Source organism: Malus domestica, chromosome 10 (assembly GCF_042453785.1).
Source record: "Malus domestica chromosome 10, GDT2T_hap1".
Classification (NCBI taxonomy): Eukaryota; Viridiplantae; Streptophyta; class Magnoliopsida; order Rosales; family Rosaceae; genus Malus; species Malus domestica.
This window is the reverse complement of record NC_091670.1, coordinates 14114891-14186979: the sequence shown is the minus strand read 5'-3', so window position 1 is coordinate 14186979 and position 72089 is coordinate 14114891. Positions and strand designations below refer to the sequence as shown.

The 72089-nt window shown below is 37.4% G+C and overlaps 2 protein-coding genes across 3 annotated transcripts; one reads left to right on the top strand and one right to left on the bottom strand.

Moving 5' to 3' along the window:
• The first annotated feature begins 18310 nt into the window (after positions 1–18310).
• Positions 18311–19455, top strand: LOC114827578 (uncharacterized). Its single transcript, XM_029109637.2, has 2 exons — positions 18311–18947; positions 19077–19455. The coding sequence occupies exons 1-2, from the start codon at positions 18516–18518 to the stop codon at positions 19119–19121; spliced, it is 477 nt and encodes a 158-aa protein (XP_028965470.1). The 5' UTR covers positions 18311–18515; the 3' UTR covers positions 19122–19455.
• Positions 19456–22095: 2640 nt separating this feature from the next.
• On the bottom strand, positions 22096–33060 carry LOC114827579 (autophagy-related protein 2-like). Of its 2 annotated transcripts, XM_070805773.1 has the most exons (16): positions 32429–33060; positions 30918–31990; positions 30596–30744; positions 29989–30152; positions 26694–29867; positions 26492–26604; positions 26164–26371; positions 25128–25241; positions 24051–24158; positions 23828–23960; positions 23349–23548; positions 22966–23162; positions 22776–22850; positions 22544–22643; positions 22349–22425; positions 22096–22261 (listed from the first exon to the last, which is right to left on the bottom strand). In XM_070805773.1, exons 1-13 carry the CDS (start codon positions 32630–32632, stop codon positions 22778–22780), a joined length of 5910 nt encoding a protein of 1969 aa, XP_070661874.1. In that variant the 5' UTR covers positions 32633–33060; the 3' UTR covers positions 22096–22261; positions 22349–22425; positions 22544–22643; positions 22776–22777. The 2 variants fall into 2 exon arrangements, with proteins under 2 accessions (XP_070661874.1, XP_028965471.2); XM_029109638.2 differs by lacking the exon at positions 22349–22425.
• Between the last annotated feature and the right edge of the window lie 39029 nt (positions 33061–72089).

The following is a 72089-nucleotide window of genomic DNA, read 5'->3' as shown; positions in this document are numbered from 1 at the left end:
TTACGAATCATATCTTAGAGATCCATTGTTGTGCATTCATATGCCTACATGACTAGATAGCTTGACTCCAACAATGCCGTGGACACTCCGATGGAATGCCGTTGACATGATCAAAGATCAAGGACCTAACCATTAGACATCTATGATGCCTCAGGTCAAAGGACTACTTTGCATATTGCAACTTTCGAGTTCTTACATGACATGTATGTTCGAACTCTCTTTCGATCGTTGTTCAGTGTACTCGATTACTCTTTGGAGCACCTATGTGTTTGTCTTAGTGTCCAACACCAAATGACTTGAGACTAGTCATACTCAAGCTTGAGTCGACATAACACATACTAACCTTAGCGGATTGTCAATACCCAATTGGCAATCCTATGGCTAGGAACGTTTTAGGAATGAACATAAGAGAATGGTCTCGATAATCTAACTCACTTAGATCACTTGTCTCTTAGACCAAATACATCCCTTGGATTCCCTTATTTTTTAAACACATGATACAATAAATAGTGATCAACAATAAGCTTTGCCCTTCATTAAACATATAAAAGTTTAATACATTAAGTATTCCAAAAAGCTATTACATCAAATGAGTGGCTTTGTGGGCATACTTCCAACAATCTCCCACTTGCACTCAAAGCCATCCTCTCATGTATCTAAAACCCATCTTTTCCATATGACGGTCAAGCTGGATTTGAGACATTGGCTTTGTCAGTGGATCTGCTACGTTATCGGGTGAAGCAACTTTGAGGATGTTGACTTTCCCCTCGGCAACATATCTTCTAATGATATTAAAGCGCCTATCAAAATGCTTGTTCTTTTGATGTGCCCTGGGTTCCTTGGCTTGAGCTATCGCCGCACTATTATCATAGTACAAATTTACTGGTGATGTAATGGTTGGAACCACCCCAAGTTCAGTGATGAACTTCTTCATCCAGAACGCTTCTTTGCCGGCTTCAGCTGCAGCGACATATTCAGCCTCTGTTGTGGAATCAGTAATTACACTCTGTTTCTTTCTCTTCCAACTGACAGCCCCACCATTCAGAGTGAATACATATCCGGAGTTGGAACTTCTATCATCGACTTCAGATTGGAAATCTGCGTCTGTATGGGCTTCCACTCGCAACTCTGATGCTCCTCCATATATGAGGAACATGTCCTCAGTTCTTCTTAAGTACTTAAGGACCGTCTTAGCAGCTGCCCAGTGTTCTGGTCCTGGGATAGATTGATATCGACTAGTAATGCTCACAACATATGCGATATCAGACCTTGTGCATATCATGGCATACATGAGACTCCCTATGGCGGAAGCATAAGGAATCATATTCATTTGCCGTATCTCTTCAGGAGTCTTAGGTTACATGGACTTAGAAAGGTGAATTCCATGTCTCACAGGAAGAAAACCTTTCTTAGATTGTTCCATCTGGAACCTACTTAGCACCTTATCAATGTACATAGATTGGGATAATCCAATTAATTTTCTGGATCTATCACGATAGAGCTTTATCCCAAGTACATAAGATGCATCTCCTAAATCTTTCATGTGGAAGGTTTTGGACAACCACACTTTTACAGAAGAAAGTATTGCAGTGTCATTCCCGAATAGTAATATGTCATCTACATATAACACTAGGAATACTACTGCTTCCCCAACGACCTTTTGATAAACACAATTGTCGTCTTCGTTTTGAGTAAAACCAAACGTTTTGATTTCAGTATCAAAACGAATGTTCCAGCTCCTGGAGGCTTGCTTAAGTCCATAAATGGACCTTTGAAGCTTGCATACCTTAGTCTTTTCAGACTTGGACATGAAACCTTCGGGTTGAGTCATATAGAGCTCTTCCTCTAGGTAGCCGTTCAGAAAGGCCGTCTTCATGTCCATTTGCCATATCTCATAATCATGGTACGCAGCTATAGCAAGCAAAATCCGAATGGACTTAATCATGGCTACAGGAAAGAAGGTTTCTTCATAGTCAATCCCTTCTCGTTGCCTGTAACCCTTGGCTACGAGTCTAGCCTTATAAGTCTCCACGTTCCCATCAACGCCTATCTTCCTCTTGAAGACCCATTTGTTTCCAACAGGTACTATACCTTCTGGAGGGTCTACAAGAGTCCAGACCTGATTTTGATACATGGAATCCATCTCGAATTTCATGGCCTCTTGCCATCTCTTTGAATCAATGTCGGACATTGCTTCAGTGTAGTCCCTAGGGTCCTCCTTTGTGTCATTGTCACCTAGAAGGTGTAATTCCGCAAATTTATTGTCTAAGCCATACCTCTTAGGTGGTTTACTAACCCGTTCAGATCTACGTGGAGCTAGGGGTTCAGGAACAGGGTTGTCAACTTGTCGAGTGCTTGTTTGTGGTTCATTATTAATCTCATTAATTTCCATCTGTTTGCTTATAGTTCATTTGAGAACAAATTCGTCCTCTAGAAACTTAGCAGTTCTAGCGACAAAGACTTTATGGTCGTCATGATGGTAGAACTCATATCCCATAGTTTCTCAAGGATATCCCACAAAATAGCATCTTACTGATCTCGCTTCAAGCTTCTTGACATATGCTTCACAACCCCAAATCTTAATGTGATTAAGACTTGGCTTTCTTTCATGCCATATCTCATAGGGCGTTTGTCAAACTGACTTGGAAGGTACTCTATTAAGCAAGTAAGCTGCTGTATATAGAGCATATCCCCAGAATGTTACTGGTAGATCAGCAGAACTCATCATAGAACGAACCATGTTCATCAAGGTTCGATTTCTCCTTTCAGAAACTCCATTGAGCTGTGGAGTTCTCGGTGGAGTCCACTGTGATATTATTCCACACTCTTTGAGATAATCTAGGAATTCATTACTCAGATATTCACCCCCTCGATCTGATCTTAGGATCTTTATCCGTTTCCCAATTTGCTTCTCAACTTCATTCTTGAATTCTTTGAACCTTTCAAAGGATTCTGACTTGTACTTCATAAGATACACATAGCCAAACCAAGAGTGATCGTCGGTGAATGTGATATAGTAGGAGAAGCCTCCTCTCGACGTAGTAGACATAGGTCCACATACGTCAGAGTGGATTAACCCTAGAATTTCAGTGGCACGCTCTCCTTTTCCAGTAAATGGAGATTTGGTCATTTTCCCTTTCAAGCAACATTCACAAGTACCCATCTGGTCATTACCTAATGGGTGGATATATCCGTCTTTCGACATCTTGTGAATCTTATCAAGGTTCACATGTCCAAGTTTAAGATGCCACATCTTTTCTTGGCTAACTTCTTCTCTAGCCCTTTTGGGTTTTGAGGTATTCCTGCTTGCAATACAGTGCATCCCACTATTCGTCTCTAGGTGAAAAAGTCCCTCTATCATATTACCATGAGAGATAATATGACCATTCAAGTATAAAGTGCAACTCATTTTGTCAAACAATACTGAGTGCCCATCTCGTAAAAGCTTAGAGATGGAAATCAAATTCTTTATACATGAAGGAAAATATAAACAATTTTTAAGTTCCAAGACTTCCCCAGAGGGTAGGTTAAGCATGTAGGTGCCTATTGCTTTTGCCGAGATTTTAGTGTCGTTCCCAACTCGCACAATCATCTCCCCATTACTCAGTGACTTGCTCCCTGCTAATCCCTGCATCGTATTACAAATATGTTGACTAGCGCCTGAATCAAATATCCAGGAACTGGAGCTCACTGTAAAAGAACTCTCTATGACAGAAATAGTCTTTTCAAAAGTTCGTGTCATGAGGCTCGCAATGCGCACCCTGTATTTCTTCTTCCAACGTTCATCCTTTCCACAATGAAAGCATGTTCCTTTGGATTTCTTTGCCTTCTTCTTATGCAACCTTTTCCTTGTGATTGCATTCTCACTCCCACTGTCTCTTTTGAAACCTTTTTCAAATTTACAGCACATGTCAATCATCTCGTTTAAAGCATGATCGAATCTATTCACTTTATAGTTTACAATAAACTTAGTGAAATCATCCGAGAAAGATGCAAGGAAAAAGTCTTGGGCCATTTTCCCATCGATGGAAGTTCCTAAACTTTTAAGATCTTTAAATATCTTTTCCATCTTTTGTCCATGTTCATGGACCGATGTCCCCTTTGCCATTTTGGCATTCATTAGACTACAAACATTTGAGAATCGTACATTACTAGTCTCAATGTCATGCATCTTATGCAAACTTTCAACCATGGCACAAGAAGTGTCCATGTGCTTATGTAGCTTCATAAGTTCCTCACTAAGTGAAGTGAGGATTAAGCATTTGGCTTGTAAGTCATCCTCATAGTGTCTAACATAATTTTGACACTCCTCCTTTGAAGCTAGTTTCGTAGGAGGTACATGAGGAGGGGATTGCTTAAGCACATACAATATGTCTTTCACCTTTGAGACATTCTCAATGTGGCGATACCAAGCAAGGAAACGTTGGCCCTTAAGGCCCCTTTTGTCAAGTATAATGGTGGGTATAATTTTAGGCATGTCGTTAACTACATAACATAACAGAAATCGTATTAGATTGTTCGTTTAAAACTATTTGATTGGGTCTTTGAATCAAATAGTACCACCCACTATTTTTGGCAAATTCCACATCCCTCAATGGAATTCGAGAGTTATATTGAACTCTTAGCCCGGTATGGGAGACTCACCACTACCAAGCCCACCTCACGATGATACGATATTGGTTAGCAAAAATAATGATGAGAGAATAACTCTTTATTCATTTACAACTTTTGTAATTACCCATCCGTTTGGCCTCTAGAGAATGTTGCCTCACGATGATACGATATCGGCACCATTGCACTTAGTTAAGTCATTCCCACCATGCTTAGTTTGTGAAGGGGTTCAAGAATAGCCTCACGATGATACGATGTCGGCTATCCTCGTTGCCTACACTCACCTCATCATATGTTTATGGACTCCTCCTGGATGTAAGCACATACTTTGTACTTCCCCATGATAGGGTGAAGCCGGTGCATGAGTCACAAACGCTTGGAGCCCACCACGGTGGAAGGCCTACGAAGAGATATTCTAAACATCTCTCGCTTATCAACTTAATATTTGTTTTGAGGGAGTAGTGTTGGGCTACATCAAAATCATTTTAATCTTATTAAAAGAACTTGGGCCTATCACAACCATTGGTCCAAGTTTAATATGAATTAGTAGTTTATAATACTCCCACTATTTCGAAGAAATAAGTGAGACTATATGGAACTACTAACGAATGCATTGCATCCTCATATAGACTATATAGTCATATTATGTTTTAGGATGATTATGAACCGTTTGATTTGATCCAACACGAACCTTGTGTTGGACCTTGGGTTTAAGGTAGATAGTTGTTGATTTTAGTTACGCATTTAATCCAATTAAACCGTTATTTCCTATTGGGCGTTGGACCCAACTATTCCATTTGCATACATATAAACAAAAGGAATACATGAAATAATAATAAGGGCTCATGCCCTTTTACAACACAAATGATGGACTTATGTCCATTTACAACAAATTGAATTAATCAAATTACATTCAAATCTCATCTACTTAACCCAAACATTCATAATGTAAATCGGTCAATCACATAGCTCAATTATCGAGGCCTTTGGTTCATAATCACCCTTTTCTTAATTAATCACATTAACTAAGAAAACAACTTTAAACAATTGGTTTTTGGATCCATAGAATTGATTTAAATAGAACTAAATGAAATGAAAATCCAATTCTCATTTAGGAGACAAAACCATTTTGTTCTCATCTTATTTGGGCCATAAGGAAACTATGACTACAACAATTGGGCCACAAGGCAAATACAAAAACTTTTGGGGTCACTTTGTAAAAACACAAAAGTCCACAACTTCATGTAATTACAACTAAAACCCAAAATTTTAATAATGTAAAAACATCATTAAAGGATCAAAACAATTTGTCCTTTAGAGTTTTTGGGCCTTAACGTAAAAACGTAAACTTTTGGGCCAAAATGCAAATACACAAAAGTATCAAAACTTTATGTAATTGCACAAAAGGCCCCAAAAGTACCCCCACTAGGGGGTGGCCGGTCATTTGAGAAGAAATGAAAAATTTTCTAAAAAGGTTTTGCAAGTCGATTTTGGTGGGTGAGGAAAAGGTGAAATTGATGGTTTGTAAGAAAATGTTTTGTAAAACATTAAAGAGTTTTGTCAAACATTAAAGCCAATATTAATGCTTCACCAATAACCATCACCCATCAAAATTAAACCAAAACTTTATGAAAAACATAAAACTTTTGAATCAAAACTTCAAAACTTTTTGTTCTTGGCAAGAACTTCAAGAACATTAAAGAACACTCATGAAAACTCATAATAGCTCCATGAATGTTTTCACTCACCAAAACTCAATTTTTCACCACTCAAAAGAGGGCTAATATCCTAGGGTACTTAGGGGTTCCAAAAGTCACCTTAAAACCATTTTAACAAGACAAACATGAACCCAAAAAATCACCCTTTGGATTTGGCCGAATTTCCCAACATACATGGCACCAAATTTTAGTTCCAATATTCATGCTTAAATGAAATACATCTACAACATTTGAGATGCTAAATTTTCAAGCAAAATTTATATTCAAAAGCAAGAACAAAGCTTGTAACATTTACAACATTTAAATCACAAATTATGAAAATCACAAAACCCAAAAGGATTCACCATAAACTAGGCCTAGGCTCTGATACCACTTGAAGGAAAAATTTTGTCCCAGCTAAGAACAAGTAAGAACATTTGAATACATATGCAAACTATTAACACTTTAAAGTAGGCATGCATTCAAAAACAATTCATAAAATCCATGACTTTCAAAGCCTAGTGTATGGTGAACCAAAAGACTCTTTAACAACATTAAAGAGAAGTAAAGATTTAGAGTTTCTTTACCCTTGAAGCTCATCCTTGTTTACACAAGGGATTCACCCAAGTGGAGGGCCTTCAAGTCACCTCCTAGCTCCTTGGATATTGCTTGTGATTTCCTTCTCCTTTTGTGCTCCTTTGGACTTTGTGGATGTAAGGAAAGGATCTCCAAAACACCAAAAGTTTGGTGTCTCTAAGTCTCCACACCAAGGGTTAAGTGTAAAGATGAAATGGATGACCTAGGGAAGAAGAGATTGCTAGATTAATCTCCCTAAGTGGCCGGCCTCTTTGTAGAGAGAAAGAGAGAAAAAGTTTCACCTCTTTGCCTCAAAGAAAACCCTAATGAGAAAATAGCTATAAAGTTGCTTTTATAACACTTTTCTTTGGTGAGTGGCAAACTTGCAATTAAGCAAACTTTCACCATCTCCTCACCATGGCCGGCCTATATGTTGTGATTGGGCTTATTGCCCTTTTGTTTTAGTTGTCATACAACTTAAACATAATGGGCTTTATGGACCAAAACACTTTTGGGCCCCGAAACCCAAAACCAACTTAAAAGCCCAATACGAACCTTTCGTATAATTAATTAATCTTGACCATTCTTCAATTAAACCATTTAATTGCATATCCATTTCATTTCTTCACTATCGCCCTTACTCGGTGTACGATCCATTAGGTTCCAATTAGCGAGGTAGTAGGCGATTGTTACTCTTAACGATCGATTGTGAATTGAAACCACATTTCAATTCTCCCTTTATGATTAGTGTTTGCTAGTCATTAGGGCTTCCACAAACCATGAGTGACACCTAGCAGTATGTTATGGTTACCCAAGCTAAGTAGAATTGGTTGGAGAACCTATCCAGTTACAACTACAATGCAATACGGTCCTTCTCTAATACAATACTCTTAATCACATTGTTTAAATGATAGTTTGTTTCATGTCTACTATCCAATGTGATACTTTTCTATATGATTCCTTTGAATATGAATTGGAACAAACTTCCTAAGTCATATTCATTTGCTTTGGCCAAAGACTTACGAATCATATCTTAGAGTATTCTCCTTCCACCATGGAAGGTTAGAGATCCCTTGTTGTGCATTCATATGCCTACATGACTAGATAGCTTGACCCCAACAATGCCGTGGACACTCCGATGGAATGCCGTTGACATGATCAAAGATCAAGGACCTAACCATTAGACATCTATGATGCCTCAGGTCAAAGGACTACTTTGCATATTGCAACTTTCGAGTTCTTACATGACATGTATGTTCGAACTCTCTTTCGATCGTTGTTCAGTGTACTCGATTACTCTTTCGAGCACCTATGTGTTTGTCTTAGTGTCCAACACCAAATGACTTGAGACTAGTCATACTCAAGCTTGAGTCGACATAACACATACTAACCTTAGCGGATTGTCAATACCCAATTGGCAATCCTATGGCTAGGAACGTTTTAGGAATGAACATAAGAGAATGGTCTCGATAATCTAACTCACTTAGATCACTTGTCTCTTAGATCAAATACATCCCTTGGATTCCCTTATTATTTAAACACATGATACAATAAATAGTGATCAACAATAAGCTTTGCCCTTCATTAAACATATAAAAGTTTAATACATTAAGTATTCCAAAAAGCTATTACATCAAATGAGTGGCTTTGTGGGCATACTTCCAACAATCTGTTACAAGGGTCATTCCACAAGCCTATAGGTCTTGGACCGCTTCTAGAATTGACGTTGGGCCATCGCATGCTTGAGGCTGGACTAATCAATTATTCGTTAGGTTACAGGGATTGTTACAACCATTGCTGCTGCTGTGGTATGCTCTTGGGAAGCTATTGTTGCAGTAGTGGTAGCAAGTCGTGCAACCACCATGCTCAGCCTCAGGGCCATGCCAAGATGTTCATCCTTCAATCCATCATGTGAGTGAAAACCCAAGTACGTAAAGAGTATCATTCGTCGTAATTTCAAAATTATTCACTATTGAATTTTTCCCCATGGCTATTTCAAAGAATTTATAAAATAAATAAAAAATCTAAGAATAGAAACGTGTGGGAAAATTTACGTATAGATGAAAATTTGGAAACATTGAAAGTGATAAACTTTTTCGAGCGTTTGAATCAAACTTTCAATGAAAGCACCAATTTGTCGATGCAAATTTATGTCATCTACAATCTTGAAAATGCACCTCCAAAACAATCAGCACCTTTGTTCAAAGACCAAAAGCCTAACGCACCCACGATGAGTGGGGGAGGGAGGTTTCAGCCAATGGATCTCCGATGCCTAAGTTAGTCTCTCTGAAAAGAGCGATTAGTGGAGAAATGTGGTATCTATAGGAGAAGTGGCCGACCATTTAGGGTTGATTTGGTGGGAATATTCCTAAGATATTGTGTAAACAATATCTTGGATTTAAATTTAATTATCCTAGAATAAATGTGATTGGTGTTGGAACCAAATATGCGCACCTCCGTAAGCGGCAGTTAAGCACAAATCTGTGTTGTCTAGAATAACCTGCAAAATAATAAATAACTGTAAGCAAGCCTTAGGCCCGGAGGGGAGGAATGTGTACCAGCCAAAGACTCTCTGACAATCAAATTAGTGAATAAATTTTAGACTCAAGTAGTGGGCAAGAGAATTCAAGTGTATAGATTGCATCACCGTAGATGAACCCTAAATGGCTGTATTTATATTGTGGGAAATAGACTTTTTTAGGATAAAATCCTTATTCTAAACTGGGAGAATCCGAGAGGATCTAGTAACTAGATATTTCATCCTCTTAGGAGTGTGATTACTTGCGGCGCACGCCTATCCCTACATTGTACAGACTCCAAGACTTATAGAATTTGATTAAGTCCATATCCAGATCAAATCACGTGTCTTACGGAATAAGTATGATTATCTAGCGAAGTCACTTGGACTCCACCTAGTGCCCCAAAATAGAATAATGGTGGCATTCTACTTCGTCTGATATAGCTTTGCCTGAAGCTGGTGAGTCCATTTCCAGACTTCTACGGTAATAGTATTCAGATCAACCTTACTCTGGCCCTGGAAAATCATGGTCTCACAAGTGCCTTTAACTATCCATTTGAGAGGAAACCTATTTCCCTTGAGGATGGATAGTTACCAAAGACCATGCCTTTCGGATTAAACTGGAATATGTACCGTTCAGTCTTCAAATTCTTTACAGTCAAGTCTAAATCATCACTAAAGTAAGGTAGTTAAGTCGCTTCAATTTCCATCATACAATATTTGGGAATCAAGAAAAAATCTTCAACTGTCATGATAACGAACGCCTTCATTTTACACGGTTATCTTTTCTACATGTTTTATTAGTTAACCTCAACCCTTGTGTAGGTTAACCCCGAGATGCACGTCCTTTTGTTTTCCATGGTGAGATCTGTTAGTGATCTTCCTTTAAATAGCCCTACTAAGTTGTAGTTTCATTCAAACCCTTCTAATTTTCTGTTATGACGCTTGTGTCTTCCTTGCTTAACTCCAATCCTCTTCTGAGTCTTTTGCCAAGAAAGGATTCAATCCCAGAAAACCGTATTGTTTGCCAAAAACCTTCAAAAAATGTTTTCCTTCTTCCTTCAACTCGTTCTATAACTGTCCACACTTCTTGCAACTCGTCTTATAACATTCATCCCTTAGTAAGGCTTCAATGTGGTCACTATTGAAGGCACAAAGCGTAGGGACCTAACAAAGGCCCCCTCCATCGCCACTTTGTTCCTTATCTAATGCTTGCTGATGGTGACAGTGGTAGTCCTTTGTTTAAACACTCGCCCATGTGTTACTCATGTGGTTTAAGTGTTTGGAATTTTACTGGGATGCTCCATCACCCACTCTTCCCACCGGACACCTTGTGCATAACATGTACTGGTATTTGGTCCTTTTGAGACGATAGGGTTTCCTTGTGAATTCTTCGTCTTCAGGATTCTCCATCTCCTCCATGCACAGACAAGGACGATGGCGGATCTTCACCAAAACATTTGTCTTCAATGTAGTATCATGCACAGTATGCAGTTAGATGGGTATAGCAAATCGCTAATTTGGCAACAACATTTGATGACCTTGATCAAAAGTCCTATGTAGTGTTTTTCAAATATTTCATTGTAAGAGGTGAAGGCTTGTCTCCCCTAAACTACTGTACTAAGTTGATATCCTTTGAGAATTCGGATAATAGATATATGCTTGTGTAAAAAATTTCCTATCTTGTACATCTTTATTTGATAAATGTTTATAAAGTAAAGGAACTTTAAATAATAGACTAAGCAACGAAGGGAAATGCGAGTAAGTTTGTAGGCCCGGGACAGTTTTTAGTGAAATACTCCCTTGGTAATGTTGATTCAGAGAAATATTACCTCCCAAACTTAGCATCCCTAAAAGATTCTCATCACGATAGTTGGAGTACCACCTTACTCCGGTACTCGGAATGCAAGCATCTAAACCCATGAGAAATTGTTTGCTCTGTGCTTACCCATGCATTTATCGAATTTGAGACAGTGGCCTTGTTCTTGAAATAACCAACAAGGATAAGACAACAACAATTTGTTCCATAATTTGCCCAGTTAAAATATTCCATACCCGCAATGTAGTCCGCAAATGATTTTCCTAGATTAGATTGTATGTTCGCTCCTAATGAATATTATGCAAAAGTTCTTCGGGAGCATGATCATTAGCATATGGGCCGGAAACACTTTTTGAATCCTTTTGTATTCGTCTAATCTTAGTGTTTCCGATCGGGCTTCCTAAGTTGACTTGACCAAAAGTATTTATGTATATCAGAGTTCCGTTAGAATAAATTCCTCTTAGGTATTACCTAGTTTGGATGCACCCATCAGACTTGCTAACACTTGGTGTTGCAGAGCTTACTTAACTTAGTACGTTTGTCCGGGATAAAAGTAGTTGTACTCGGGGCCGGATTTCAAATCCACCTTTGGATGAGTTCCAAATCGCCCTTTTCGACTATTCCCTCGAATGGCGTAGAGCCTAGTTTGAATGTTATAACCCACAACCTTGTTGGTTGCATAAACTTTTCGAAAGGTGGAGGATGCATTGGACTTCTAGGTCAAGGCGCCATATGCTTGTGCCCATAGCCGACCAATTGTTACTATACTTGTTACGGTTTGAATCTTGCATTACTGTGAAGTTTTCAAAGTTTGGGCCCTGTTTTGAACGAGTAGGGTACTTTGCTACATCACCAAAAAATAAAGAAAGAACACGTACTTAAGACGAATAGATGCTTTTTATTCATGGTCCATGTAAAGTTGATTTACAAAGGGGTGATTGAATCCGAGAAGTGTTGCTTACATATCCCTTGGATGGAGAATAAAATTACTAGTGTAGTTTTAAGGAAATGATGATATGACATAAAAATTACATCAGGGATCACTTTTGCCGATAAGCCTATGGTGGGGCGTTAAGAGATGAGTTCTCCGTGGACTTATCTTCACGCAGACGGCGGTGTTATGATTGGCTCCAAAGATGACTTCCTACATATCTCGGGAAGGGAATTAAATCTCATGTAGATCGTGTGGTACCTCTATGAATAGTATTTTCTAAGCTTGGCGATGTTCAATTTTTGGATGATCGGGGTTCTGTCCATGTGTTCCAAGTGGTAAGTTATGTAGCCTCCTACTTTGGCGACCTTGTATGGACCTTCCCAGTTTACCCCGAGTTTGCCTTCTCTTGGGATTTCAGTGTTTTTTGAAGACTTCCCTAAGGACTATGTCTCATACTTGTAAACTTTTGGGCCTGCCGCCTTTTTTGTGTGAAATCTAGATCTATCTTCAAGATCTCTGCATTTTCCAAGGTTGTCTTTCTTCAGTCTGCAAGTTTGGCATAGTTGTGACATGAACAGGGATGACAGCCTCAGTCTGGTAAGCCAAAAAGAATGTTGTTTCCCTGATGGCTTTTTAGACTATCGTGGGATAAGCCCACAGGCATTCGGGCAGTTCCTCAAGCCATTTAGTCTTCTTTTCGAGCCTCTTCTTTAAACATTGTAAGATGGTTTTATTTAAAACCTCTACTTGCCCATTTTCTTACAGATATCTAGGTGTGGAAGTGAATTGGCAGATCTTAAGTTCTTTGTATCGGTCTGTGACTTCGAAGCTGGTACACTGTAATCCGTTGTCCATCATTATTGTGTAGGGGAATCAAAATCTGCAAATGATGTTTTTCCACACAAATAATTTTACAGCCACAACGGTGATTTTCATCAGAGGTTCTACTTCTATCCACTTAGAGAAGTAGTATGTCGCCACTATCAAGTATTGCCTGTTCCATGTGACTTTCTTGAGGAATCCAACCAAGTCAATGCCATATTGTATGAAGAGCCACAAATTTGTCGGACTATTAAGTTCTTGTATGTGTTGATGGTTCATAGGTGCATTTCTTTGACATTTGTCGCAGCTTTGAGAGTAGTTAGTTGAATCTTGTAGCATGTTAAGCCAATAGTAGCCGACGATTATTACTTTTTGGGCTAACGATTTTCCCCTTCCATGGTTTCTACATACTCTAAAGTGGATGTCATTTAGAGTTTGCAGGGCAACTTCCGATGTGACACACAAGCTATATGGTCCAAAATAGGAACACCGATAAAGCTTTCCATAGATTATCGTGTATCTTGATGCCTTTTGAATTAACTTTTTGGCTAGGTTGTGATCTTCTAGTAGTTTGTTGTCTCGTATATAGTTAATGATCTCTTCCATCTAGTTTTCTTAAACATCGATAACAGCGACTACCTCTTATTTTATTTCGTGGACGCTGGGGACTTCCAGGTATTCAAAGGGAATTGTTTGTCGTAGGGAGTAATCTACGTTCAAGTCTATTTCGGTGAATGAGTCATGATGGTTTTTCTCTCCCCTTGGTCTCTGTATGATCTCATGTTTTTCAAACTTTTCAAAGAGTGCCTTTGCCTTATTTAGGTAAAGCCCCATGGTAAGGTGATGAGTGGGTGTAATCTCCTATGACCTGGTTAACTATGAGCATGGAATCATAGTGAATTAGCAATTTTTTTTACCTAAAATTATTTCTTCGTAAATGAGGTGAGGTCTTTTGGTTAGGGGGTCTCCTTTTTTAGGTCAGATGAACAAAAAAACGAACTCTCTCTACCATTTCTAGTGACTAACCTTGTAACCAGAAAGGGCTCAACTTGGTCATACTAGTAGGGCTTCGTACTCAGTCCCGTTGTTGCTTGCTTTGAATCCTAGCTTAAGGGCTTGTTTAAGTATGGAGCCATTTGGTGTTTGTAATACCATTCCTGCATCGGCTCCATGTATGTTGGATGACCTATCTACATAAAGCTTCCAGAGGCGAAGGTTGCCTGGGGATTTTGAGAACTGATTGCTTCTTTCGCACCTTGCGCAACAGTGGTAAACTTCGCTACAAAGTGTACCAAGGCTTGGGCCTTCATTGATGTCCTGGGATGGTAGACTATCTCATGTTGCACCAATTCGACAACCCACTTTGTAACTCTGCATGAAGTGTCAGGGTTGTGTAGGATAAACCTCAGCAGGCATCATGTAGACCACTCTAAATGACTAGAAATATGGCCAAAGTTTCCTTGTTGTTGTTATAATGGCCGAAGTTTCCTTGCTGTAGTATATTATTTTATGCTCCCTCAAGTTTTTTCAGATCAATGTTGCACTTACTGCGTTATCCCATATGGCCAGATAAAGGTATAGATCATTTCCATCGATGAGTTTAGACAATAGTGGAGGTTTTAAAAAGGTATTCTTTGAATTTTGTGAAGGCCTCTTTGTATTCGTTTGTCCATAAGAGGCCCTTGTTTTTCTTTGTTGCCGTAAAGTACAGTTTGCATTTGTCGGTGGACCTTGAAAGGAATCTGCTGAGAGCGGCTGCTCATCTAGTCAAACTTTATATTTCCTTCATGGTTCAATGTGACCTTATTTCTATGATGGCCTTTATATTACCTAATCGTCCGCCGCTCAGCCCGCTTCTCTTCCTTACAGCATCGATCAACTCTCTGCATTCTAGTTTCTGTTCACCATTGCACCAACGGGCGACGACATCGAAGGCTGGTCTGGACTCTGCACTGAAGGCTGGTCCTCTTCTTCTTGGTCGAAGAGGTTTGTACTCTCTTTGACTCTGTCCATTAAATAATATGTTGCTTTTTTCGTATGTAGATGATATTTTCTGTGATTGAGACTCGAGAGGGCAATTTGAATGATTTTTGTGAAAAGGTTTAAACTTTGATGTTGTAAATTGTGAAAATTGAGTCTTGATTCTATGTTAGTTGTGTTCACTTATTCGTGGTTGTAGAATTTGCATTCTTGGAGTGAATAGAGTTACATTTTCCATGAAACTGGATGCTTTACAGACAAATGTTTTTTCGATTGAGTTGAGTCTATTTGCATTCTTAGAATTAGCGAATTTAGAGGAAAAGGGTCTGGAAATCAACTGTGTTGGATCAAAGTCCAAGTGTAAAGAGTTTGTTTGTTAATATTGAGTTGAGTCTGTTTGCATCTCTATTAAAGCATGATGTAGCACAGTAGCCGTATGTATCGCATTTGTTCTTTTGCATCATGTAATTGACATTACTGCATAAAACTATGATTTTGGAGTATGTTTTGAAGCGTCGAACAAGTCTCAACCTTGAATACAACCAAGGTGCTTAGCTAGAAATGTTAACAGTGAGATTGAAACTTCATTAGAATTGAGTTTTAGTTGCAGAGGTGTGCGGGGTGATTGAAACTTCATTTGTATTGAAACTTAATTAGAATTGAGTTTTAGATTGAAACTTCATTTGTATTGACAATGAAACTATCATGACACATTTTCAAAGTATGAGATCCCATCGTAGACAAATTTAGTATTTCTAGCTTGTTTGTCACAAAGATTATGAATGAAAATTGTAGTTTGCCATTTATTTGTTCAATAATATTTTCGTCTTGTTATTATTAATTTTTTTTTTTGAAGCTTTTATATTGAAACCATCCTAAGTTAAAATCCTGGATCCGCCACTGACTAGAAGTCAATGATAAATTCAAATAAAATGAGGTCTAAACATGAGTATTTATCTACGCATGAGTATATTTACTTAAAAAGTAAACTCTTAATGTAGCTTAATTCTGACCCATTTCCCACTCACCTTCACCACTTAAGCTTGACCCAATAGCCTCCAAAATTGTCCATTAAAAAATAAAAATGACACTCATTTGTTTCTAACAAAAGATTAGGGTTAGCCATTTGATTATTCCTTGACAACTCTCAGTCTTGAATATGTGATTTGCCATATAATTTTAAAATTAAAAAATATGAAGCCAGAGCATATAAGGTTATGAGATGGTGACGAGCCACTTATTTAAATTTTGTAATACTTCTACACAAAGCATGTTAGAAAGGTATAAGCATATATAATTGGAAACTTTAATGAAAAGCTCTTAGTACTGTTCACTTTAACGAAAAATCATATTTTTACACTAAAAAGTCAATCCTGATACTATTCACTTTACCTTTTATTTTGTCATTATCGTTAAAACTCAAAATTCTCAAACAATTTTCATTAGTTTTCTTTATATAATTAAGGTAACGTTCATAGCACACAACATAATACAGTTTAAATCCAGATCTGACATTGTAAAATGAGCCTTGAAGATTGGATTAATTCTAAGACGACAGAAGGTAGCCTTTAAACTAGAGGGCAAAGGACAAGTTTTGCCAACAAAATGGGAGACAATGCCCTTTGACCAAGCGTTCTTCTTCCTCTGACTAACCCATGATCCTAATTGCAATGCTTCACTTCAAGTACCTGCTAAAGTTGTCACAGTTGTCAATTGGGAATCCGCCACTTGTCGAAAGCACATTAGCTTAAATCCTGGAAAATTCAATCTGGATAAAGGTAAACCATGTGCAACTCTAGTGTGAAGGTCAATAGTCCTAATAGCTTAGGGATGTGGTGAGAATCTTTATTCTTTCTTGCATAATTTAGGGTTGGAATAAACAAACTTTTATTCTTTCAGTACAGTTTAGGGCAATCCAAGGATTAGTGGAAAAAAAAATAAAAAAATAAAAAAACTTGATTTGTACACTAAAAAGAGAATAGGTGAACTTAATTGGGAGGTCTAGTGACACCAATTATATGGAATAGCTTAAAATAGAGGACAAGTAATATGAGAATTAAACTATTAAAATAATATGTCAAACGACATATATAGGAAATAGCAAAGCGTAATGATGTGAGTTTCACTTGTTTATTTAATTAAAAACTTGCCATTGGATCCCAACATCTTTTGTTTACTTTTAAGATAAATGAAAAGATGAGGATGAATTGAATAGTAATTAAGAATGTGAGAATAACTAAATGCTCTCTATTGCTGGTTATACTTAAACTCAAGAAAACAATGTTAGATAACTTGACCTTTCTTGCAACTCAAGGGGCATTCTTACATTACTATGAAGTTGTTATTTGCTCGATACGATGATGTAGTGTGCATATGACTACGTTGAAGGGGTGTTAGAGCAAGTAAACGCTCCTCTTTACCACTATGTCTACAATTAAACTCTTAGAAACAATGTTAGATAACTTGACCTTTCATTCATTTCAAGGAGCACTCTTATATCACGCTGAAGTTTTTATCTCTTCATTAATGACTAGACTGAAGGACTGTGAGAGCAAGTAAACGTTCTTTACCGCTATAGCTACAATTAATTCAAGCAAACAATGTTGGATAACTTGACCTTCCTTGTAATTCTAGGCATTCTCAAATTAGTATCAAGCAGTTATATGTTTAATTCAATGATGTTGTGTGCAAATTTAGAATTTATATAAAAAAATTAAAAAAATTAAAAAAACATGTGGGAATAACATCTTCTCATGTTTTTTGTTTTTCCTTTTTGTTCTACCACCACCAATCAAAAACCAGAGAAGGGCTGCGTTGGAAAGATCATATGGGAGTTGCTATCTCACCCATATCATGACATGTGAGACTGTCAAGCATGCTCCTTATTTGGACAGATAAAACATTTAACTCATTTTGCATAAAAGAAAGAAAAAAAAAACTTATAAAAGTGTCTGCCACATTTGACTAATGTGGAAATATGAAACTTTTTCCATCAATTATCATCCACTCATCCCTCTTTACAAGTGAATGAGATTGGCCACCCACAGCCCCAAGCAAAAGAAATATTAGTTATTATCTGTAAAGTATTTTTTGTTTTTAATACAAGGATGTATTTACCGTTGTGAAATTTGAATTAAGCAATACAATATGTAAAGTCATAATAATTTAGTATCGAATTAGTCATTCCGAAAAAAAAGATAATACTAAACTGTAATGCTAATTGACGTTATACTAATGCAAAGAGATTAAAATCTTTTTTTTCTTGCATTTTTAATTTAAAAGATGACAAATCTGAGTAACATGAGATGTCTACAAGACATACGCATAAAACAAGCTCTCCCTAATATAAATGCAAACATCTCCATGTGGATTCTAACTGTATGCAAGTAAATCCACAAATTTAAAAAGGGTTTATAATTACGGCATCCTTTCAACCTTCATTGCCATGCTGAAACATGTTTAACAGTTAGCAACATAACCCTTTTGCATCTTTCACTCACTGGTAGTAGTATTATTAGTAGTACTGCTCCTACACTTCTCTCTATCTAATTAGCTCTAATGGATCCTAGAATCTCCTTCTCCAATGACTTTGCAGACACTCAACAGGCCATCAAGCACGAATCAAGCTACCGGGAAGCGCCCGTCTCATCGGATTTCGAATTCTCCGTGGACAACTTTGGTATGATCTCGGCGGACGAGATCATATTCAAGGGCACATTGTTGCCCTTAAAGGATAATGGTGCCAACAACCAGCTAGGGAATAAGACTACTACTTTGAGAGATGAGCTACTTGCTGATGATGAGGATTATGGGGATGTGTTGCCAAGAGCAACAAATAGTTTGAACAGATGGAAGGAGCGTTTGGGGCTCAAGAGGGCTCAAATTGTTCAAAAAAATGGCGATAGAGGTCATTCGGTTTTGGAGAGGATTGCTGAAGAGAGGAGGCCTGTGTTTGTTCATGAGGCTGTGCTTATTAGCAAGGAAAGCCAGGTAAGTTAAGATGCATTTTTTTTCATTTATTATTCAGTTTTTTTTTTTTTTTTTTATCTGTCCATTTGGTGTTTTTATGTAACACGGAAACCAATTGAAATCCTCTAATCTACGATTTGTGGTTTACAGGAATTTCTATTTGGAGGGTTCAATTGCAGAGATGATGGAATCTGATGATATGGAAAGTTGGTATTTTTATGCAAGGAAAATTAATTCCTGCTAACTTTTAAGGTATATTGATATTAGAGAGTGGTTTTTATGAGGAATTGTATGAGTTTTAGGGTTTGGCGCAATTCCCAGTTCTATTTTTTTTTTTCTCCATTTATTTCTAGACAACATTTTCATCCTCTCTCCTCCAAAGAAGTAGAAGATGATGAACAAGAAGAAGAAGGTATATTTGGCTGTTCCATTTTGTACAAGTGTATGCAGTTGATGGAGAAGTTCTATGAGTTTTTATGTAATTAAATCTACAGTGTTGATCTATCTGATTGTGGTTTATTTTGTTTCACATTATAATTCCTTAAAAGTTGGCCCAAATGATCATTTTTCAAATTTTAATTCCTGAAATGGTCAATTTTAAGTATGTTGTCGATACTTTTCACTAGGTCATAAATATTTAGTTTTATTCAGTTCAACAACTGAAATTCGATTTTAAATCATTTAAACCGGTTTTTCTCTTTTCTTCTCTTTTATCTTTGTAAAGTATCTCAAATGCCCAAGTAATGCTACGTTACATTAAAGGTTAGTAGTATTAGCATTGTCCTACATGATCCTTTGGAACCTGTGATGCATAAATACATAGGCATCCCTTTTTTGTAAGCCCTCATGTCATGGGAATTGATCAAGTGGGTGCTAGTAGCACCGTGCTACTGAACTTTCCAACCAAATGGCCACCCTCTTCAAGGAAGAATCACGAAATGATGGATCCCTAGGCTCTTGACCACGGTGCAACTTTGGCGGAATTGCACTTGTCATCCACCTGGTTTAGGACCGTGAATCGGCCCAAACGATTTCAGTTCGGCTTGTTTAAATTCGCATTCTATGTCGAACAAGCGCTTGAACAAAATATTAAAAGGAAAACTAACGAAAAATCTAAAAAAAAATTCAGTTTTAATGAAAAAGGACAAATAAATATGTAGTGAATAGTACCAGGCAAAGGTAAAAATATGGTTTTTCGTTAAAAATGAACAGTACCAGTAGCATTTTGTTAAAACTCCCAATATTAAACTAGTTAGAAAAATGAACCAAGCTTGAGTTTTGATATTTTGGGCTCATAAAGTTCCTAAACAAATTGTATCTTTTACAAGACTTGTACAACTTGACTTATTCGTTAAAACTTGACTCGTAAATGATCCTTTATCTTTTTTACCAATCCGATCAATTGTCCTTAGGGAAAGAATCAAGAATAATCATATACTTTTGAAGATAAAAATATATTGTTTTGCACTACAATTTGGAGTCTACGACAATGTTTGGACGTGGGTATCATATAATTATTATATTTATCTTTAGGATTAAGTACTTAAAATCCTTCAATCTTTTGGTGTTATTCCAAATTAGTCTCAATCTCTCCAAATATTTCAAAAGAATACCCAACATATAGGAAATATCACTTCCGTTAGGTCCTAATAAGCTAGGAGAACCGTTAACTACTTACGTGGCATTCATCGTCATGTTTTTAATGACGTGGACAAATCCCATGAAGCAATTATTAATGACATAGAATTCATAGTCAAATTAGTCTCAACCATCTGAAAGTCCTCTTTAAAAGTTGTTTCAACAAATTTGGGAGCACTCTAGCATTTAAAAGAACTATATGTATAGGACTAATCCATATAGGATTTGGTTTGTACAACAACATTCACAAGGAATACATGCACAAATCAGTAAATGACCGAGTCTAACAAGTGCTTCTGCTGATCACTCTTGGACTGTGTACTAGAAAGTCATTGGTTCATCAAATATGACACCACTCTAATATCTTCAGTTTACAAGACTTGATATTTTCAGTATGCAGTATTTGCTGGCATACTGAATTGGTCAATGAGTCAAATCTTGTAATCATGTGCTTTCTTAAAAATATAAGGGAATGAGGAAGCTCACCCCACTAATGGCATGTTTACTAATCCGTAATTAGATTGAGGAGAATAGAATAAAGGAGGATTAGATTGAGGAAGAATTAGAATCAGAATCTTGTGGAAGTTATTTACTAAACTATTAGGAATCAGAGTATGAATGATTCTAATTCCATAAAAGCTATTTAATGAATACCCTTGAATCGGAATTAAAACCAATATAGTTACTAAATTGTCCATGTTCTAAATAAGTTCATTTATATGATAGGTGATAACTTCAATTTCCTTAACAACATATAAATAATAAAAACTTTCCACCTCTAATCCATAATTTTTTTTGACCGTTTTCCACCTCTTTAAAACCTGAATTTTTTTTATCTGGAAAAATGACCTATTTTGTGGGATTCTCGCTCTGCAATTAAGCGTTTCTCAAACAGCTATAAATACGCCCTAGACAGACTTTAATTTCTCTAACTGCCTTTGTTTAGGCCATCATTTCCAAACTGCTATAAATACACCCCAAGGAACCTCCCACCAAGCAATCCAATTCCTCCAAAAGGAGGAGCCGAATTCCATTTTTCATGTGGCCCCTCACAGTCTTAATTCCTGTGTCTTAGTAAACATAAAAACGATCCATAATCGGAATCGAACTCCTTATTTTCATTCCGAGTACGGGTGCACAAACACGCCTTAAGACCCAATACAAGAGGAAACTTGAAATGTTCGGATTCGCTACTCCTCATATTACCAATTGATTTTATGGTGAAACCTCAACTTCATATTTTAATATGAGTTGTTCATGTTGTCGCCTGGTTTTCGTATAGAGCAATCAAAGCATTGTTCTCCGCATTAACATCAAGATACTCAATCGCCCCCTACTCCCAAGCGTCGGTTGGAGATCAAATCATTAACTTGCCAAACACGTATCTGCAGCTGTTAATTCTTTCTCCGGGCTAAACTAATGTACGAATAGCTGAATGAATGATTTGTTCAAGAAAGATACGAAACAGACTTATAAAAACCAAGAAAAAAGATTACGAGGAGAAGATCCTATCACAAAGCCACAACAAATCTTGCTGACTAACTAGCAACCTTGCTCCTTGAGATGCAATAATTGAATGAATAAATATTTACAACAGACAGAAAGCTAAGAATTATGGGCACTATTTGGACATTTACATTTTGTACAAAACTACCTGATCGTCTTGCTCCAATGGAAAGAATCCGGTAACTCTACACCTGCAATTGATAGACCAAGCGTAACTACCTTGTAAATCAAGCCACATTTATAAAATGAAAAGAAATCCTGTAGATAGATATTTTTACTATAGCAGTTTCTCTGTTTCCCGTTATCTAACAAAGGCGATGGGAAATTATAGTTACATAGGCTTGGTCATGAGCAACTGACATCATTATCGTTCATAATAAATCAAATCCGATTTGAGAGACAGACACCCACACACTCACACAAACGTGTTTTGCAAAAACCTTTATTTAACATGGACAGAAAGATCAACTCACATGATACGTAAGTTCTAACGCAAGAATAGATGGCTCATTACTGATCTCCTCTTCTCCAGGAATACAACTAGTTCAATATTTCAGTCGTGAGTTTAATCACCTACAGTAAAAGAAAAAAACAACAACAACAAACACAGTAAGCTACCAATCTGGGATGTGCTGTGTGATAGATCTGCAAGAAATATTCAGCTCAAAAGATAGCAGTATTAATCAGAGAATTATTTGACTGAACCATTAGTTTTGTTCCCTTGGATGAGGGGGACCCTGATATTTCTCAATGGACTCTTTCTTTCGCTCAGGATCAAGGCTGCACACACGAGCGCCACATTAAATCTTGGTTTTTGAAATTAGTGTCAAATATATTATGAAATGATTGTATATTGTCATAATGAACAAAACAAAATAAAGAATACAGGAGTAACCTATTTCTGATGCCAAGAAGAGCACAATGCACAGCACTAGCACAAGCAGTAGCCGGAGCTATAGCAGCTGCAGGAACTGCCCGAACAGCAGTTGTCAAAGCTGATGTTGCACCAGCTCCACGCTGGTATTTTTTCAGGGGAGTCTGGACCAAGGCAGAAGCAGATTTCCCCAGGCCATCACTAAGGCTTTCATAAGCCTGTCAAAGAGAGACAATTAACTTGTTTTCAGGATCATTTTCTTTTATATCAAGTTTGATCCCAACAGAACAGCTCTGGATTGAAATTTCAGAGTTTGAAAGACCTACAATTTTACTCCCCCACTGTTGGGAGTTTAGGACAACTATTTCTAAATATTTGCAAGCAACCAAGGTTGGTATATTCACCTGATGAATTCCTTCTTGAGCATCTTTAGGTTGATTTGATCGAACATTGGTTTTCATTTTATGTGCTGCAGACCATGACGCAGAAGGAATGCCTGTAAGTAAATATTCCCCTTGGAGCAAAATATCATGAGTCCCAGCGGCCAAATGTACTCCAAGTCCAACAGCTTCAACAGAAATACTTCTAAGAAATGCAATTATACCTGGAAGCAAGTAGACTGTCATGAATACTAAATTATTTAATTAATGAAAATATGCCAGTGACAAGTGATAACACGGCTTTATATACTATTGAATAACCAGAAAGAACCCAATTATCTAAACTCAGTTAATTGACACTGAAGTTCGATATATACCTTGAGTCAAGGATCAAATTTAAGAGCTATTTTGTTTATTTTGTTTTATTGTTTTTACATAGTTCAACAAAAATACGAACACCTAAACTGGCATGCACATGTTTACATTGAATGAATTCAACTTACCTCTTTGCATTCCCTTAAGTAGTCTCTTGTCTTTCTTATAACTCTCAATTGGCAAAGAAACCAACTTCCTTGCACCAGAACTAACTGCTACCAATGACCGAATGGTTGGAAGACCTTGCAGTATTTTACAAACCTACATAAATACAGTAACTTGTTATAAATACACTAGCATTTGAAAGGGGGCAGAATTCCAAAAAAAAAGTAAAGGTAAAGTCATTAAAACCTGATTTTGAGAAATATATTCTAGCCACTCTCCTACAATTGTCTCACATACGCTACCCCAGCCATACATACCAACAGCATGAACATGCTTAAGCTGTAGCTCAACGCCCTGGATTTATTTGTGAAAGTATGGCCAATAAGTTCCTCAGTAAATTTCAATGAAAAGAAGAATTTAAACACAGGCAATGGAACACAAAGATCAGATAATTAGATACCAAGATTTTGAAAGAGATGCACAACAAGATGAACAATATGACTGAGTGGCAGAAAAAAACCAAAAAAGGAAATCTCAATTGCTTACAAATTTATAAATATTGCACTTCTTAAAAGTTTTAAAAGTTATATCCCACTTCATTGAAGTTTTTAGAGCTATAAAAATATGTACTTGTTTGTGTGCATGGGGTATATACATTTATATCGAGTGGGCTTCATTCAAACCGTTCTGTTTACTTTATTAATCCCAGAATTACAGACCTCTAGTAAATGGTATATGCAAATTTTCCAAGCTTTTTATAAAAGAAAAATGAAACTAAAACTCCAATTTCTTGAATCAAATTGACAGATAGGACAAGCAGCATCAAATAAAGACACAAAAAAAAAAAAAAAAAAAAAACCCATTAAAATTTTTAGATCGATAGCTAAACTTTGCATGCTGGATAGGAAAAATAAAAAGGAAAACTAATGAAAAGGGCTTGAAAACTTTGAGTTTTAATGATAAGGACAAAATAAAGGGTAAAGTGAATAGTACCAGGATTGACTTTTTAGTGTAAAAATGTGGTTTTTCGTTAAAGTGAACAGTACAGGGTGCTTTTCGTTAAAGTTCCCAAAATAAAAAGGTCAGAAGTTAATGACAACCAAACAGAAGTGGCAGAATCATGGAGTCATGGTTTACATGGAAGAACAATAAAAATCATGGGAAGCAATACCAGGAGCAAAGAATAGTATCCTTAATGAGATTATGTAACAATTTTCTCTCTTTTCACAATCAGCTCTACAAGGACGAATAAGTATCAAGTATAGCCTTTTTATACCCTTGTACATAACCTCACAATGTCAATATAAGAAGCAAACCATTTACCTTCCATGGGACAAGATTTACAAGTTCTACATACTTCCCGCCTCTTAATGCTGCCAGATCAACGCAGCTGGGACTGTAGTCAACCCGAACTAGAATAGGCCATATATCGAACTTCTGAAGGGGAAAAAACGAAAATGTAAGCAGTTTGAGCATGTATTTTCACATCATCATTTAGAAAAATCACAGGGCATAAATTCTAAAAATGAACATATTGAAAATTGACTTAATCAGAGCAACCTAGAAATGCACAAGCAGCAAAGACAACAAATTGGATGTCAGCTTGCTTCACTATTCTCATTTCTAATAAAGAACCATCAACTAATCAGTGTCAAAATACTCACAGCCTACATAGAGCTGTCTGCGAGTTGAAAAGAGACACAAACTAGTGCGTCCCTTCACATACTTTACATATAAGAGCATAAAAATTTACGGGCATCACCTCCTACCTGAGCACCAGTTCTCAGGATCCATTATCCCATGAATTTCATTGACTATTTCTGTGAACTACGCAGAAAAATTTGATACCACTCTTTTGTATGTATTTTTCTATTTTCCCATTCGTTTTTCTTCCTTTTGAAACAAAGAGGATATAATCATTACAATGGAGATTGGCTTCGAACATGCCCAATGGGAATACATGTTTGAGGACATCAGCAGTCTCAAAAAAAGAAAATAATGCAGTTGACCCAATTTACTGGGAAAAGGCAAGTTTAAAATGTTATTATCCAAATTATTGGAGGATATATATAGTAACAAACTATCTAGATCAAGTATGAAACCAAATACAATAAGTCAAATATGAATGCTGCAAATCTACTGCCTACAATCTGTATTTACTCTTTAGAATCAACTCTATTAATTACATGAGATTTCTTGCTTGATCTTTAATCAAAGAATTCTGCTTCAACTAATATCAGCCAACAAAGCTTAACCATACAAGACTGATATTTCCCATGCAAACACACATAAAGCTGAAAGTTACATTTAGGTTGAAAGCTAAAACTCAAAGAACACCAGGGAGAAGGAAACAACTTGCCTGAAAATAAGGAAGAAATGCCTCCTCTCCAATGATACGCCCTGCAACATCATTACTTTTTACTGGCAAGATTTTTGAACCATCAGCATCTTGACGATCACCCGAAGACTGATCAGTTGAAGAGCTCTTGGCCGCAAAGAAGTTAATGAGAAAATCAAGTTGGGACTGATGAAGATGCAATCGCATGGGAAGGAGTGCAACACGTAACCTAAAAGGAAAGAATATAAGAACCAAGACTCAAATAATACTGTTACATCACCATCAATCAAGCAGATTTGTAAAAGCAACTTAACCATGCGCTAATTATAATATAAAGCAGAGGGAATACCGATACTCTTCAAGAGGAGTTAAAGGATCTGGTCTGACAGATTCTAAGTCCATCTTGAATGCTTTTGAAGATGATTTTCGAGGTCGGTCCTTTGAATGATAATATCCGAGTACCTTCCAAACAAAAAAGGTAAAAGATAATTAATCAATTTTGTAAAGCACAAAAAGTAAAATTTTGGTGTGAAAGCATATAGCACGTTTACCAGTTTCCAAGGAGCATCTTTGCTCCTGTCATATACATAGAAATCTTGAACTGAAAGATAAAGCTTAGATACACAGATTCCACCGACAGGAAAAATGTCATACTGAAACTCCATTCCGGATACTGCAAGCTCTAAACATACAGTAGCATCCCTTCCACTAAAATCCACTGATCGCTGACCAGTTGCTCTAGAATCGTGCCAGTCTGACCCAGAAAGCATTCTCCACCTAACATCAATGTTCTTAAGAAGTACACATCCAATGGCTTTTCCAAAATCATTGCACTTTGTACCTTCAATAAAAGGAAGATTGTCTTCTACAGATTCTTTCAGACTATTTTCACTCGCTTCGGGAATGTGGTCTTCTAAAACTCGAATGGAAGTACCATACCATCCATTACTTTCTCCTCCAACATCTCCATTTATGAAATTCTTGGATTTGCATTTTAGAATCTCATGGGATGATTGTCTGTTGGCAGATAATTCCAAGAGAGGCCGTAAATCAGATAAACAATACCCTTCTATTAACTCCAGAACATTACCTTCTTGTAGAAATGATGTTTGACTACTTTCCAACTCTGATTCAGGCACTGACGCATCATAAGGTGCACCAAGCGAGAGAATATCAGGAGTTGCAATGCTCGAATAATGAGCCTCTCCAAGGTCTTGATCAAATGAGATACAAATTTGTGACTCAGAATGGCAGGTCTGATTCTTATCCGAGAGAAATGCATCATCACATATCTCATCCATTAACCCAACCAACTGAGTTTCACTCTCTGTAACTGCACCAGAAGTGTGCAATTGAGAAGTTGCTTGTAAAGAATCACTACCACAGCTCCTTGCTTCATCATGAAAACCTCTGCTCTCTTGTTCCTGCTGCACCTTATTCCATCTAGTCTGCAAGTGCACGACTGATTCCTCCACATCAGGGGCAAATAGCTGTTGAAGTTGGGCAGCTAAACGAAACAGACTGGACATGGTGTCATGGCAAGTTTCCACATAGATATGAGATTTTGAACATTCTACCTCCCAGAGAAGGCCATTATTACAATTAGTTCTCAAAATTGCTTCAACCAGTGCCTCCCTGGCAACTTTAACAAACCCAATCTTGTGTAGATGTTCTACACTATAAATGCCACCAACATCCTCAGGCTTTGACATTACACGGAGAAGAAGCCCAAGATCTTGCACTCTAATTCTGTAATCAGTTTCCACTGAGCCAGCCCTCGTTGAGTTTGAAAGATTCAAGGAAGATGCAGCCAAAAGACAAGAAACATGTTCCTCACCCATCTCTTCCTTGACATATGAAAAAATGGGCTCTGAAGCTTCACTCCTTATCACCACATTCTTGAGGTAGGGCTCATAGCTTAATCCAATATCAACCAAGTTAAGAACAAAGGAAGATCCGCGAGATGCACTACATTCATCCATTTTGTTACACTTGTCCACTTCAATTTCAGAAGGAATAATGAAAAAGGAGCATAGTGCATCTGCCCAATCCAAGCGACCACCTAATGCAACAATTGTGGCACATCTGACAGTTACAGATGTAGAACTATGGAAACTTTTGGGATCCCACAAATGTACAATATCAGAACCAGCTAGCCTGGAGGATAATGCATTAGAGCCCCCTCCATCACCGCGTTTCAATGTTGAGTTGCTGCACGCAATCAGAAGAAACTCCTGATCAGGAACACCAGTTACAGAACCCCACAATTTGCCTTCACCATGGGCCAGCCAGAAAAAATTGGCACCTGATATACCCCCAATATTGGAGACAGAAAGCATATCTAGCTTCTGAATTTTCAGTTTTAGCTGATGCCACGAACCAGGAAGTTCACTCTGTATTGAGCTTTTGACAATCTCCTTTACATCCAGGCTAATCAAAATTTCAACAAAATCACATTTAACAAGGATAGATGTCTGAGACGCGGAAGATGCTTCCTTAACATTGACTGAACCACAATCCGTGTTTAAGTCATTTATCATTTGATCTAAAAGACAATATAAACCTTCATATTGAGAATAGTCTAGGTTTATTGAAACAGAGGGTAGACAAACACATAGGAAAAACGCAGAGCTCAAGATAATCTCCTGTCGAGTTTGGGAATTCAAATCTTGCAAATCTTTCACAGTTGATACTGAAGCACATTCATGATCTTTTCCGACAAATTTAGAAATGCTCCTTGATTCCTCAAAACCAGCTAAGCACTTGGCTTTCTTTGCTATCCAAGGACCAGTCACATAACCCTCCTGCCAAAGCATACTAATAACAGAAAGAAGGCCTGTACTATTGCTGACTGACATTATATTTTTCGCAGCAAATGTCTGCCTCTGCATGTTTCCAGAGCTGATTCCAGCAATATTCTTGCTTGCAGGACTAACAAGGAAAGTGTCCAGATTACCAACATTCAAATGTAAAGAATGTGTGGCTGTTGAAGAATACCTTTTATCTGACCTTGCATCTAAAGTTGGGCCACGGTCTTGAACACCTTTGTTAAAATTTGATGGTGAAGAAAACTCAAGAGCAATAAATTGGTCCCAGGAACAGAAGCCTCTAACATCTTTACCACCTTTATGAAAACAGAGAATTATCCTTGCATTAGGAATCAATATATCACCTCGCAGAATATCTGTTGAAGACAAGGTCTTCACATGGCTAGAAGATCTTCTAAGATCCCCACGAGATGATCCATGCTTCTTATTAGAGATCTCAGAAGGAAACTCAGTCTGATTACCATTCGTTTTGACAGGCTTTCCAACTTCCTTGGACAGTTCTAATAGTGTATTTAGCAAAGAGAAGTCCACCCAAAAAACAAGATGTGGCAGTTTCAGTGAAAATGATGTTGTCCCACATAAACTCACATTTGATGTACTTGAACTCACAGTAAATTGACAGTGAGTAACACCTGAAGTTTTAAGCAATGTAGTTCTGACAACATCATTCTTGTACCCAAATGGAACCTCTTCAAATGAATCTTCAGAAGATGAGGAATGCAGAGGAAGGACACTTTGAACATCAGCTTGAAGATGTTGAACCGAAAGAGTACGGGCATTAATATTGGTATTAGACCCTTGAAAGCCAAACTCAAAGGTATCTTCTTTGTAACTTGAGTAATTAGCAACCTCGATATACTTCATTGTTCCGTTGAACCTTATCTCTTGAGGGCATACCTGTGGACCTTATCAGATGTTTCAAGTTAGTGTTGCTGACAATCATGTAGAACCAGATAACAAGTATATATCATAGATATCAAACTCAAAAGCTAAAATGCTCACCAAGCACAGGTATTACCTGCGTAACAAGAAGGATGTCTCGGCACTCTGCACCTAGGTACAGAACATCTGAATCAACCCCCTTAGAATCACAAAAATGCGTCTCTTTTTCATCTTGAAATGAAAATACGACAGAAATCCCAGCTAAAGCTGCTTTAAGATTTGTTTCAACATGCTGCTGTTCTGTAGACAAAGATTCAAATCAAAATTCCAGTGACAAAAGTCTAGAAGAAAATAAAGATACACAGTATGAAAACTTTACTAGCATAGAAAAATACCGGAGACTAACATTTAAAGACTCAACAAATCAAGTGCTTGTATATCTCCAGAAGAAAACTATATTTTCTTGTATTTTTTAACTTTCTTTCATGCTCTTCCTAAATGGAAATGTTAGATATCGTATATCTAAAAGCAATTAAAACATAGTTAATTTTATGCAAAGTTTCAAACTGAGTTCAACAATCTGGGTACAACTTGACACCACAAATATTCCTGACATTTCAATGATTACTGATGCAGTTTTTAAATTTTTATACAATAACTAACCCAAAAAAATATTAAAGTAGATATGCAATTAAGTAATTTACTTTAAAACTTCTAGGTTAATAGGGTTGATATTGCACTACCAGGTGGAACATGCAAAGATCCAGAAGCAAGGCTTGATGCAGCTGTGATAGCAGTGAAAACAGAACACGTCCAGTTCCACATCCCACTGTTACCTAATGCTGATTGGGAACTTCTCATTCCATCAAAACATTCAAAAAACTGATCCACACTGCACAAAGACCAAAACATTCAAAATACAGACAAATAAGATGTGTAAAGTTTGTAACCAAATGAAAAGAAACATATAAAAGATATTAATAAATTAAACAACCCTAGACGTATCTGAAAATTATGTCAACAGCGGTTCCTTGATGAAAACACTGATAGCAGAATTATACTAACCTTGCCTCAAAATCAAGTTCTTCAATACCATCCCTATTATTTTGATGGATGAAAAAGGGTACCCAATCTGATATAATATGTGACCTAGGTAACAGAGCTTCAGCCACTGATTCTTGTAGTGTAAAAGAAGAGGATTGGGTGGGAAAACTACCACAATTTTGGGTCAACTTATCTGCTGTAGAACAAAATGACCTTGGTGAAATACAGTGAGATGTTGAATCAAGATAAACAGAATCTGCTGGTTTGTGATTGCTCCTGTCTTTCACCAGACTTTTATATTTTTCCCAAGCAAGTAAACTCCATTTAATTGTGCTGGGCTGAAATCTTAATTCTACAGGTTCAATAGAAACATCTGCGTCTACTTTACGGATGTCTAAAGACCCATTCTTCCAAGGTATGCTTAATCTTATATTCCCTGAAAATCCACCTCTTTTCCCAACCAATATTGGTGTGGTAGCACCCGGTGGACGGCACCCTGGAAAGAATTCATCAAATGTTCTTTCTGACTGGCACGGAATGCACGTTTGATTATCAGCATCATCCATTTGAAGCAGTTCAAGTGATGCTCCTTGAAACTTGACAAAGTTGGTCAATTGACTAATCCCAAGAAAGTTGTCATATCTTGCATCAGAATTTTGACTATCATCTTCAGAAACACATGTTCCACATTCAGTTTCTAAAATTCGGAGCACCAAGGTTGAGGAACACCCTAATGTCTTTCCATCCTTCTCTAAACAAGGATCAAATGCAACAATTAACCTTTTTATGGTTACGTGGAAGCTCGTGAGAAACCACTTTACCATCTTTGCAATTGCTTTAACACCTTCATGCACATCCCTGGAAGCAGATTTTGCACCATCGTCTGCCATGTCACCATCTAACTTCCCTGGGTTGCCATCCTTATGGATGTTACAACTTTCGACACTAGCTGGTGAGTTATACTCTGCACATGGAATTAACACCAGCTCAAGTTCATCCACTTCAACCTCGCAACCTTTGCCCTTCCAAGACATTCTAACTACCAGGGAGCCAATAGATCCTTCTTTTATTATCAGGGATGCTGCTGCACCGAACTGTGGGGAAAGAAAAGAGTTGCCAAAGAAAACAATTAAACTCTAACAATTCCATGTAAACATCAATTCTGCATATTTCAAAAGGGAGCTGTTATTGGCACTCCAAAATTCTCATATTGCACTTCATACTTTCAATATTTAGAAAGAAAAATACAATTGTAAGGAGTGTCGATTGAGATTTTTGGATTGCTAATAACAGTTTCCATTCAAAACTATAGCTTTGTGTGGAATTATTTTAAAATTCACAAAATCCCTAAACAATTATCAAATCGAGACTACTCCGAATTCGGGTTTCAAACTTCAGCTACCTCAGGTGAGGCAAAATTCACATGTTTAGATAGAAAAACGAGAGTACCATAGTTTTATTTTACTTTTACTTTCTTGGCAGCAAAACACGAGCTAATACAAAACGAAACACAGAAAAGCGCGGGTGCGTACCTTCTGATTAAGAAAATCGACGTTAAGCGCGAGGTCGTTGAGCTGAATGGTGCCCTCGGAGAGCTGGACATCGAGCTGGTCGGCGTCGATGTCGCCCAATATGAATTGCCCCAATTTCTTCTTTAACAGGAACTTGCATACTCTCTTCACGGCCCACCGCGAGAACATCGCCTCCGCTGACTTCGCGATGTTCCACGGAAACATGGCAGCGGACTACGACGACGGCGGAGAAATTCGGAATTGAGTTGGAAATTTGTGGAATTAGGGTTTGGAGATGGGAATTTAGGAGGGTGAAACGGCGAGTTTCGAATTGGGGCCGCTGTTAGGTCGAGGTCGAACCCTCATGAATTTTCAGAAGAAGATTGCTTTTGATAAGGTGTAAGAACGCCAGGGACGATGACGACGACGGTGACGATGACGACGACGGTGACGGTGACGGTGATCGTTAATTTTTTTCTTTCTTTCTTCCTCTTTTTTTACTTTCGCAGATTTTTGGTGCCTGTCCACGTCTCGCGGGAATTTTAATTTCGGCGCGTATGTGTATATATATTGATATATTGATGCTCTTGGTGCCGGCCGTCTCCAACTCTCTTCGTATTTATGTAAACTTCTGTAAGAAGTTGAAGCGAAGAATCTTATTATTCAATGATAAAGTTGCAAATTTTTTTCCACATCTTTAAAAAATAAAAAATTTATCTTGCCTAAAGCTTATTTCTCTTCGCCCACTTAGTACTAAGATATTTTTCTTCACTTATAAATGAGAGGTCTTAAATTTGATTCTTGGATAAAGGTAAATTTGAATCACATTATTGCTAACTCATTGTGAGGTTAAGCTCACCCCCACCCCCACCCCCACCCCCACCCCCACCCCCACCATTTAGTATAACTAATAGCGTTTGTTAAAAAAAAAAACTTATTTCTCTTCGTGTTTTTTAACAAAAACTATTATTTGTATTAACGAGAAGATGGTAGGCTATGTCTCACAATGAGCTAGCAATAATGTGGTCCAAATTCACTTTTAGCGAAAATAGAATCTAAGACCTCTCACTTACAATTGAAAATGAATATCACTAAACCGTAGTACTAAATTATTTTTCTTCATGTTTTAGTTCTCAACGAAATTAATCGACAAGAAATTACATTCATAATTAAAAACAATCCTCAACTTGATAACTCAGGAAGAAATAATGAAATATCAACAAACAGATTGTAAAACTTTCGAGGTAGGTAGGTTTCATAATTCGACACCATTGATATATACACAGTTGATTAATTGAGAGAAAATTGGATTTGTAACTCAACAAAGAGATTAGGGGTGTATTCAATTGGGATCTTGAGATAGTATTCAATCAAGATTTTAAGTGATTTTCTAAAAGTCTAGATGTATCCAATCAAAATTTAAAAAAAAAAAGTTTATAACATTTTAAGTATATTCACTAAGAAATTGATTTTAAAATATTTTAAAAAGTTGGGGAACTCGAGAGAATTTGAGAGATTTTTTAGTGTATTTTAAGTATTCTTAAATCTCACTTCTTCTCCTAAGAATTTGAGATATTCACTCAAAATTTTATATTAAATCTCTAGAAAGCAATTAAACTCCATCAAAAGCTTGAAATTATAAACCTATTAAAATTTCTCAAATTCTAAATTAAATACACCTTACCCCATATTAACTTGATGGCTTGGGAAGAGTTTAGAAGACCCTTTAGGGGTTGGTTGAGTGTATGGTTATGCATACGGAGAAGGATTTGAGAGATAATAAAATTTTAAAGTCATGGTTAAATATATCAAAAAAGAAAAGGATTCCAAAACTATTTAGGAATTGCTTGGTTGAATACAGTTAGTTTGTGTATAAACTATGTGTATCAGATAAATTAAGAATTTATTCAAATTATTTTCTGTGTATGAGCATTTGAACTAAGAAAATTACAGCTCATTTATGTTACAACACTAAGTTGCTATTTTTTTTAAAATAAATGATATTATCTATATTAAGGGACAGTGAGCGGATTTAGCCTCACAATGGATTAGCAATAATGTGGTTCAAATTCGCCTTTGACAAAAATTGAACTTAAGACCTCTCACTTAGAAGTAAACAAATGCCACTAGACCATAGTACAAGTGGCAAATTACTATTTCGTATATTCATTATCCATTTGCAAGTGGTTTATTCTAACTTTCATATGATAAATGTTCTTTTAGACATTGACATTTTCAATAAAAACATTTCATTTACACTATAGGATCAAATTGTATTTACTTGACATGAATTGATTTATTTCTTTTCATAATTTGATCTTTTTTTAAAAGGTAAATAAGAACTTTTGAAAAAAAAAACAACATAAAGCAATGCGGTTCTTCTTTTCCTTTTTCTTTTTCGGAGCGTTTTAATACAGGCACCTCGCTTTGTAATTTTGTTTATTAAACATATATTCTTATTAAGAATTTGATTAAATATTTTTTTCTACGATTTTATTAAAGGTACGTTTAATTACATATAATATTGGTATATTTGAATTTCTGGTACATTTTGTTTCTTGGTACGTTGTGCAAGGGCGCTCGTCAACTCTATGACTTGTCGAGGCTGCTCTTTCATGTGCTCGGCTCATCTATGTTGTGGCAGGGTGCATATGGCCCACTTCTGGCAAACGAGGGAATTCTTCGCAGGCTGCAGGTTTAACTTGACCCGGATTAAGTGATTGCTTCTCTCTGTCCATCGTGCTGCCTGCTCCGATGTGATGTGGAGGATACTCCTTACGGGCCTAGCCGCAAATGAATGCTTTGCCTGGAAAGCTGCACATGTTGATTATCAGAGTGTGGCCCCAACCGTGAGTGTATACTTGTCTTCAGGCCTAGTCGATTGTGCACACTCCTCTGCGTGCTAAGATGAGGGTATACGCTATCTCGGGGATGTAATCGGGAATGTACAATGCCTGAACGCTCGGCTCATGACTGCTTGCCAGGACGCTGCTAGAAAGGTTCGTCTGCCCTTATCTTACTTCGGGACACTTCATCCGAGGCACGTTGGATCTCGATGCGTTGCAAAAATTGATTCATCAAGGTCCTCTGTTATGCAAGGGCACTCGTCAACTCTATGACTTGTCGAGACAAGTGTTGTTCACCATTTAGATTGGAAGAGCTTGGAAGGAACGTGCCTCATTGAACAGTGGAAGTGCGGTAGGCTTTGGGCGTGAGATTTGAATTGGGAAATGTCAAATCCGCGGAGAAATGTGGTGGAAATGCCCCCAGCTCGATGGTTGGTTCGGATGGTTGAGATAGTCTCGGGCCGATTTGGGTTGCTTGGAATGCCATGGGAGCAGGCTAGGCCACTAGAGCAAGCTGAGCCGCGGGAGCAGACTGGGCCACGAGAGTAGGCTGCTCGGCACATGATGCTTGCGAATGCGAGGCTTGGACTTGTCTTGGCAACACATTGGGCTCGTGTTGGGCATGGAGTGACATGGCTCGGGCCGTGGCTTTGGTGGTGTGGGCCTTGGATAGCACGGCTTGGGCCATGGTGGTAGAGCTATAGACCTCGCCACAGGTGATTGCTGTGGTGGCCACTGCGGTGGTTGCCATGGTGGAGCCTTGTGGTGGTGGTGCCGCTCCCTCTGAGATCGCATTTAGTCTCGTGGATCGCCGTGGTCTCATTTCTTAAATATTGGAATTTTCACTTATGGAATTTTCTAAGTTTCTAGCCATTGTATTTCTCTTTTATGTTTTATCAAAGAATCTCTGCAAATAAAAAATTCTAATAATAAGAACGTACGAAAAATACAAGTGGACTAGAAAATAGAGAAAATAGTGAAAAAACTTTTCTGCGCGAGAGTTTTCTACGAGTATGAATCTCAACTCTCAATGAAAGCACCAATTTGTGGATGCAAATTTTTTACTCCTTGATCTTGGACAAAATTGCACCTACAAAACAATTAACATCTTAGGTCAAGGCCAAGAACCTCATGCCCCTACGATGAATGGGGGGCTTTGGCTGAAGAACATTCGATGCCAAAGTTAGAATTTAGAGAGAAAAGTGTTTAAGAATTCTAGAGAATTTTAGCAAGAGTTGGAAGTCCCCTTTTTGGGAGAGAATGGAGAGTTTTTATAGGTGAATGGTGATTAATGGATTAATTAGGAATTAATCCATTAATTAGCCTAATTAATTTAATTTATATGGAAGGTTTTGAATGTTATGGAATGATTTCCTTGTAGAGGATATGGAGTAAAGATGGATGAGATAAATTTGAACTTGTTACCTATTTTGGGCACTCTTGACTCGGTTGATGGATGATTCTCCACTGCTCGCATGTAGGAAACCCAATGTGTCTCGAGGGCAATTTTGTCCTCTTCATCTAAAAATCCACTTATCGCCTCTTGATTATTTTTGCCTCCACATTTAGAATTTAAATATACGAAAAGTCGATACATTTATTTTCAAAAGTACCATAGGTTTTATATACATTTTTTGTATTACTATACGTAAAATTTGAACAATTTAATGAAGTTCTTTTATGAAAATATTAATAATTTTTTTAATGAAGGAAGAGACTAATTAAATATAATAAAAGAAATAAAAAGTTATTCTTTCTTTTGTTAAAAAAAAAAGTTACTCTTTCTTTGTAGTGATAATGAGGAACTAGTTGAGAAGATTGGGGGGGGGGGGTAAGGTATAAGCTAATAGACTCAAAGGTATCTTGTCCTCCATTATTTCGTCGGGCCAGAGTGCATTTGTTCCGGGTTGTTTGATTTCAGATAATTCGTTGGTGGCAATGGTTAATTCGTAATCTACCTATTAGTTTCCGTTCACCGGTGAATCAATTAATATGGCACTTCCATAATCACGCGGGAGGAGGGGGTGTTTTACACGGTCAAAAGTGGTTTTAAGGTTACTAGAAGGATTGTGGAATCTCAATCTCTTAGTGCTTCTACGTCTAATTCTGAGAGTAATCCTTATTTAGCTCTTTGTAAATTAATTTGGAAGGTTAAAATCCCTCCCAAGGTGAAAGCAGTGGCGAAGCTACGTGAGGGCGAGGAGTGGCAGCCGCCACTCCCCTCGCTGGAAAACACGATTGGAGCTTTGGTTCAACCCCTCCCCTCGCCTATCCTGTCGTCGGAAAGCCATGGCGTCGGTAAGCTGCCCATTGCAGAAGAGGCAACTCATGTGCGAGGAAGACGAAAAGAAAAGAAAAGGTGTGTTTTAAAAGAAAAACATTGGACCGAACGACGTCATATTCTCCATTCCTTTTAAATGAAACGTTGCATTTTACCTTTTCTTCTTTCTTTTGTTGCTTTTCTCCATTTTTTCTTTCCTTTTTTCTTCCTTCTATTTTTTCTTATGTTTGACTTGGTCCCTTTGTTTTTTATTAATGGTTTGTCTTGGTCCCTCGTTCTTTTGGTTGGATCTTTTGATTGGTCCCTAATTAATTGTTTTGGATGTGATATTAAAACTTTCAATACTTAGAATTACCTTAATGTTGATTTTTCTTTTATCACAAATGATAATTTCTACAATAAGAAGGTGTTGAGTGAATTAAGCCTCACATTCATAATCAAATTCGTATATCTTTTTCTAGTCATCACTACTTTTAACGAATTTCTGATTTGACTTTGAGGACTTGTTTCATAATGTCTAAAAAATTTGTGAGGAAAATGATATTAATGTTCCTAACATAGAGGATTTGCATTTCACACCCGAAAAATCAAAGCCCAAAGCTCCAAGACTCACAAACTTACATTACTATCGTGTGGATCTCTAATTTCAAGTCCTTAATTGGTATGCAACTAAAAGAATTGAATGGTTGCTTTAATGAGGTAAACACCGAGTTACCAGTTGCAACCGCTTAACTAACGAGAGAGTTTTTTGCAATGAATATTGTGAAAACATCAATGCGTAACAAAATCAAAGATCAACGGTTTAGTGGTAGCAAAGTTGTTTACATTAAGAGAGATGTTTTTGCTATTGTTTACTATCTAAAAAGATTTGGATGTCTACATTTTTCTAAAACCTTACCTTTTTAAATTTCGCCCCTCCTCCCGACGATTCTTGGCTTCGCCATTGGGTGAAACTATTTACATAGAAAGTTAGTCAGGGCATTCTCTCGACTAAAATAAATCTCGTGAGGAAATGAGTAAGGTTAGACGTGGAGTGTGTAGCGTGTAACGGCGATCTTGAAATTGAAGGTCACGTGTTTAGGGATTGTAGTTTCACGAAGGCAGTGTGGTTTGCTTCCCCCTTTGGATTGCGTTCTTGACATTATACAGAGTTTGGAAATTGGAGTGGCTGCTATCTCTGGTGGAACATAAAGGTACTAATTGATAGGAGCATATGTATGCGACTTAGTTAGCTCGTTTTCTTGCATTTAGTGAGTTAGTTTCTGTTTATTATGTGTTTTAAGTTATTTTTGTGTGTTTTCAGGTTCAAATGACAAAGTTGGCAAGAAAGTGCAATTTATAAGACTTAGTTAGCTCGTTTTCTTGCATTTAGTGAGTTAGTTTCTGTTTATTATAGTGTTTTAAGTTATATTCGTGTGTTTTCAGGTTCAAATGACAAAGTTGGCAAGAAAGTGCAATTTATAAGACTTAGTTAGCTCGTTTTCTTGCATTTAGTGAGTTAGTTTCTGTTTATTATAGTGTTTTAAGTTATTTTCGTGTGTTTTCAGGTTCAAATGACAAAGTTGGCAAGAAAGTGCAATTTGGAGCATTTTGAAGCAGTTTTAGGCCAACAATGGATAACACATGCATGGAGCAAGGTGGATGGACGTTTTTGAAGTTCAAGAGGCTAGGAATATGCTGAAGAGATAAAGAAAATAAAGTCAAGACTTGGAATATAAGGAATCAGCTAAAAAGAAGGAACATTATCCAAACCAACCTTATCTTATTTTATCCTAACCTTATCCTAATCTACCTAATTTTATCCTAATGTTATCCTAACCTTATTTTTTCTACCCGTGCCCTTCCTTTCCCTTGGCACACCAACCATACAGATTTCCCATGAAAAACCCCTCCCCCACACTTGTTTTTTTGCAATAATGTCGCTCAAAAGGAATTCCCTTTAAGTCATGCTCCACTATACTTTAAGAACAAGGGTATGGATAGTCCTATTCTAGGCTAGGTAGGGATAATGTGGCTAACAAAGAAAATAGGATAAATAAGGCTCAAAAGGGTTAAACTTACAAAACATATGCAAGGGATTAAGACTTTTTGGCTCCGGTGGTAACTACTAAACAACTTCATCTTGTTATATGTTATGCACTCAATTTTAAGCTTTGAATGAAACGGGCATGAGTTCTTTATTTGAACACATGGGTTGCCTCCCAAAAAGCACTTACTTTAACGTCTTCCAGCCGAACGGTACCTTTATTTAAGTTTCACTAAGTCCAACGGCATGCTCTTCGAAATTCTCGTATTAAGGCTTCAAACGGTGTCCGTTCACTTTGAATTCATGTCCTATCTTTAAACTTTGAATTTGGACTGCACTATAGGGAAAGACATTAGTAACAACAAAATGACCAATCCATTTAGAACACAACTTACCTGGAAACAATCAAAGGTGGGAGTTGAAAAGTAACACTTTATGCCCTATAAAGAACGTCTTGCTACGAATCATCTTGTCATGGAATGCCTTCGTTTTCTCCTTGTAAATTAAGCGTTCTTATAAGCTTCGTTCCTAATCTTCTCAAGCTCATTCAATTGCAGCTTTCTATGAATGCCAGCATCATCTATGTCCATATTGAATGTTTTGACTGCCCAATGCGCTCTATGCTCCAATTCAACCGAAAGATGGCATGGTTTCCCATAGATGAGCCGAAATGGAGACATCCCAATTGATGTTTTGTAGGCTGTACGTGTTGGAAATGTGCCCTAAAGCCAATCATGTGATGATACTTTACGGACATTTCACATGTTAAACTAATCCAGTTTAACATATAAAGGGCATAAATTATTGTTTGAGCCGTCTCATATAAATGTTATATGCTTAAACGATAAAGTCCAAGGAATATGTGATTGGGAGAATGTAATCTAATGAAGTTAGATTCATGAGACCATTATTTCGTAGACACATCCTAAACGTTCCTGATCATAGGATTGCCAATTGGGCGTTGACAGTCCGTTAAGATCAGTACGTACTATGTTTTCTCTCAGGGAGAGTGATTAGTCTCTAGTTATTGGTGTGTGTGACATCAAGACAAGTACGGTAGGTGCTCAATAGAGAATGAGTTCACTGAACGTGATCAACGAAGAGTTCTTATATTCCATGTCACATGAGAACTCATGGTTGGGATAATGCAAAGTAGTTCTTTGACCTGAGGCATCACAGTTGTCTTGTGGTTAAGTCCTTGATCTTTGATTATGTCAAAGTCACCCCCTCGGGGTGTCCACGGCATCGTTGGGGTTAAGCCACTTAGCTATGGAGACAAGTGAATGCGCAACAAGGGATCTCTAACCTTCAAACAGTTGAGGGAGAATACTCTATGATATGATTTGGAATCTCTGGCCAGAGTATGAATGAGATTAGGGAATGCGTTCCAAATCACATTCAAGGAAATCATATAAGCACACGAATCACATTGGATAGTAGACATGAATAAATAAACTATCATACCAAACAATGTGGTCAAGAGTATTAGATTAGAGAAGGACCGTATTGCATTTGTAATCCCAAACTGAATAGGTTCTCTATCCTCTTCTGATTAGCTTGGGTAACCATGATATGCTGCTAGGTGTCACTCATGGTTTGTGGAAGCCCTAAACGTGTGTAATCACTAAAGGGAGAATTGAAAATAGTTTCAATTCACAATCGATGTAAAATGGTTTTAATCGCCCACTACCTCGCTAAAAGGAACCTAATGGATCGCACACCATAAAAGGTGGAGATTGAAGATTAAACGGAAATGAGTAAGAATGATTAAATGGTTTAATCATTTATTTATGGCAAGGATTAATTAATATGTTAATTAATCAAACGAATAAGTTCGTTAAAGACTTCGGGATAGTTTTGGACCTTAAGGCCCAATGGGCTTCGAACGTCAAGCCCATTAACTTAAGTTGTATGACAATTTAATGAATGAATATTCATTAAAGCCCAAAAGCCCAAAATCCCCTAAATGGCCGGCCATGATGAAATGAATTAGGGTTTTGGTTGTTTAGGTCACTTAAAGAAGTGACTATATAAATGATTTTATAGCCAAATATTCATTAAGTGTTAAAAGGGTTTATTTTGGGGGAAAATTGGTGAGAATTGTCTCTCCATTTTCTCTCTAAAGAGGCCAACACCTTGGAGGGTACATCTAGCAATCCTACTACTCCAAGGTCACTCATTTCTTCTACAATCAAACCTTGGTGAAGAGACTTAGAGGTTCCCTATTTTGGGAACTTGGAGAAACCTAATTTTCCATCCAAATCCATGGATCTAAGAAGCAAGGAATGAAGGCCCTATCTCTTTGGGTGATTAGCCTTTGCTTATGCAAAGAGGAATCTACAAAGGTAATAATTTCAACTCACTTTGTTTTGAGTTGATTAATGGTTCACCAATCTACTAGGCTTTGAATTTCATGGTAATGTTTTGTTTTTGAGTACATGCAAGCATGATTCCGCCTTTAATTGTTAATTGCATGCCATATGATGTTGCTCAAATGAACATGTTTTTCAAAATAAATCCTTCAAGTGGTATCAGAGCCTAGGTCTAGTAGTTGGTGAATCCTTTTGGGTTTTGTAGTTCATAAGTTTATGATTTAAAAGTTGTAATTGTTACAAGCTTTATTCTTGCTTCTTTGAATGTAAATTTTGTTTGAAAATTTGCCATCTCAAATGTTGTAGATGTAGTTCATATGAGGATGAATATTGGAGCTAAAATTTGGTGTCATGATTTTAGGGATTTTCGGCCAAATCCAAAGGGTGATTTTTTGGGTTCATGTTTGTCTTGTTAAAATGGTTTTAAGGTGACTTTTGGAACCCCTAAGTACCCTAGGATGTTAGCCTCATTTTGAATGATAAAAATTTGAGTTTTATTGCATGAAAACATTCATGGAGCTCTTATGGGTTTTCATGGATGTTCTTCATATGTTCTTGATGTTCTTGCCAAGAACACAAAGGTTTGTGTTTTGATTCAAAGTTTTGATTTATTTCATAAAGTTTATGATATATGTTTTTCAAATGATTTATCATGTATTTAAAGTGTTAAATATTTGTATAAATGATGATGGAAACATCAATCATCAAAACATATATTATTTTTTATGAAAGTATTTAAAGTGTTAAATATTTGTATAAATGATGAAAGAAATATCAATCATCAAAACATATATTATTTTTATGAAAGGTGAAAGCACTACTTGATTGTTTTTTGACAAAACTAATAAATCAAAACACCCACCACTCCTTTTTATCCCTAAAAACCGGCCACCCTAATAAAATAGGGTATTTTTGGGGCTTTTATGCAATTACATAAAGTTTTGATACTTTTGTGTATTTGTACTTTGACCCGAAAGTTTACGTTTTGACGTTAAGGCCTAAAAACGCTAAAGGACAAATTGTTTTGCTCCTTTAATGAAGTTTTGAATTTATTTAAATTTTGGGTTCTAGTTGTATTTACATGAAGTAATGACTTTTGTGTTTTTACAAAGTGACCCCAAAAGTTTATGTTTTCGCAATATGGCCCAAAAAGTTGTGGTTATTGCATGATGGCCCAAATAGGATGAGAACAAAATTGTTTTGTCTCTTTAAATGAGAATTGGATTTTCATTTTGTTTAGCTCCACTTAAATCAATTTTATGGATACAAAAACCAAATGAAAATGTTGCATTCAATTAATTAGTTAAAGCGTTAATTAATTAAAGGAAGATTATGAACCTAAGCCTAATATAATTGAGCTATGTGAAAGGCGTTTCAAATTTGTTTGAACCATGGGAATGTGTAGATTAGATTTTGGTTGTAATTTGATTTGATCAAATGTTGTAAAAGGGCATAAGTCCTTCTTTACTTTAAGGTAATTTGTTTTATGCAAATGTTGTAATGAGCATAAGCTCATCCTTTACTTTGAAGTATTTCTTTCTTGCTTTATATGATATGCATGAAAATGAAGTAATTGGGTCCAACGCCCCTAAGACAACACGCCTTAATGTGATTAAACGCGTAACTAAAATCAATCTCTATCCCCTAGACCGAGATTCAACACAAGGCTCGTGTTGAATCTAAACAAAGGTTCATAGTCATCCTAAGGCCCTAAGGCAACTATATAGTCCATCAAATGAATGCAAACCTTATGTTAGTAGTAACATATACTCTTGCTTTAAAAACCGTTTTAAAAGCATAGTGGGAGTATTATGTACAACTAAAACAATCATATGGACCAATAGTTGTAATAGGACCAAAATTGTTTTAATAGAGATTAAAATGTATATTGATATGTGATGAGACCTAAAACCCTCAACCAAACCATTATTAAGTTGATAAGCGGAGAGTGCTTTGAACACTCTTTCGTGGCCTTCCACCGTGGTAGGCTTCAATCGTTTGTGACTCATACACCGTATTCGTCCAGTTCTGGGGTTGCAAAGTATGTGCTTACATTCAGGAGAAGCCTATAAACATATGATGAAGTGAAAGGTAGGCAACGAGTGTGGCCAATATGGAGTTCTTCTGAGGCCATTCTTGAACCCCTACTTGAACTAGCATGGTGGGAATGACTTAACTAAGTGCAATGGTGCCAATATGGAGTTCTTCTGAGGCATCATTCTCTAGAGGCCAAACGAGATGGGTACTTGCATTAGTTGCAAATGAGTAAGCGTACTCTCTCATTATTATTGTTGCTAGCCAATATGGAGTTCTTCTGAGGTGGGCTTGGTAATAGTGAGCCTCCCATAACCTACTAAGAGTTTCATCCAAAACTCTCGAATTCCAATGAGGGATATAGAATTTGCCAAAAATAGTGGGTGATGCTATTTGATTTAAAGACCCGAATCAAATGGCTTAAAATCAATCAATTTATATTCGTTATGTATTTGTTTACCAATATATTTGCAAACGCTATCCAACACTTGACAAATAAAAACCGAATGTTTTAGTTTCCGGACTTAGGTAAACAATCCCAAAAGAATGTCTTAAAAGGATTGCATATGTATCTAAGTAGTCTCTTCCTCACAATCTTCCTAATGATAATGTATCATTGGAAGAACATGTTAGAAAAAGTCTATCATGAAGAGGACAACACAAACAACCAATGCTTAATCCTTTGTTAAATGAACAAAGGAACTTACGAAGATTAGCAAAATGACAAGGACACTTTTAGTGTTATTATTTTTTCACTTACAAATCGTTGTATGAAGAAATAATAGTTGCTTTGAACAACCCTTAGTCAATGCAAACACTAGTGCTTGTTTCTTTGTTAAATGAACAAAGAACTTGAGAAGAAAGCACAAAGGCATGAACACTTTATGTGCCATGTTTCTTCACTTACAATTTGTTGTGTGAAGAAATAAGAGTTGCCTTGTACAACTCTTTAAGGTTTGTAATTATGTTTAGAACATAATGGTTGGTTGACAAAAATAGTCCATTAACATGGACTTATGATGATTTTGAATCATTGAATGTTGAAGTGATAAACCACTTAACGAGACGGAAACTAGGCAAGGACTTCACCTTTGTGTCCCTATCCTAATGGTTCACTAAGTTTATTGTAAACTATGTAGTGAACAATAAACCACATGCTCTCCAAAATTGTTTGATGTGTATAACACAATTGAAAAAAGGTTTCAAGAGAGATAGTGGGAGTTTAGGGACCATGACTAATGTAGTCAAAGGTGAAAGTCAAATAAAGAAGATAAATAACTCCAAGGGAACAAACTTTCTTTATGAAAGGATGGACATTGGAAGGGGTATTTGCAAGAAATGTCTTGCAAGTGTCAAGAACACACCTTTCGAAGGTGTTGAAAAATGTTCTTGAAAAGTTCAAAACAGTTGGTTCTTCTACTTGAATGCTTGATTCTGTATTAGTAACTATGTTTTACAATCGTTGTAAAAGAGTGACTAATAAGAAGTAGAAGATATATGAGTGAAGAAAAGGTGCTTCACATTCGGAAACGTGAATCAAATGTAGATCTCTGCGAAAGCAGATGGTACTTACTTCCTCATATGAACTACCAAAGAAATTGGATTATAGTAATCTAATTGATTGTCTCTATAGTAGAGATAATATGGTAGTGTTAACTGTTTAGAAAATAATGATGCTTAAAACCCAAAAGGTTGCAAGGTAGTGACTAATCCCAACTAAAGTTGTGATACCTCTAAAAACATAAATTACGAGTTGGTCATAGATGGACGCTTTGGATCGTTAGATCCGGATCCAATACCCTCTTGTTAAAATTGTATGGAGGCGAAATGTTCGAATCTTTATTCTTTTGGAAAGAAGAAAGAATCACAAAGTTGTTGAGGTTAATTCACTTAAATGTTAGTGGCACTTGTCCACAAACATAATATTACTCATGTTGAATAACATTCACCGAAGATCACTCTCGGTTGGACTATAGTTTATTTTGAATAAACACAAGTCCGAATACTTTGTAAAATGTTTCAAAGAATTCAAGTAATGTAAGTTGATGAGTAAGACATCTAAAGTATTTACCTCCTTAGATTTGATCCAAGGAAAGGTAACACTTTAGATAAGTTTCCTTGAAAGATATCAAGGAAAATAGCATCATAAGATAATGTATTTCTCCATTAGGAGAAGAACGAACTTGAATAAGATTTAGTTCGTTAAATGTTATCTATTACCCATATATAGGATATATACTTCTAAAACAATATGATTGTCAATGAGAAGATCTTCCAATATTTTCATGACTCCATAAGATGTAGTTGGAAAAGAAAGACAAATCTTAAGCATGTTAAAGATTTGGGGTTGTGTGCTAATAAGCAATATTTGTTTGATAACAATCTTGTAGGATATCCTTAAAATAACTTTTGGATATCGCTTCTATAAACCAACTAACAAATGTTGTTTTGTTGGGTAGTTCATTGTAATTCTACAATGTGATTTGCCTAAAAGCAAATGAACGAGAGATAGAACTCAAAGAATGGGTTCTTTGAGAGACAAGATAGTAATCAACAAATATAACAACCTAGTTCCTATACCACAAGCTCCAAGGTAGTCGATAAGAATGAAAATCCTTATGACTACATTGAGTGCATATACGATATATACTCAAAGAAATGGTAAAGTACCATTTGACTCGAAATAATGAAACCTTCATAGCTAATTGGTAGCTTAAGGTAACTACAATCAAAGAGAATGGTTGACTTTGAAGAAACCATCTTTGAGATAGGCTTGGTTTCAATTAATTCGAAGATTGCTAGCTACAACTAAAATGGTGGTTCAATGTTTTGACATAATATGGGTTTCCGAAACCATTATTAAGATAGTCTTGATAATATATGTCCAAAACTATAAATCACAAGACATGTAAGTTGTAGAGATCCATCCATCATGGATCTTAGCAAGTTAGTGGGAGCTATTTGCATTTTATGAGAAAATGATCAAATCGTTTGATTTCTCATAAAGATGTAAATGAATCTTTTGTTTACTAGTTTTACAAAAGATTAGTGGGAGTTAATCATGTTCCTAAAAATTTAAATATATATGATATATTAATTTTGGAAATGAAAAGAATACTTCTTCGTTAAAGTTATGACTTTAAGCATTCTATAAACGATAGAATGTATATGGGAGATATAGTCTAAATACATGGGATGGAAATCTATAATGATATATTTCATGATATAATTGGATTATATCAATCCCTAATAATAGACAATGGATGCTAGGAAGTTTCTCATATGATGATAAACTTCAATAAGAAGGACGATTCTAGTAAGACTAGCAAGTTGCCCTTCTCAAAGGGAATGTACCCTTTGACTCCCATTGAAATAATGCGTAAATAGAATCCTTTATGCATACGCAGAAAGGTGATTTATGTATTTCATATTGTATGAAAAACATTGATATGAGTTGTACCTAGAACGGTACAAGATGATATCAGTGCAAGCCCAGGATCAGAACCATGGCAACTGTCAAGTGAGTCTTTAAGTATTTAAGAAATACTAAAGGATAAATTCCTCAAAGATCGAGGAAGAATCAAAGTAACGTAATGGAAGCGTAAATGTATTAGATTATGAATCTAATCCATCATTAGATGTTTCTTCATTGTGAATGAAGAGATAAACAGATATCTCTTTATTATGACTAAAGAGATATTTGGATGGAAACATTAAAGTAATGACTTTAGTGTGTTCCATTATGAATGCAAGATATATTGCCATATAGAAGTTTACAACAATGTTGTTTGGGTGGGAAAGTTCATTTATGAACTCTTTATTCGATTCCAACCAGAAAGTGTATGACACTAATGGGGCGATAGCTCAAGCCTGAGAATCAAGGTCTCATCAAGATCCGAACACAAATGAGAGACTGAACCACATGATTGAGAATCATGTATAATGGTCACGTCGTTATTCTCAAAGGCTGCTTCTGTGGATAACACATATAGATATCCACTGCCTAAGCCTACTATTCAGCCATTTATGAAATGACTACAGAAGAGGTATCATCAAGATGACCAAGCTGATTGGCTCTAGTGCAAGTGGGAGATTGTTGGAAATGTGCCCTAAAGCCAATCATGTGATGATACTTTACGGACATTTCACATGTTAAACTAATCCAGTTTAACATATAAAGGGCATAAATTATTGTTTGAGCCGTCTCATATAAATGTTATATGCTTAAACGATAAAGTCCAAGGAATATGTGATTGGGAGAATGTAATCTAATGAAGTTAGATTCATGAGACCATTATTTCGTAGACACATCCTAAACGTTCCTGATCATAGGATTGCCAATTGGGCGTTGACAGTCCGTTAAGATCAGTACGTACTATGTCTTCTCTCAGGGAGAGTGATTAGTCTCTAGTTATTGGTGTGTGTGACATCAAGACAAGTACGGTAGGTGCTCAATAGAGAATGAGTTCACTGAACGTGATCAACGAAGAGTTCTTATATTCCATGTCACATGAGAACTCATGGTTGGGATAATGCAAAGTAGTTCTTTGACCTGAGGCATCACAGTTGTCTTGTGGTTAAGTCCTTGATCTTTGATTATGTCAAAGTCACCCCCTCGGGGTGTCCACGGCATCGTTGGGGTTAAGCCACTTAGCTATGGAGACAAGTGAATGCGCAACAAGGGATCTCTAACCTTCAAACAGTTGAGGGAGAATACTCTATGATATGATTTGGAATCTCTGGCCAGAGTATGAATGAGATTAGGGAATGCGTTCCAAATCACATTCAAGGAAATCATATAAGCACACGAATCACATTGGATAGTAGACATGAATAAATAAACTATCATACCAAACAATGTGGTCAAGAGTATTAGATTAGAGAAGGACCGTATTGCATTTGTAATCCCAAACTGAATAGGTTCTCTATCCTCTTCTGATTAGCTTGGGTAACCATGATATGCTGCTAGGTGTCACTCATGGTTTGTGGAAGCCCTAAACGTGTGTAATCACTAAAGGGAGAATTGAAAATAGTTTCAATTCACAATCGATGTAAAATGGTTTTAATCGCCCACTACCTCGCTAAAAGGAACCTAATGGATCGCACACCATAAAAGGTGGAGATTGAAGATTAAACGGAAATGAGTAAGAATGATTAAATGGTTTAATCATTTATTTATGGCAAGGATTAATTAATATGTTAATTAATCAAACGAATAAGTTCGTTAAAGACTTCGGGATAGTTTTGGACCTTAAGGCCCAATGGGCTTCGAACGTCAAGCCCATTAACTTAAGTTGTATGACAATTTAATGAATGAATATTCATTAAAGCCCAAAAGCCCAAAATCCCCTAAATGGCCGGCCATGATGAAATGAATTAGGGTTTTGGTTGTTTAGGTCACTTAAAGAAGTGACTATATAAATGATTTTATAGCCAAATATTCATTAAGTGTTAAAAGGGTTTATTTTGGGGGAAAATTGGTGAGAATTGTCTCTCCATTTTCTCTCTAAAGAGGCCAACACCTTGGAGGGTACATCTAGCAATCCTACTACTCCAAGGTCACTCATTTCTTCTACAATCAAACCTTGGTGAAGAGACTTAGAGGTTCCCTATTTTGGGAACTTGGAGAAACCTAATTTTCCATCCAAATCCATGGATCTAAGAAGCAAGGAATGTAGGCCCTATCTCTTTGGGTGATTAGCCTTTGCTTATGCAAAGAGGAATCTACAAAGGTAATAATTTCAACTCACTTTGTTTTGAGTTGATTAATGGTTCACCAATCTACTAGGCTTTGAATTTCATGGTAATGTTTTGTTTTTGAGTACATGCAAGCATGATTCCGCCTTTAATTGTTAATTGCATGCCATATGATGTTGCTCAAATGAACATGTTTTTCAAAATAAATCCTTCAGTACGATACACCCATAATGCATCATCCAAGCCCAAGCTCCAATCTTTCCGAGTTGGCCCAACTATCTTCTCCAAAATCTGCTTGATTTCTCGATTGGAAACTTCGGCTTGCCCACTTGTTTGAGGGTAATAAGGTGTCGAAACCTTATGTGTGACATTATACTTCTTGAGCAGTGCCTCGATGGTTCGATTGCAAAAATGGGAACCCCCATCACTTATAAGAACTCTTAGCAGTCCAAATCTGGCAAATATGTTAGTTTTGACAAAATCTGCAACTACTTTGGAATCATTAGGACGGGTGGCTTTTGCTTCCACCCATTTCGACACATAATCCATAACAAGTAAAATATAATTGAAACCATGTGAAGAAGGAAAAGGACTCATGAAATTGATACCCCAAACATAAAAAATCTCAATAGAAAAGATAGGGGTTTGCGACATTTGATCTTTTGCGCCTATATTGCCCATTCTTTGACAACGATCACAAGTCATACAAAAAGTTCTAGCATCCTTAAAGAGAGTAGGCCAATAAAATCCACATTCTAAAACCTTAAGTGATGCGCGTTGTGTACCAAAATGACCCTCACATGCATAAGTGTGACAGAAAGTTAAAATTGAATTAAACTCCGAATCATGCACACACCTACGAAGAATCTGATCAAGGCAATATTTCCACAAGTATGGGTCATCCCACACATAGAATCGTGTATCATTTTTAAGTTTATCACGTTGGTGCTTGTTTAGGGTGCTTGGAACTTGTTTAGACACCAAATAGTTCACTAAATCGGCATACCATGACACACTTACCTCAATGGACAGTAACTGCTCGTCTGGGAATGCTTTTAGGATGGGTATGGGCTCCTCATCATGTACCAAACGAGTCAAGTGGTCAGCCACTATGTTTTCAATTCCTTTCTTGTCCAGGATTTTGAGATCAAACTCTTGAAGGAGAAACATCCAGAGAATAAGTCTTGGCTTAGCTTTTTTTTTTTTGTGAGTAAGTACTTCAAAGCTGCATGATCAGAGTAAATTATAACTTTAGTACCAAGTAAATACGAATGAAACTTATCTAAAGCAATCACAACAGCAAGAAGTTCTTTTTCAGTGGTGGAGTAGTTCAATTGTGCGTCATTCAAGGTCCGGGATGCATAATAGATTACGTGTGGCCTCTTGTCCTTACTTTGTCCCAAAACAGCCCCTAATGCATAATCTAAAGCATCGCACATAAGCTCGAACGGAAGACTCCAATCTGGTGGAACTATGATGGAGGCGGAAGTTAGCATCTCTTTGAGGTGATTGAAGGCCTTCTCACATTCATCGTCGAATTTAAATGTCACATTCTTTTTGTAGAAGTCGGCAAAGGGGTTGGGAAATCTTTGAAAAATCTTTGATGAATCGCCTATAGAATCCTACATGTCCAAGAAAAGAACGAACCTCTCTCACCGAAGTGGGAGAGGGTAAGTAGCGTACAAGATCTATTTTCGATTTGTCAACCTCAATTCCCTTTTTTGAAACTATGTGACCTAAAATTATGCCTTGTTTTACCATAAAGTGACATTTTCCCCAATTTAAAATAAGGTTAGTTTCAATGCAGCGTTTCAAGATTAATGTGAGATTAGCTAGACAATCATTAAACGAATCACCAAAAACACTAAAATCATCCATGAAAACTTCAATAATCTTCTCAACAAAATTTGAAAAGATACTTACCATGCATCTTTGAAATGTGGCTGGTGCATTACATAAACCAAATGGCATTCGACGATAAGCAAAAGTACCAAATGGACAAGTAAAAGTAGTCTTTTCTTGATCATCTAGAGCTATAACAATCTGATTATATCCCGAATAACCATCAAGAAAACAATAAAAAGAATGAGCAGCTAACCTTTCAAGCATTTGATCAATGAACGGCAAAGGGAAGTGATATTTCCTTGAGGTGGCGTTGAGCTTCCTATAGTCAATGCAAACTCTCCAACCTATTTGGATATGAGTGGGCACAAGTTCATTCTTTGCATTCTTCACCACAGTTACTCCAGATTTTTTTGGAACAACTTGAACCGATGAAACCCAACGGCTATCCGAAATTGGATAAATCATTCCATAATCAAGGAGCTTGATAATCTCTTTTTTCACAACTTCCATCATTGAAGGGTTGAGTCGACGTTGAGCCTTTCGAGTTGGTTTAGCCCCTTCCTCTAGAAGTATGTGATGCATGCACGTTATAGGGCTAATTCCCTTAATGTCGGCCAAGGTCCATCCAATGGCTGTTTTGTATTCTTTCAACACCCGAACCAATTTCTCCTTCTTCATTGCCGTGAGTGATGAAGAAACTATGACCGGCAAGGTCTCCTTACCAAATGATTTGGTAACGGTTTAAGCTCAAGGGAAGGTGCCTAAATCACTGTGGGTAATAACTTATTAGTAGAAATGGGAATTGGAATTAGGATTTGAGGCTTACCAATATGTTGTGGCAAAGACTCAAGGGTAGCCACCATCTCGCCAATTTCTGCACAATTAGGCTTGTCCACTTTGGGTTTACGTTCTATTCCTTCGGCAATGGTTGTTTCAAGGGGATCCTTCTCCAAGGAGTCAAGATATTCCTGCGTCAACGAATTAAATACATCAATAGAAAAACAAGAATGATCGTTTTTAGGATATCTTATAGCTTCAAAAATGTTAAAATCAATAATCTCGCCATCAAATTCCATTGTTAACGTCCCCTTGAACACATCTATCTTGGTGTGGGCTATTTTCATGAAAGGTCTCCCAAGTAGGATCGGCAATGGTGTAGAATGGGCCGAATCTTCCATGTTAAGCACATAAAAATCAGCTGGAAATATCAAGTGGTTAACCTGCACCAAAATATTTTCCAAAACTCTTTTCGGGTATGCATTAGAATGATCAGCTAATTGAATGATAACCCCATCATTTTAAAGTTCTCCTAGGTTCATAGATGCATAGATAAAGTATGGCATGACATTATTCCACCAGATGTGCCTTTCCCTGGCAAGTTTATGCAATCTAGGAACGAAGAGAATGAAAAAGACATTCTAGAGACCTTCAGGAAAGTGCAAGTCAATATCCCGCTCCTTGATGCGATAAAGCAAATTCCAAAGTATGCTAAGTTTTTTAAGAAGCTTTGTACAACACAGAAACAAATTCGGGAGGTGGTACATGTAAGTGAAAATGTCTCTGCAATGTTGCAAAGGAAGTTGCCACCTAAATGCAAAGATCCATGTAGTTTCACTATCCCTTGTGTAATTGGTAATACAAGGTTTGAACATGCTATGCTAGATTTAGGTGCTTCCATTAATGTCATGCCATATTCTGTTTATGCATCTATGAATCTAGGAGAGCTTAAAAATGATGGAGTTATCATCCAATTAGCCGATCGTTCTAATGCATATCCGAAAGGAGTTTTGGAAGATGTTTTGGTGCAGGTTAACCATTTGATCTTTCAAGCTGATTTCTATGTGCTTCAGATGGAAGATTCAGCCCACTATCCACCATTGCCAATCTTACTTGGACGACCTGTCATGAAAACAACCCAAACCAAGATTGATGTGGCCATGGAGCGTTAACGATGGAGTTTGGTGGCGATATGATTAAATTCAATGTTTCTAAATATGTTAAGAATTCTAATGATATTCGTTCTTGTTTTGCCATAGATGTGATTAAAAATTTAAGGCAGGAACGTTCAGCAGCACCAATCAAGATGGATGTATCTAGAGCCACCATCGAAGATGGGATTGTAGTGGAGCACAAGGAACACGCCACTACCCTCAAAATACCCAATCTGACCGAGAGCACCCCTAGTGAATTTGTTGACAGTGCTACTACTTTTGAGCCTTCGTCGCAGTATATTGGTAAGCCACCTATTCCAATTCCAATTCCTATTTCAACTAATAGGTTGTTACCTTCGTTGGTTCAGGTGCCCAATCGAATTCAAGTTTGGTGGGAGAGTTTGCATTGACTCTAGGAAGCTTAACGCCACAATCAGGAAAGATCACTATCCCTTTCCGTTTATACATCCAATGCATGGAAGTTTTGAGGAGCATATCGTGGAGGAAATACCCCTTCATGCCGTGGACCCTAATGGAGCTTAAAAGGAGGTATCGTCCGGCTGGAAGACGTTAAAGCAAGCACTTCTTGGAAGGCAACCCATGCGTTCAAATAAAGAAAACCTAGGAATCTCAGGCTCCAAAGCCAGATTTGCATTTCCTTAACCCTACTCTTTATTGCTTTTACTTTGCCATAATTGTCATGTTTGTTAGTTGTGTTGTTTGATTGCTTGCATGTGAGTCTATGTTTGAAACATTGAGGACAATGTTTGGTTTAAGTGTTGGGAGGGGGGGTTAAACAAAGTGTTTTTCATGAATGTTCGTTGGATTTCACCACCTAGCACTTCTAGAGTTGTTTCTCACTGTTTTAAGTGTTTTTATTGTGTTTTGAAGTGTTTTAATGTGTTTTGAAAGAAAAATAAAAAAATTTGAAAAACAAATTAGAAAAAGTTTTGAAAAACCCAAAAAGAGTCATTTTTAGAGTCATTTTTGTGTTTGTGTCTTAGGTTACGTTCCAACACAATAATGAGGATTTGGTTTTTAATTGCATGACTGTTAAAGAAAATTACAAACATGGGTGGAAGTTTGATATGCTCTTTGGTTAATACTTAGTTGTGGTTGACGTTTACGAATTCACATGTAATCACAACAGAAAAAAAAAAAAATCAGTTTTTCTAACATGCTTGAAGGTAGGAACTTAAACTAACGCTACAACCCTGAAAGCCTTGAGCCTATACGTATTTGGAGAGTTAGTAATATGTGAATTCTTGTTTTCTAAAGTCGTTGCATGATCTACTTAGAATGCTTTTTCATCATTTTAGTTCCAAATACTAGAACTCATGCCCGTTTCATTCAAAGCTTAAAATTGAGTGCATAACTTATAACAAGATGAAGTTGTTTAGTTACCACTAGAGCCAAAAAGCCTTAATCCCTTGCATATGTTTTGTAGGTTTAGCCCCTTTGTGCCTTAGTTAGCCTATTTTCTTTGTCAGCTACATTATCCTTACCTAGCCTAGAATAGGACTATCCATATCCTTATTCTTAAAGTATAGTGGAGCATGACTTAGAGAGAATTTCTTTGATCAACATTTTGCAGAAAACAAGTGTGGGGGAAGGTTATTTCCAACAAAAGAAAAATAAATAAAAATAAAAAAAGAAAAAAAAGTGAAAAGGAAAAGAAAAGGAAGAAAAAATTGAGACAAGAAAGGAAAAGAGTTGAGAAATAAGTGAGAATGAACTCACAAGTATTGGTTGTTGAAGAAAAGGTCCAAAAGTTTGAATCCGACCCTAAGTGTTTTGTGAATCTCCCCCTTGTATTTAAAGTTAGTTGCTGCATTCAAAATTTGAATTCTAAGTGTTGATTTCATTACTTTGCTTACTATCACTTTGAGAACCTTTGTTTATCCTTAACCTTTCTTTGTTAGCCAATACCTTAGCCCCATTACAACCCTTTGACTTTTATCTTGGTTGTTATGCGTTTCAATATGTGGAGTTTGAAATTGGTACGAGCATATGGAATCCCTGGTTCTCGCTTCTAAGTAGTGGCATTCCGTTCATGAGATCATACATATACATGTTATATTAATAATTCCAGAAAGTGCCTTCTTTGATTATAACATTTGTGAGTGCTAGTCTACATATTTACATCAATCTTCTCACATATACCTAGTATAGGGAGTGTAGTCAGAAAATCTGTGTGAAAATAGAGAGTATATCCGGTGAGGAATTGAGGGAATTCTCTAAGGCATGTTGCTACATTCAAAACATTGTTTTAATTGATTAGATACGAGCTAGTGAATGGGTGACTGTGATTGAGTATGAGCTTGAGGGTAAGGATGACTAAAATCTGTGGGATTAGTGATTTTTAACATGTCATGTTTAATTGGAAATCCCTGAGGCAATTGTTGAAAGGTGTAGGTTATGTTTTGTTTGTTTTGTTTTGCTTGAAGACTAGCAAAAGCTAAGTGTGGGGGAATTTGAGAGGAGCATATTTATGCGACTTAGTTAGCTCGTTTTCTTGCATTTAGTGAGTTAGTTTTTGTTTACTATAGCGTTGTAAGTTATTTTCGTGTGTTTTCAGGTTTAAATGATAAAGTTGGCAAGAAAGTGCAATTTGGAGCATTTTGAAGTAGTTTTAGGTCAAGAATGGATAACACATGCATGGAGCAAGGTGGATGGACGTTTTTGAAGTTCAAGAGGCTAGGAATATGCTGAAGAGATAAAGAAAATAAAGTCAAGACTTGGAGGATAAAGAATCAGCTAAAAAGAAGGAACATTATCCAAACCAACCTTATCTTATCTTATCCTAACCTTATCCTAATCTACCTAATTTCCAGTTGTAATGAAGACATCTAAATGACATTAGGATACCTACAAATTAGGTTTTCTAGAAACTAAACCTTATCCCTAAAAGTGTGCCACACCTAGCCCTTCTAGAAGCTATGTTATCTACTGCAAAGACTACTCATTTTCCTCCCTGGAATCTGATGAGAAGTGTCATTTTTCCTTGCTGATTTGGAGTTTTAATTCCCTTCCTTCTCAGCCTTTATTGTGCCTTCCCTTTTCCCTATAAATACATAATGACGTGGCACTCATAAGTCACCCATTTTTCACCACAAAATCGCACCACACATCCATCATACACAGATTTCCCTCTAGTGTCGCAGCCTTGCAAGAAGAAAGGAGAGGAGACCCTTTGCCGTGCCCTGCCATTCAAGCTTAAATTGCTTGAACATTCCTAGGTGTATTCTATCTGTTTGTACTATACTTGACCAATCCCGAAACTACTGAGCACCGGTCAACGTTATACCGTCAATGACCCAGAAGAGTTTCCCTCTAACCAGGAGGCCAATCACAACGCAACACGTGTCGACATCAGAAGCCAATAATAGCGCGACATGTGTCAACATCAGAAGCCAATCATAACACGACACGTGTCAATGTCAGAATGATACTAGAAACTCTCTTCTATAAATAGAGATCATTCTCTCACAATATTTCCTAATGTCATTTGTACTAAATCATTCACTTGTACTCACTAAAGGAGAGTTTGAACCTATGTACTTGTGTAAACCCTTCACAATTAATGAGAACTCCACTACTCCATGGACGTAGCCAATCTGGGTGAACCACGTACATCTTGTGTTTGCTTCCCTATCTCTATCCATTTACATACTTATCCACACTAGTGACCGGAGCAATCTAGCGAAGGTCACAAACTTAACACTTTCTGTTGTACCAAAGTCCTCACTGATTTTGTACATCAACATTTGGCGTCGTCTGTGGGAAACGACACTTATTCTCATTCTCTTTAGCTTTGTCAAGCTGGTTTCCACCATTCGTACACTCTCTTTTGACCAGGCATCCCTCTCTAACATGGGGAGCGAAAGAAGCCACAGTACACAGAATGACACCCTTCTTGCACCTAGTGCGAAGCAATGAAAGAATGAAGGAAAAAGGGTTGCTCTCAAGCTAAAGTCGATGAGCTAGAAGCTCAGAACAACGAGATAGCAATGAAGAATGAAGTCCTCGAAGAGCAGTATGAGAAGCTCTTTGAGATGTTCCACGAAACTAGGCGTACTTAAACATGCGAGCTCTTTGCCCCTGTGGATATCAATCATCATTTGGGTGCCCCCCAACACGGAGGGTCACTTTCATTCGACATGGGTATCCCTGATGAGGAGCGAGCTAATCATCAAAACATTGATCAATGTGATACTTCTTTCAACCTAGCTGTTTCGACCCTAAGCAGGGAAGTGGAGGAAGACAACTCCTTACAGAAGGGTTAAAAGGATTGAAAGCCGTTTATCGTGACTGCCGAGACTTCCTAAAGCAACGTCGAGAGAATCCCCTCCACATATGCTCGAAGATCAATGACCCAAGGGTTTCTGAAATACTCGGTCCCCTCTCACGACCCAGGCCAGCTGCTAATCTAAGGAAGGAACGACAGGTCCCAGAGGAACATGAAGGCACAAAGGACTCTGAGGTATTCCGACAGACTCGCCCTAGAAGTCAGTATGGCGAGTCTAAGGAAAAATCACATGCCTTTGCTCAAACTTTCATACTTCCAAGAGGCGATAGAGACTTATGAAAGAAAATCCCAGTGGTACATGACTTCACTCAAGACCCTCTTGTTCTACGGCTCATTGAGGAAGTAAATAAGTTGAAGGCCGAACGTCAAGCCGAGATACTTGACTGGAACCAACCCAGGCCTGGCCCTCTCATAAGGAGGATCTTCGACACCCCCTTCAAGCAAAGACAAAACAAAAGCTTGGTTTACAACTCTATACTGGAAGGGAAGACCCAATTAAACACCTTAACCTCTTTGAGTCCACCATGGCATATCTGATGCATACCGACGAAGAACGATGTCTTCTCTTCCCCTCCACCTTCTCTGGCGGATCTCTAAACTGGTATTGCCGTTTTCCACCTGAGACAGTAGACTCATTTGAGGAACTGAGGAAACTGTTTGTCTCTCAACACATCTTCCAGATCGATCGCTTGCATTCTGCAGATGACTTGTACATTATTCGCCAGAAGCCAGACGAGTCACTTCGAGAGTACGCCGGTCGTTTCAGCCATGAGTATTCTCGTTGCGCTAAGGCAGATGACAAGACCGCCCTCAAAGCTTTCACGGTAGGCCTACGTGATTGTTTCTTCAAGTACATGATCAATGCCAACACTTGGAAGACTTACTCTGAGGTGATGGCACATGCTTACAACCATGCCTCCGCCGAGGCAAGGACATATCAAGGGAAACCCCCCACAACCACCCCTGTCAGTAAGTAAGGAGTGGAAGCCAGATCCAACCAAATGAGAAGACCTCGACCTTCCAAACGGCAGCGGTACCTCCCCCTGCCTTACTTAATACTTTGCGAAGTCAACAAACATATCAATCTCAAGGCAAAAGGAAAGATTTTCTTCCTCACCAGTCTCATTTTAGTAAAAGGAGTAAGGGACACTACCGCGATAACCAAGGGTATCACCATGATAATCCTCGACCTCAGGCAGTCAACACAGTAGGTCAAGCACGTGTCAGGACAGCCCCTACCCCAAGGTATGAGGCATACACACCTTTGAACACCACATGCGTGGCCATTTACCCCAGCATAGCACACCTGATACCGAAGCCAAAGCTAAGGCACCCGGATTACAAGCCCACGAAGAACACGGGCACGTTTTTCTGCTACCACGAGCATAACGGCCATGACGGTGAGAAATGTATTGATGCGAAATAGATAAGCACACAAATTAAACCCTCTTTTTGTCAAATTGTAGTAAAGTTGTAAGTAGGGATCGTTCTAGACCGGGGATTAGGAGGGATTGCTAAACACTTGGAAACTGACTTAAAAACTCTAAAACAAGGTTTAAAACACTAAACTAGACTCAAAGAATGCAAAACTAAACTTTAAAACACTTAAACAAACCTAAAACTCAAAACAGCAACCTAATGACTCAAAACTGCCTAAAAACCACTTTCTGGGCAGTTTTGAGAACCTAACAAGAACTTGGACGAAATTGAGTGAAAACTTGAATCAAAATACTTAGAAACACAAATCAAAACACTTTCTAACTAATTTAAGACTTCAAAATAAAGGGGGATTTGTTTTGGACGAAAATTGAAAACAAAACAGAGACTTAAAACTAAACAGATTGTAAAACGTTTTTGGATGAAAAGGATGGATAAAAGGCTAGTTAGGAGGTTCTTCTCCACACATGTCACACTTGCACACAAAACGATTTTCAGTTGTTCTTCCAATAAATTATGAATACTCAACGCCCCAAATTAACCGTGAATTGCACTAATTAACCCTCAGTTTTTCCACAAGTTATTAGGTTGGATGATTGCATACGACAACCCAAAACATTCCCTACAAGTTCCCTACATGAATTGCATAATAGAGATACAAGCACGAATCATTACGTTCTATGAAAAACATAAGCATTGACGAAGCATTTGTTACTATGAATTGCATGAAACTTATGCTAAGAATTCATTCAACGCGATCGTTTTCAAGCGACCTTCACTACTTGTGATTATAAGATTGTAACTATTAGGTGAAACTCCCTCATAATCTAGCATCATATTCATGCATGAAAACTAAGCGTGCACTCTCAATCAACATACACAAATAAATTATCAATCAAATAGATGAACGAATTAAATCCACAACTTATGAAATAACAACTGAATGTAATCAAATCATATTGCAAGCATGTACATGGTTTCGAATTACCCCCCAACTAAGGGGGTTTAGTTTCTCATACTCACAACACAAAATTTATTGAATTGAAACATCGAAGACATAAGAAAGATTACACCTAAAACGCCCAAGAATTCCACTTTGAATTTCTGCACGTCAAGCTCCTCTTCTTCTTCTCCTTGCTGCGGCAGAGATGGTTAAAGGGATTTTTGGATGTGGTTTTGGTTTAGGAATGGAGTTAGGATGATATGGTGGTGCGGCAAGGGGTATGGATGGTGTATGGAGGTGTATAATGGTGGCTGGAGTAAAGGATGGTTGCGGCAAGGTGTGGGAAGTGGCTGGTTTTATGGAGAAGTGGCGGCTGTGAGGTTTTAAGGTGATGATGGCTGCGGCAAGGTGGGGAAATAAGGTTGGATGAATTTCTGAATTGTGGAGAGGTAGGATTTTTTTCGGCATGGTGGTAAAACACATATATATAGGCAGCCAAACCCTAAAGAAATCAGGTTAGGCAAATAGGCTAGGGTTTGGGTGCGGCAAGGGTTGGAAATCCACCAGAAAATAGGGTTTCTAGAACATTAGGTGCGGCATGGGCTTAGGGTAGATAGATTAGGGTTTAACTTGGCAGAAATTAAATGAAAAAGGGCTTAGGGTGCGGCATAGGCTTAGGATCCACAAGGAATTAGGGTTTAGGTCATCTCAAAGCCCAAAGCCAAGAATAGAAACTCACGAAAATGGAAACCTCCAAGAATAGGAACTTCCAACTTTAGAAACTTTGGTTGCCAATTCCGACTTCTTTGTTCTTCACTTTTATTTCTTCATTTCTTAAGCTCCTTTGACCTTCAAACTTGTCCATTCCTCGTGCTCCATTGGCATACACAACATTCCGGCTCAATTTTGCTCCAAAAAGCTCCAAATTGCATCATTTCATGTAATATGTCCTTTAAACCTGAAAACACATGAAAGTAGCTTAAAAGACTACTTTAACGAAGAGAACATAACGAAAATGCATAAAAACTAGCTAACTAAGGCGCATAAATATGCTCCTATCATGTATCACCCTTTTTGATCATATTGAAGCTTTGGCACGTGAATGAAAAATTGATCAATTCCTCTTTCACCCTCCAAGGGGTAACCGTAACCAACGCCAGGTGAATGTGATATATTTCATAAGTGGTGGCACACCCATATCTAAACCTTCCAACAGGGCCATGAAAAATAGTGAACGAGCTTTAAGGTCTGGCCACCAAGTGTTTCACATGGAAGACATTAGGGGAGGTAAGCATCAAAAGCCTAAGTGGGATCCAATATGTTTCTATCTTAAGGAAGAAAGAGGTATCTGTTGGAGATATGCCCTGAAAGTCAATCTTTGGAAGAAACCTTTCAGGACAATGAATGTGTGTATAGATGATTCTTATACATCAAAAGGCAAAGATACTAATTAGGACTATCTCAATAAACGATATATGTCCTAAATAGTGAATCCATGGACAATGGATCGATGGAAGAAGTAATCTAATGATGTTAGACTACAGAGACCTTCTTCACATAACCATCATGTCCAAAAGGTTCCTGGTCATAGGATTGTCAGAGGGATACTGACAATGCATAGACTAGTACATACTATGTCCCCTTCAATTGGAAGGATGGAAAGTCTCATCCCATTCATGTAGTGACACTAAGACAGGTATGTAGGTGCTCATTAAGGGAATGAGTTCATTGAACACAATCGAACGAGAGTACTTGCATGGAGGTCTACTCACATGTCAAGCAAGTAACTCTAATGGTTGGAATAATGTAAGTAATCCTTTGACCTGAGACATCATAGTTGTCTTGGGGATACGTTGCTGATCATTTTGATAATAAGACGTGACCACACCTCATCTTGGGTGTGTTCTATGCATTGTTGGGGTCAGTGATTTATTCTCAGAGGCATGTGAATGATCAACAAGGGATCTTTAATCCTCGTTGTGAGAGGATGAATACTCTAAGATATGATTCGGGAATCTTCGGCCGAAGTATCGAGCGTAATAAAGGAAAGCGTTCCTATACGACTCAATTGAATCATATAACATGGAATAATCATATTAGGGGTTTGACATTAAATATCCATACCCTAGTAATATGATTGTGAGTATTGTTTTAGAGAAGGATCGAATTACATTGTAATTCCAACTGAATAGGTTCTCTAAACAAATTCTACATTAGCTTGGGTAGCCATGATATATGGTTAGATGTCACTCATGGCTTGTGAGTTCTTCTAGATGATCAAAAAAGTAGTCGTCAAAGAAGAAGGAGAATTAAAAGTAAGTTTTAATTCACTAAGTGATTGGATTAAATATAATCAATTGGATTGGTGCCAATCACCTCACTGCCTTGCTAATTAGAACCTAAAATGATTGTACACCGATACACTCTTGTAGAGAGACAACTAATGGATGATGGAAATAATTAATTGGATTAATTAAGTGTTGTGATTAATTAGAAAGTCTAAAGAAATCATAAAAGCGATAAAAGATCGTTTTGGGCTTAAAGAAAAGTTCGGGTTCATTTGAGCCCCTTGGGCCCAAACCCATTGGGTCCTTTTATTCAAGCATAGGATGACTTGAAATGATAAAAGCCCAAAAACCCAAACAACACAAAGGGGCCGGCCAAATAAAGGGAAATGGAGAGAGAGGGAGTCAAGTTGTTGGCTAACTTTCTTTGAGATATAAAAGGAACTTTTAGTGAAAAGTTTCATTAGGGTTTTTGTGAGTTTATTTTCACCAAAATAGAGAAAAACACAATCTCTCTCTCAACTCACAAGGCCGGCCACCAAGAGGAGATTTTAGCTAACCATCTTTTCTCCTTTTGGTCATTGCTCCATCCATCTCACTACACTAGTGGGTGTGGATCTTTAGAGGTCTTCAACCTTGGAGACTAAAGGAGAACCAATGAGCACTCATTCTAGCAAGGTGGAGGAAGCAAGGAGGGAGGCTAGGCTCATGGAGTTCCAAGAACAAAGAGCTTGGAGGTGGTCAATCCTTGGTCTCAAGTCAAGATCAAGAGGTATAAAATTACACCTTCACTTTGTTCTTCAATAAAATGTTTTGATGCATCTCACATAAACCTATGCTTCTTGAAGGGGATTTGCATGACTATAGCTTTGATATTATGTGATAACATGCTTCCGTTGCTTATGTATATGAATTTTGAATTGTATATGCATGCTAGTCACTAGAAATCCCACATAAATCTCATTATTTCCCTTCAAGTGGTATCAAGAGCCAAAGGTTTATATTTGATGTGTCCTTTTGGATTTTATGCATATGGGTTTTTTATTTTATGTTTGACATATTATTTCTTCATTCAAAATATGTTTATCTTTTGTTTTTGAAATGTTGAAAAATGTGTATCAAGAGTTGAAAAAGATATGTATGCAAAAAGTGTTTTGGATACAAGAATGAAGATTGAGTTTTGAACAAAATTTGGGGTTTTTTTTGTTCCATAGGGTTTGCACGGTTTTGGGGGGATTTTTTGGCTTGTGTTTGTGTTTTATTGTAAGTCACTCACACATTTTTTTAAGCTAGAAAATCTAGACCTTGTCACTTTTGTTTTTGGGTTTGAAAAATCACCAAGAAAGTACAAATCTTGAAATTGTTTTCATGGTTTTGTTCTTGGTGTTCATGGTTTTGTTTTTGGTGTAAATGGTTTTGTTTTGTGTTCATAAATTGTTTTATGTTTTTGGATGATAAACTTACCATCCATAGCTTTCCCAAAATTTAATCAATCCTAGACTTGACTAGGAGAATTTCCATCACCTTTACACTAAAGTACATAAAGCATGTCAAGTGGCAAGAAACGCATGGGTTTTTCTACTTTAATTTGAATTAAAGCAAAATGTTTGAAACCTCCCATCCCCCCTTAACTTGGCCGGCCACCCTAGTGGATTAGCCACTTGTGGGGCTATTTTGTAATTTAAAAAGGTTGTTTATACTTTCTAGTATTTACGGTTTGACCCATAACTTTTTATATTTGCATTTAGACCCCATCTCTCTAAAAAGTTAAAATATTTTGATTTTAATTTTGTTAGTTGTTTAAACTCATCATACAATTATGCCCATATGCACTAAATCTAATTGTTTATGTTGCATTCCAATTAATTATTTAATGTGATTAAGTAGTTAGAAAATGGTTGACTATGGACTTATGCCTTAAACGATAATTGAGCTATGAGAAAAGGCGCTAAACTCAAATTGTTTGAACCTTGGGAATGTGTTTTAATTACTATTTCAATTGGACCTTGTCCTGATAGACATTAATCTTTCTCTCCCTCTTAGTATATGTAATTTGTAGGAATTTGTACAAATCGGTTTGTAATTCTTATTACTTCTTAATCTCTTTCAATTAGTTGATTCCCTCTAGTACTAAACTAGAGTTTCTTTAACTATTGGTAAGGAGACATGATTAAAAGAGGGTTTTGACATGAGATTAAAGATTAATTGGGTCCAACGCCCTAATTAGCAATGAATGATTGTCTTTCATTTCTAATGGCTCAATGAAAAAATGTTTTAATTGGATTGAAAGCACGTAATTAAAACGACACAACCTTCCCTAGATCTTATTCAACAATGTTGGCTCGTTGATTGAATTAACCCAGTAAGTCCATGGTCATCCAAAGAGCCTAAGATAACTATAAAGTCCAATTTCAAAGGAATGCAAAAACCATAGTAGTAGTAGTTACTTCCAATATTTGAAAAATTCGTTTTTGATATTGATTTGTTTTTCTCAAAACAAATAGTGGGAGTATCAATATAATGAACACAATTAGTAGTTATATATATCTCCAATATTTTGAAAAATGTTTTGATATTGATTTGTTTTATGAAAACGAATAGTGGGGATATCATATGCTACTAATTTCATTAACTTTGGACTAGTAGTTATAATAGGACACAATTTATTTAAATATGATTAAATAAATAAAAATGATGAGACCTTAAAATCCCTCAACCAACATACAATATTAAGTTGAAAGCGGAGAGGTGCTATTGAACACTTATTCGTGGCCTTCCACCATGGTAGGCTCCAATCGTTTATGACTCATACACCGCCTTCACCCTATCATGAGGGAGTGCAAAGTGCGTGCTTATACTCATGAGGAGTCTATTTCAACATTTGAAGTGGTGAAGGTAGGCAATGAGTGTGGCCAACATCGTATCATCGTGAGGTCATACTTGAACCCCTATCTAAACCGGCATGGTGGGTCAAAACTTAACTAAGAGAAATGGTGCCAACATCATATCATTGTGAGACATTGTTTTCTAGAGGCCAACTAGATGGGTAATCACAAGAGGTTGTTGTGAATGGGTAAATGTACCCTCTCATTATTATTTTTGCTAGCCGACATCGTATCATTGTGAGGTGGGCTTGGTAATAGTGAGCCTCCCATAACCCTCTAGGAGCTTTCTTTGAAATCTCCCGGATTCCATCTTGAGGGATATGGGATTTGCCAAAAATGGTGGGTGGTGTCACTCGGTTTAAAGACCCGAATCGTTTGACTTAATCAACAATCAAACTAATTTATTTTATTGTTTATGAATTTAGATATGGTTGGAAGCACACTCGCGACAATACTCGACAAACATTGCCTAAAGGGGCACAATTTCCCATCGTGGTATCGTAATGTCAAGATTCTCCTAACCTTGGAAAAAATTGTTTACGTACTAGACAAGGCTCCACCTCACATACCTCTTGGCCCTGAGGCCACTGAGGATGAACGTGCTAAGTATGACAAGCACTTTGAGGATGATACACAAGCCAAGTGCTATCTGTTAGCTTCCATGGATGAGGAGTTACAGAGACAGCATGAGGGTATGGACAGTGCATCCTCCATCATACTCCATCTTACAGAGTTATATGGTGAAGGGACGCGCAACCGTCGCTTCAGCATTATCAGTGGTCAAAGGAGCCCCAGTACATCAACATGTACTGAAGATGATTGGATTCATTGAACAATTGGAGAACCTAAGTACTCTACTTGACAGGGAATTGGCCCAGGACTTCATCTTGGCTTCTCTTTCTGATTCGTTCTCGCAGTTCGTTATGAACTACAATATGAACAAGATGGACAACACTCTCTTTGAGTTACTAAACATGTTAGTAATTGCTAAGAAGACTATGAAGAAAGAGAATGTTGTGGGGACTGCTGCAGTAGCCTACAACAAGCCGTCCACTTCCAAAGCTAAGCCGAAAGGCAAAGGCAAAGGAAAGGAGAAGAAGTCACCCACTCCTAAGGCACAAGGAGGAGTGAAGAAAAATATGGCAAAGGAGCCTAAGGGGACTTGGCACCACTGTGGAAAGGACGGGCATTGGAAAAGGAATTGCAGGTTATACCTTGCATCTCTGAAGGACAAACCACAAGGTATGGTTTTTGTTCTTATCTTCAATTCTAAATGTTAGATCTTCTAATCTTTATATTTGATATAAAATGCTAATCACTTATGCAATTGTATGTAGGTGATGGAGCCAAGTAGAAGATGAACAAGCAAGGAAAAGGATGGAGAAGGGTACGGCCATAAATTTTTTGCTAACTACTTAGGAAGTTTGTTAGGCACTTAAAGATAGTCTTTAAACTTTCTTATTTTGTTAAGAACTTATTATGTGGCTTCATATGATGGAAGACCACTATTGGTGCCTATATGAAGGTATATAATTAGTCTCTAAAATGTATAGAGCTAATTCCTTTTGTATTAAACATTATGAATGTTTGAATTATCATATCAATGTAATGTGATGAATGCCTTCTAGTATATTATTTCCTCAAAGTAGTGTTATGAATTGAATATTGTCTTGTTGTATCCTAGTTGAGATACAAGATTTATATCACTTATGTAATGCGATATCCAAACTTTGGACTTATCAATTATGGATAGATCTCACGTGTTGGCCATAGATGGATACAATGAATCTTTAGATTTGGTTCCAATTGCCTACATGTGAGTTCTATACGAATTGAAAAGGGTCTAGAGATTCCTTTCTTGAAGAAAAGGAAGATCACATTATAACGATATAAGTAATAACAAAACGTTTCTTATATGGTTATCACTTACTTAACCACAATAACCAAGATCACTCTTGATTCAATTAGTAGTTTTGAACAACTAATTGGGCATTCTTAAAATTGTTTTAAAATGTCAAGTGTGTTAGTGATTAAACCAAGAACGAAGTGTCTAAATCTATGAAATGTTTAAAGACTTTAGTCACTTAATAACAAGACATCAACTTAGTGGAGATTGAAACAAATAAGCTTGAAAGGTTTTAAAGCTACTCCACATTGTCCTCTACCCGTATACTCCATGTTTATACATTTTGAATGTATAATGTAGTTTCTCATTAAAGTCATGAGAAATAGTGGGGGGTGAGAAAAAGGATATAAACTTGAATATGATTGGTTTGTAGTTGTCTAAAGAAAATAGTACATCACTATTATTATGAGTTTGTAATTTTAATTGTTAAAGGACTCAAACTCTTCAAAACGTTGAAATTCTATGTTGTGTAACATTCTAAAGAATAGTCTATGAATGTTGGTTTCATCAACCTAGCATAAAATGGTTATATGTTGGGAGTTGTCCATCATTCTCTTTTATGAGAACAAGCTAATAACAAAGCATATGGACAAATTGATGAAACAAAAGGGAATAGTTTCAAAATGAGTCACAACATATGGTTTAACAACAAGACAATCCAAATTCGGCACCTCATGTAACTATAACGCTCTATGTAGTTTTGATAAAGAATTATATCAACCACCTAGAAGGTATGGTTGAGTTTCTATATCCTTAGTAGGAGCCATGCTTCCACTAATGACTTGGATAATTCTTATATGACTACATTAAAGGTCTTAGTATGACTAAAACTTGAAGTATGGTGTATGACACCATGACACCATGTAATTTAAATGAATGGACTTGATAAAGCAAGTCACACATTTCAAATGGAATTACTTGAGAAGCAATTCTTTTGTGTATGTTTGTTTAAATAACTTGTGTTAGCTAGAGTTATTGATAGTCCCAAAATTGTTGAGACGTCATCAATAAGCTAATGGATCTCAATGATTGTCAATAGATCCAAGACAAGTTAGTGGGAGCAATATGCATTCAAATCAAGAAAATATAAGTGTTAAGTTTTTGAATGAATGCTAAGTTACAACAAGGCCAGTGGGAGTGATGTCATAATTTGAGCAACAAGATATGAATAAAGTCTATTTGATAGACTTGATAAAACATAGATGTTACTCAAAAATGACAAAACGTGACATGGTCAATTTTGAAGTATAGACTTGAATTGGACTTTGTTTATACCATATTTAGGGCCTTGTATTTAGACCTCATATAAATACTCAGGGGACTTAAATGTAATTATGTGATAAAGGAAGGGGCAAATATGTAATAAGTGAGGAGTCCTTATTCTATAAAAGGACCCCTCACCCTCGCAATTAGGGGGGGCTCACTCTCACCCTCAGAGGCCAATTCCTAAGGCTCATCTCCCCTCTCAACGCTCTCACTCTCAGAGCTCTCTCTCTCCCTCACTTCTCAAATAAATACATAATCAGTGTGGACGTAGCCCAAACCTTAGGGTGAACCATGATACATCTTGTGTTATTTACATTATTTGCAGATTCACGGTCGGATTTACGTTGTTCCAAGACCTCCGGTTTTGTGCATCAACATTTGGCGCCGTCTGTGGGAATTGACACGAAAAACTATGTCGGTTCTCTTTCATTTTTTCACCTCTGCCGTGAATCTGCAGAAACACCAAACCAAAATCCCAGTCCCATCTCTCTCTCTCTAGAAACCCAGAAATGGCCCAAAAATCCATTTCCAAAACCACATTAAAAAACAAGTTCTAGAAACAGCCCATTGGGCATGCTAAGACACACTCTACAAATCCCTCTGCCTCTCCACCCTCCCCACCCAGGCCGTCAGCCGCCGCATCCAGCGGTTGTCCCTGCACCTGACCCCTGATCACACCCAATGGAGAGTCAAGGATGACGAACCCTGTGTTTTAAACCAGAGCAGCGAGAGATTGAAGACGTGAGATTTTGCTCTTGTTGCTGCTTTAGGTTTGAACCCAGTGGTTTGAACCGGAGCAGTGGTTTGAACCCTGCATCTGGGGAAACGTTTTTTTAGGATTTTTGCTCTTGTTGCTGCTTTAGATCTAATATGGGAAGATTTCATGGCGGTGCTTCTGAGAGTTTGAACATTCACAAACCAAGGTGGACGCGTTCACAGACTCGGTTTTCAAAGCGAACCCAGCGGCGGTTTGCTTGCTGGAGGAAGAGGGAGACGACCAGTGCTTACAGGCCGGGGCCGCCGAGTTTAATCTTTCCGAGACATGTTACTTGACTCGGCTGACCGAGTCTGACTCAGCTCCTCATTTCAGTCTGAGATGGTTCACTTCTTCCAATGAGATAAGCAGCAGCCGTAGAAGCAGAAGCTAGAGGAGCAGCAGCAGGGGAAGCGCACCATCTTCCACGATTTTTTGGGCATGAAGTCTGGAGATTCTCCTGTGGTTTTAGCTACAAAAGCTTCCACCGATTGTAGGTTCTCTTAGCCTTCTCCCTCCGACGAACAAATCACATATGGAATCTGGATTCAGGGTTAGCTCCCACGAGATGAACTTTGCTTTGGGGGTAAAAGCTTTAGGAGTAAAGGCTATAATTTTAAATAAACCTTGAGAAACCCCGATTATGCTCATTTGGGAGCTGCTACTACGGCATCCTGGCGCGGGTTTCCTGCAGCAACAGCCCTTACTGGTTCAGTTAGAAGAAGGACCTCGCCGCGGCCTAGCACAACCTCCGCCACCTATCTGTTGTCGTCGACAAAGCCAAATCCGAGAGGGACACCGAGTTTAGAGAGAGATTGGTTCGTTGATAACCTTTTCTTCGCTAAGATTTCCATGGAATGCGGCGTCGGTCTCTTCACCAAGAAGAAGAGGTCGCTGAAAAGGAAAAGGCAACCGCATGTCGGGTATGATTATTAACAGCCTATCCTGATTATTAAACAACAAGGCAGTGTGTCAATATTGAGATACAAAGACACGTGCTCCACTCAATAGCTACATTTCTCGATTCTGTTGCTGGGGTTACGCGGCACCATCCACTTGTGAAAGTTCAAAGCAGTTTCAATTAGGACCAGAATCACGTTCTTCAACTGTCTCTGACGCACATCGTTATCACTTTATCAGTCTGGCGCACGATAAGATTCTTTCTTTTTCTTTATTATTGTTGCCTCACCATTATTACTTCCCTAGCCACCTGAGAAAATAAAAGCCATCTGCAATCTGAGGTCTCTACTGATGTTGTCGGCAAAAGCAGAAAAGGAAAAGAGACATTCCACATGATTTCTTTGTCTGCCATCTGCAAAAGGAAAAAGGAGATCAAGAAAAGCATTAACAAAATAGAAAGTAAAAGAGAAAGCAAAAGCAAGGAATAAACATCCCAACAGAATGATGTTGTTTACTCTTCTTATTTTTTAATGATGTAATTTATTTTTTGTATCTTTTAGAGATATCTATATAAACCCCATCAGAGGGTAATATGTATAAACCTCATAAGAGGGTAATAAAAAAAAAAACGACAAAGCCCAAAATAAATGGGTTGGAATGTTGTGCAAAGGGCAAAGGCCCATAAGCCCAAAATAGCTCCAACCAGGTGATCAAAAGTACGTCCATTACTCCAAAATTATTCTGCAACCTTCCGCTATTACCACCAACCAGGTGACCAAAAATACGTCCAGTACTCCAAAATTATCCGGCAACCCACCATTATTACCACCAACCAGGTGATGAAGTGTACAACCCATACTCTAAATATCATTTGGCAACTAGCCATTCATGCCACCAACCAGGTGATGAAATGTATAACCCATACTCTAATATCATTTGGCAACTAACCATTCATGCCACCAACCAGGTGATGAAATGTACAACATGTACTCTCCTTCATGCCACCAACCAGGTTATCAAAAGTACGCCCAGTACTTCAAATTATACATGAGCATTACTCATGTCAATCATACATAAACATTCATGAGCATCACTCATATCAATCATACATAAACATTCATGAGCATCACTCATGTCAATCAACATAAACTTCCATGAGCATCACTCATGTCAAACAAACATTCATGAGCATCACACATGTCAATCAACTTTAAAAGCTTCATTTACAAAAGCTCTAGCTTCAAAAGCTTCATTTACAGAGCTCTAGCTTCAAAGATTCACTGGCAAAGCTTCATTTACAGAGCTCTAGCTTCAAAGATTCACTGGCAAAGCTTCACTTACAAAGCTTCAATGCAGGGTATACAAATACCGCCTCCGAACAACCACCACTTCGGCCCATACATGGATTCAATTTGAAGTCTCCAGCCAACAGACTCTATTGACCGAAGACTTGGGGGACTACATTATGTATCATATATTGGGCGTTAACTGGGCCTCATGAAAAATACTTGGGGGATTTAGCCCATCACTTATGTATTGAGGAGCGAACCTTTATTTTATAAAAGGGACTCCCTCACCGTCATCAGAGAGCATCAACTCTAGCACATTATTCATGTATTGAGGAGCGAGCCCTTATTCTATAAAAGGAACTCCCTCATTTTCATTAAAGAGCACCCATTATTCATGTATTGAGGAACGAGCCCTTATTTTATAAAAGGGACTCCCTTACTTCCATTAGAGAGCAACGCCGCCAGCTGAGCAACCGCCTCACTGCGAGCATCACTCCTAGCCCATCACTTATGTATTGAGGAGAGAACCCTTATTTTATAAAAGGGACTCCCTCACCATCATCAGAGAGCATCGCCGCCTACTAAGCAATCGCCTCGCCGCGAGCATCAACTCTAGCCCATCATTAATGTATCGAGGAGCGAGCCCTTATTCTATAAAAGGGACTCCCTCACCTTC

Bases quoted from the DNA above. Each gene is read 5' to 3' on its own strand.
- LOC114827578 (XM_029109637.2), top strand. From the start codon at position 18,516: ATGGATCCTAGAATCTCCTTCTCCAATGACTTTGCAGACACTCAACAG. The intron at 18,948-19,076 runs GTAAGTTAAGAT...TGTGGTTTACAG, and splicing joins TTATTAGCAAGGAAAGCCAG to GAATTTCTATTTGGAGGGTT.
- LOC114827579 (XM_070805773.1), bottom strand. From the start codon at position 32,632: ATGTTTCCGTGGAACATCGCGAAGTCAGCGGAGGCGATGTTCTCGCGG. The intron at 26,372-26,491 runs GTATTCCCTCTG...CTTTCCTTTTAG, and splicing joins ACTCCTCTTGAAGAGTATCG to GTTACGTGTTGCACTCCTTC. The intron at 25,242-26,163 runs GCAAGTTGTTTC...TTTCCCCTTCAG, and splicing joins CATTTCTTCCTTATTTTCAG to AAGTTCGATATATGGCCTAT.